Source organism: Cupressus sempervirens, chromosome 1, assembly GCF_028749045.1.
Source record: "Cupressus sempervirens isolate cs-2001-9-10 chromosome 1, ASM2874904v1, whole genome shotgun sequence".
Lineage (NCBI taxonomy): Eukaryota > Viridiplantae > Streptophyta > Pinopsida > Cupressales > Cupressaceae > Cupressus > Cupressus sempervirens.
Genome location: NC_143118.1, coordinates 884,450,741 through 884,522,829, shown reverse-complemented (window position 1 = coordinate 884,522,829; position 72,089 = coordinate 884,450,741).

Here is a 72,089-nt window from a genome sequence, read left to right as displayed (position 1 = left end):
ATACATTAAAAACATCATGATTAATAGTTGAAAAAAAACTTGATTTTTGTCTCCGATACGCAACCACGCTGCTGGTTGCTTCCTCCTTGGGCAGCGCCTATCAAAAACTGCAATATTAAATCTCTGATTCACTGTAGCGCTATACTGTTCACAGCACTGTAGCTGCTGTTATAACCCCTTCCAACCTGTAATAGATTCATCCAAATTCTTTCCTACTAAACACAATATTGACTCCAGAATGAAGTCAACTCACAGGCAAAATTCAAGTGATATTTCACACCCTCAAATTGCATCAACTTTGAAGATACTACATTCTCCACAGTCTGAATTCTTCTTAAACTTGTAGAAACCCTTGTTGCCACAACTTCAAGAAATTTCACAAGGCAAAGTTTTTAAGCAATTCTCATAACCTGCTCTTGAAGGAAGACAATGTTTGTTTATAAGGACTCCTCAACTCCAGAATGAGTCTCCACGCTCAATGTGGGATAAAAGATATAATAATAATGTAAAAAATGTTATTACATTAAAACTTAGAAAACCCCTTTTAATTTTTCCATAAGCTTGGACCCACAATTAATTGAAATGATGGCCCCTTTTATGATATCATGACCCTCACTTAAGTTATATATTATAACTTAACAATATAGGCTCAAAACCAATAATGTTTATTTTAACTAAATGAACATTAATATCTCCATTATTACTCAACATTTTTGAATGTCATTTTGACTGGGAGCTAACATGATAGAACTGCATATGACCATACCCCTTTTCTAAAAATAGTAGGGGTCTATCTTTATAACTCCAAAACTTCTAAAAATAGCCTGACCAAGCCAAACTCAAAGGAAAACTCATCATAAACAAACTCTGGCAACCCAGAAGAGTACTTTGCTCTGGTCCTTGGAGGATCTCCACACCAAGGTGACCCTCTATCCAATCTTATTAGCCTACGAGGGTCTCTGATAGGCTAATCACCAGCTAAAGTGATGTCTCTAGCTAGAAGGGGACATCACACTAGGTGCAACAACTTCATTAGCAACAAAATTATATATACAATCAACATCACAAGAACTTGCTAATGTAACTAATTCTTGATCTTCAATATCAACACATTGCTGAACCCTATCAAAGTCTAAGATACATCCTATTGTTGTAGCATCATGAACATGTGTGTTGTCATTTGTAACCAAGCTAACCTTACCTATACACATATTTTGATCAAAATTTTCCATTTGATTAAAACCTACAGCAGGGGTATGGATATGCTTATTTGAAACTGAAGCACCAACACCACATTCATCCTTTCTTTCAAATACATTATAGCGGTAGTCATACATAGAAAAATGAACTTTAGTCAATCCGTATCTCAAGTTATTTTCAATATCCCTGGCAGTCACAAAAGCCTGATATAATGTCTATGGTTCTTTATCCCTTAATAGATAATTTATTTTCTTGTCAAATGCATCAAAATACACTGCTAAACACATTTGGTCATCAGGTCTATAATTCTTAGGGATTTCATTCAAAACTCTTGCAAATCTGATGTTAAATTGAGAGACAAGTTCATCACTCTGAATATGAATCTTCAAAAACTTATCATAAGAATTAGATATGCTTACCCTTTCTCCAAATTGCTCCATGAAGACAAAATGCAATTCACCCCAAGATGAAATAGAATATGCTGGCAGAAAAGAAAACCAGTCTCTAGCATCACCTTCTAAGGTTTGAAAAAATAACTTCATATGCAAGTCCTCATGAGCAATTTCGTAGTCACCCATCAAATCAGCAAACAACTCAATATGATGAATAGTTAGAACAAGATGGTTCCCATTAAACTTAGGAAAAAATTTTCTAACATCACTAGGAATGACATTTGGAAAACCATGAATACCATTAAAACATAATGCCATATACCACTCAGTAGAGATGGATCTAGGAATTTCATTAACTGGTTGCATCTTGGGTGAAAAGAATCTTGACAACCTTTAAAAAAAATTTAACCGCATTCCCCTATAATGATTTCTAATTTAAAATTTGCAGCAAATCTATCCCCTTCTATCCATGAACTACTTCAAACTATACACTTCATAAACTTTGAAACAACAAAAGAGACTTGATCCAATGAAGTGTATGAAACCTTTTTAGACTATTCTCCTCCCCTTAGTGATAAAATTCACTTGATGGAGAACACTTTTCACAATCAATTTTCATGAAAAAGAAATTTCATGAAAATGAGAATACCTTTAGTGTTGTTGTATAAAAGCACTGATTTGCTGATTGGCTTGGTGCTATTCTAAAAATCTTTACACCACTGATCATAACCTTACAGAGTTTCCATCTCTTTGAGGAGAATTTAAATGACATCACTATTGTGATTCATCTTTATCATTACAAATTCTTATAACAGCACATCAAATAACACTTCAAAATTACTAGTCAAAAACTTATATACTCTCTCTTCTATTTAAAAGAAATTTTACACAACTTTCAGATCTGTCTAATTCAACTGAAAACTCTTGAAAAAATTTTATACATCACTGATCTACAATGGTTCAGAGATCCTTTAGATAGAGTCACCACTCACTTTTGTGAGAAAGATTTTAAACATGATTCATAACACTACGGATCTTAACTGAATTGTCAACTTTGTAAAACTTTGCAAATCTTTAAAACACTTAGAAGAGAGAAACCTTTATTCAAAAATTCTAACTCTAATCTTATAGCAGTATTCTAAAAACCAAAATCGACTAAATTGATTGAAAATAATGCTTAATGACAACACAATCTACATTCAATCTTGAAGAATACTACTGCAACTGGATAAAACATACTGGGGTGCATGAAGCTGAAGTAAGAAATCTAGAAAAACACATTAGAGAACTTATTGTTGTAAATTTTTCATGTCCTTTTCTTGCTGTATTAAATCTCCTTTTCAAATTCTCAAGTTTGTCACTAAAATATTCCCTTATAACCATGGGCAACAGTTAGATAACCTGTCACACACATACACAGCAGGACCAAAGAAACTACAATACTTTTCATTGATATATTAGACAAGTCCCCAGTGGAGTCACCATTTTCTTCATGTTTTAAAAGAAGTAAAACTACTAAGCAACAAAATACTTAATACCAAGATGAAAATACTCACACAATCTAAAGACTAGCCAACTCTTAATAACATTTGTATGTGCACAGCATTTGGGCCCAACTTCAACAAAACCAAGGGTGGTTTTCTACTCTTCTAGCTCTGCAAAACCAGGGTGAGTATACCCAGGGATGATTCAAGACTGGGAAAACTATATGAGGATTATTTTTAGTTTCATTTTGATTCTCATCTCAAATCCTCAAATATATACACAATTCTTGATAACTTCATAAACACATCCCACACAAAAGATATGGCCAAAATTTCTTCTATAGATCTGTAGATGTTCTGAACAATAGTGGCTAACTAAAGCTAAAACATTCCATGCAGACAAGTACTAGCCATCTTTCAAGATCTATAGGAAATAAAAGTAAAATTTATTTAATTCTACATGTTTGACAACCATTTGTGATGCATTTCTCTTATAGCTGGATCAAATTTGATCAGTGCCTAATTCATTGGGGCTTAGAGTCTACTACAAATTTCTAGATCTAATTTGTTGCCTTACAAAAAATTTCATCAGCAATTCTTATTAGAACTCATCATTCAAAATCCTTTCCCCTACTACAGCAATCTTATCATATTCATCAGAGCTTTTACTTAATCCATTGAATTAACAACAGTGATAAATAGATATACAACCTAACTGGATTGCATTCAATTGCACAAGCCTTTACTTATACAACATCAAGATAACCAAATAATCAAAAGGAGCCAAAGTTCAGAAAGAAAAGATATCAAGATAGTTCATAATTTGTATTCATTTTCCTTGAAAATTGTATATAATTTACAGTAAACACAGAATGACCTTCAGAAAGAAACACATATCATTCTATATTCATGTATTCTCAAGATCTGACAAAGAAAATACACCACCAATTTTTACTCAATACAATGGACCAAAAATAGACTAAGCATATCACTTAGAAAAATAGAATTTGAACCCTCACATTGCCTTGAAAACTCACTTATATAGGTGTGAGTTGCAACAAGCAAAGGGAAAATGTGACTGACAGGTGTCTTTACAAGAGGAAAACACATACATCTATCAAAAAGAAAATGACTAACAGGAAGTTATGCCAATCACACATTCTCTTGCAGGCTTCTGTCTATCACGTCCTTTCGTTGATTTTTCTCCAATGGTGATTCTGTCGTATATGTAACTACTAAGCTTGTCCCTAACAAAATCTATTCTGATGATTGCATTCTATCCTCGACCCATGGGTTTTGTCAAGGTAACTACTTTTTGAAATTCATCTTTACTTCCCACTCTTCACTGATCATGCCAGGCTTCAGAAATAATGGAAAAATTACTTAGTGTGCAACCCTTAAGTAGGGAGACAATGTGGCTGTCAAATATAACAAAATGGGTAACTTCTGATTCCCAGCCACGTCTGCTTTCTTAACCACCTTTTGACTAAAATTTGCCATCCACTGACACAAAAAAGGTGCATGCTAACAAAAAGAAAGAATGACCATGCCCGTGAGTATGAAATCTTCTTCACCTTCCTCAAAAACTATGCACAGGATCCCACACATTTTTGTTACTCTGCAACTAGGCTATGATATCTTGAATTTTTTTTTAAAAGATGATGTTACCATTGAGAGGGTTGTTATCTTACCAAGTTCATTCATTATCCTTCTAAAAACCTTGGTTACTTGACTACGGCATCTTACCATAGTTTCAAAGAGATGAAACTTTAAGAAAACACTTAGGATTACTAGTTTTCCTCTATCAAAAATCCATATACTTTTGCACGAGACAAAACACTTCGTTTGTGCAAACCAGTTTGAACTAGTATGTGCGATATTACAATCCCAGGCCCAAGTATTTTTACCTAGTAATCCCTTCGCTATCCACAACCCAGGATCTAATGAACTCTTTAGAACCAGCCTTTGATTAAACCATACAAGACTGAATTTTTTTGGGAACTATGGCATGAGAACTTACTTGGAGTTTTTTTCTCTTCATAACTCTGCAATTTATCTTTGAATCAATCGCTTCACACTCATGCCAGATCTATCTCAATCCTTATAGTAATTATCTTTGTTCAGAAAAGATTTCAAAATCTTTATTTGTGCAAGATAAAACTAGGAAAATCTTGCTTGTTATACTTTGTTATTAACTTCACATACAAAAATTTTCACATCTTATTAATGTGAAATGTGCCACCACCTTCAGTATTTAAAACTTGTGCCATGAATCCTTTGAAATCATATGATTAAGGAATGAAAACTAGGCTGACTTAATATTCCTTTTAGCACGCTGGCAGTCAAACCAATAAATTGCTTCCATCTATATCTTTCCTTCAAAGTTGGTGTTTCAAACTGGGCCCATCAATGACCAAGGACATGTGTCATCGACTCGTTAACTCACTATACTTATCTTTCAAGCACCTTTCCATAGCGAACTAACGAAAACCACTGATCTTTCTTTGATCATACGAAAGATATTCGAAGTGACTTTTAAGAACACAATGGTGGGTCCCTCGCTTGTTAACTCACTATACTTATCCATCGCACATCTGTTCATAGCAAGTTAACGAGCATCATCGATCAATAATTGATCTTGTGGACAACAATGTACTGCAATAGTGGTGGGCCATCACTTGCTAACTCGCTATGCCTAACTTTCAAGCATTTTTTCATAGCAAGCTAACAATGGCCTTTGATCCTGGTTCAATCTGATGATCAGAATTCTTTGTGTGCTTCAGACATGTTGAGTGGGTTCATATACTACTGTCGTTGAGATGGCTGAACACAATGGCACACACATGTACTCCTTTTTATCTATTAATGACATTACATGTTCTTGGCCTTGTTGCATTTGTGATTTTTAGGTGGGTCACCACATCACTATTGACAAAAACATTAAAAATCCGGCTAGCAACCTCCTGGTAGACAGATGTCAAGACATAAGGCTCCGCTTGCAAAAATAAAAGTAAAGTCTGCACAAGATTTTCTTCGAGATCCTCAAAATCACTTCCTGTTATAAAAGAACACCATGTTGTCCAATGATCGGGTCCTAACTAAGTTGCTACAGGAAAGTGGTGTTTATTCTAGCTAGTGATTATAGAAACCTTTGATGGATTCTCATTTTTGGTGACAGAAAACAAAACACACACTGACTGAAAATCCCACCAATAAATACTAGTGTCAGAGAAGGTGGCCGTGCACATTTATAATGCGGCGTGGGAACTTTCACGGTCATATCAATCTTTTGAGAGAACACTACCCTTTTGCAAAATCTGAGCATTTGCTACGTCGCCACTGGCAAGTCACATGAATTTTTTTGATAGCAACTTAGTGAATGCTAGAAAAACTTGAACGCTGATGACACCATTCATAGTTTTCTTCATGTGCAGCTATTCTCAAAACTGACAAGCCTAGGATAGAGTATGTGCCAAAATTTACCTTATGCTTAATATTAATTCTTGGAACTAGATTTCACACTTTAGCATCATAGACACGTGTCATCAACTTGTTAACTCGCTATACTTATCAGTCGAGCATTTTTCCATAGCGAGTTAACAATGACTGCAAATTCAAAAGGATACCTCAATGGGTAAGACTTCTTTCACAAGGATTGAACAATGAACTCACATGGGAGGGAAAAGAATATTTTCTTATCCTCCTACTTTTTAAAAAAAAATTTGCACCATGGAAAAATTAAATAGAATGGGACATAGGGTTTTAACAAAATTTTCACAGGCTATCAACAATATTACTTAGCTAGAAATCCTATTCACCATTAATGGATTCCAATCTGAAATTTTTTATCTAGACAGTACAAAACTATTATGCAAAAATTCAGACCAACACCTTTCATGCTCAATTTGAAGGAGGAGGTGGTGTAAGATATTGAGGTAGAGATTGATAATCTTTCCAATTAGGGTCTTTGGTCAAGTCTCTCAAACTTGCATGCATGGATTTCCAGAGAGTGGGAGCCAATTTTATTAGAAACTACATATTTTTCCCATGGTAAAGGGGTTTTTCATTGCTAAGTTTGATAAAACTAAGGATCAAAACTTGATCATTTTGTGGCCCATATTTTGCCTAATCAAATCAACATCACTCATTGATGGTGAAACCATGACATCCAAATTTCTCCCCTTCTATTGAAACTTTCTCTAAGTTTCTGATTTGGGTTTGTCTAGACCTTACATTCCTCTTCATCTTTGGGTTGATACCCTAATAGAAGGGGTAGGAGATACTATTGGTGATTTCCTAATTGTTGATGAAGAATCATCAAATATTTTGTACTCCACCTATGGAGAATCCTTGTTGAGGTGGACATTACTAAGGGTTTACTCAAATAATTTAAAGTTGGGCTTCCTAATGGGAGAAACTAAATTTAGACTCTAGATTGGGAATAAACTTTCTTTAGATGTAAAAAATGATACAATACTAAGAATTTGGTGGCTTTTTGTGCTTTTCAAAGGCCTAGGACTAATAAGGCTTCTTCTTGATGGAAAAGGGAATCTTTTGAATGTTGAAAATAGATTGATACATGTATGATAAATGTATTTCAATCATTTTTTGTCACTGATATCAAACATGCTATTTTTTAGTTACGTACTATCACTTGTTTAATTGATGAAGAGTCTTTGATCAAATGATGTAACAATAGCACCTATTAGAAAGGTTGAGTTATGATATGAAAAGGAGTACAAGAATTAGCTAAGACAGTGATATCATAGTGTATTGATAATATTTTTATGGTTGCAAAGGTTGGTTATACTAAGTGAGTTTAGAAGAACAAGTTAAACAAAGTTTTTCTACCAAGATTGACCGAGTGGATGGTACATGTTGAGAAAAGTTAGTGCAGGCCCAACAGAAAATTAGTTGGATATGAGAAAAAGTCTATATTAGTGTAAGTTGAGTAAAATAGTTGATCCTAAGGACTAGTAAACTTTAGTTCCTATTGAGTGTTTTTACAGTGGATGTCAAGCAACATAGTATGTGTCAAGCATTAGAAGCTAGTTAATGTCAAGTGTTAGCATTATTAGAAAGATCATGAATTTGATGGATCTAAGCTAACAAGTTTTCTTTCTTGGATTGTGTGAGCCATGTGGAAGATAAGGTTGATAAGCTAGTGGCACAAAATTCATGATAAACTATTTTGAAGTGAATTTAAAGAGGATTGAAGGAGAATTTTTTAGAATGGAATGAAATGAAATAAGGGGTAGATTCACTAAATCCTACCTAATCTATCTTAACCCTAAATTGGATGATGGAGGATGAATGAAAAAATATCTTAATTCTCTATGTATAGAGATGGTTGGTCAAGAAGCAAGGTTGTTATGTGTGAGAACCTAAGGAAGACAAGGAGTCTAGGGTATTGCTTCATTCAGTGACCTAAGTGAAGAGTCTATATTGGCAAGTTAAGCAAGAAGTCTTAAGGGTATGGATTCTTGAAGGGTGAACAAGATGTTAGAGCTAAAGTATGTGAAATCCAACTAGAATGGAGGACTAAAATAGAGATCTATAATATGCAAATGGAGTTGTAAGTTTTTATCAGATCAAGCCTTATTGTTACTCTTTAATAATTGTATTAGTCTAGGGTAAATCCTTTGGATTAAGGTTGACCTATCAATCATTTATAAATCCTTTAACCGGGTGATATTCCAAGTGAATGGTCTAAAGTCCTCTAACAAGGCTCACTTCTAATAGGGTGATTAAAATCCTTTAATCGGGTCACATTTAATAATGTGTAATGTAACCTTTAACAGGGTTGGCCTTTCACAAGGCATCACTTCAGAAGAGTTAAAAAGGGTAGCATGTTACTGGTGGTTTTTCCCAAATTGGGTTTCCACATAAATCATTATGTCAAGTGTGTTATTGAATCTGTTATGTTTCATGTTTACATTTCTACAAATTTATTTGAAAGTAACCTAAAAGTTTTAAGTGATTGCATAATCTTATGAATTTACTAAGCTGTGAAAAGTTTTATTTGTATATCTAGACCTTGGATAACCAATTCACCCCTCCCAGTTATTCTAAAGAATTCCAACAACTGGTATCAGATCCATCTACTTAGGAGGACTAGTTTGAAGGTACTAGAAGCACAAAGATAAAGATGTCAGAAAGAGATGTACCCAAGCTTAATAGAGATAATTTTTTCACATGGGAAAGTCTGATAAAGCTACACCTTAGAGGAGTTGGGGATCATGCACAATTTACCATTATTGTTGAGCATACTAACCCTATTGAAGCCCTAACTGCTAAAGATCTAAAGAAGAAGAAAGAACACAACCAAATAATGTTGGAGATTGCCTCTACCCTATGCTATGATGAGTTTGATGATATCAAAAGTCTTGATAATGCAAAGAAAATGTGAGAAGCTCTACACACTATCTACGGAGCTGATACAAATGTTCTTAGAGCTAAAGGTGAAAGTTTTAGAGGTAAATTTGGTGATATGATAACTCCAAAAGGTGAGAATGTTGTTAATGCAATAAGAGAAGCTACTGGTACAATAGTTGATGATACAATACTAATCAAAGTTTTGAGAACATTGTTGCCTATATATGCTATTAGATTTTATACAATCCAAGAACTAAGATGTGTACCAGGGAATACTTTAAGTCTTAAAGGTCTAGTAAGTAGGCTCACTACTTTTGAGCTATCTAACTTTGATAATTATAAACCTTAAAATATGGAATCTACTTTCAAAGCTAAGCTATCATTGAAGGAACCTAATGCAAAGAAGAAAAAGACAGAATACATGTCTAGTGATAGTGAGATAGATGAGGAGGATGTTGATCAAATTGAAACACTAATAGCAAGGAGATTTCATAAAGGTAAAGGAAATTTTAAAGGTAAACTACCTATCATGTGTCTCAATTATAATGAGGTTGGTCATATTGCTGGTAGATATCCATAGAAGAAGAATTATAGAGATGGTGACAAGTACAAAAGTAGAAGAGATGAAGAAAAAAAAGATTACAAAAATGAAGGCAAGAAGTCTCGCTACATTGCCGAAGAGGAAACAAGAGATGAATCTAATGAACATGATGATGAAGTGGTATATATTGTAATGAAGAAAGAATCTAATGAAGATGAGGGAAGTACACTTATGTTTTGTGTCAATAAGAATGAAAAATGGATCATTGATAGTGGGTGTTCACATCACATGACTGGGGATAAAAGTAAGTTCATTACCTTGAATTGTTATGATGGAAATAGTGTAAAATTTGGTAATGATGCGCTGTGTTTGATAAAAGGAAAAGGTTCTATGAAGCTCATAGAAAATATTTTATGTGAAAATGCTTACTATGTTGAAGGACTTAACTATAACTTGTTGAGTGTGTCACAACTAAATTATTCAGGATGTAAGGTTGAGTTTGAAAACAAGATTGCTAATATATATGATACTGATGGAAAATTGATTGGAAAGGTTGATTAAACTAGAACTAATCTATTCTACCTTGATAGAGAGGATGCTACTTGTTTAGTTGTAGAATTTGATGATTTTTGGTTATGGCATAAGAGGTTATGTCATCTTAATTTTTATAACTTGGTTAGTATTGGTAACATGAGAAAATTTAGAGGTTTGTCTAAGTTGAAAAAGCCTCACAATATAATGTGCAAAAAATGTCAGTTAGGCAAGATGAAAAATTCAATTTTTAAAAGTAAAACTCATACCTCTAAAGGAATACTAGAGATTTTTCATAATGACTTGTGTGGACCAATTGAAGTGGAAAGCTACAAAGGAGATAATTACATTATGTTTCTTGTTGATGATTACTCTAGAATGATGATAGTTATGTTTTTGAAATAGAAATCTGATGCTTTCCAAATGTTCAAGTGATACTTAGCAAGAGTTGAAAAGGAAACAGGTAAAAGTATGAAATGTTTGAGATTTGACAGAGGAGGAAAAATTACATCAAATGAGTTTGAGATGTTCTATAATGAGAAAGAAATCAAACTTGTTAGACATCTTCTCCAAGAACCCCTCCACAAAATGGAATTTTTGAAAGGAGTAACAAGTCTGTAATGGACTTTGCTAGGACACTCATGATGGAGAAAAATGTTACTTTAAAATGATTGAGAGAAGTTGTAAGTACAACTATCTATACATTGAACCATGTACAAGTCAAGAAAGGTACTTATTCAACACATTTTAAATTATGGTATGGATACTCCCCTAATGTAGAATATTTTAAGGTATTTGGAAGAAAATTCTATATTATCAAAGATTTTAGGAATAGTAAACTAGATGCAAAAAGTGAAGAAGGTATATTTCTAGGTTATTCCACAAGAAGTAAATCTTGTAAGTGTTTAAATACTAACACTAAAAAATTTGTGGAAAGTGCAAATGTACAATTTGATGAATTTATAGAAGTATATGAGACTGAACCTATGTGATGTAGGGGACTCTCCTTAATGCCATAAACTCATAACAGAAATAAAGAAATAACAATAAATGCGAGAACAAAATATGAACTTCTTATTATTGCCACAAATGCAAAATTATAGAATTCTCAATTACAATATGCTAACCCAAATGGGCACCTTAATTACAGTAATTGGCAAGACAGTGTTGTGAACTATCCCCCAAAGCTCCCCTAGAAAATCTTCAGGCCTTTTTTAAATATACAGTTTTATGCCACCTGTGAAGGTTCTAGATGCTTAAACTTAACACCTAGGGCCAATAGACCCTAATAATACACATAGAGTCAGCCAAATACATCTTTGACAAATTATTTTATAAATTTTGGTAGACCACTTTTTAGAAATGCTAGCTCCTGATCTATAGGCCCAAAACTATGCTATGCCCTTCCGCCAATTTTTTTGACCTCATCTGGGCACTCCGAGGCCTTCAACGATGAGCTTGAAGATTTTTTTGCAAATTTTTTCTACCAAAAATCTGCAATAACTTCTTTGATACTAACGCTTGAGCAATGAGATTTTTATGGCAGGCTTACAACTCTAAAATGAACCTTCCTATAGAAAATGAGAACATTCTTAGCTCGTATGACAAACTTACTAAAAATAGTAAGTTCTCATAAATAGTAACCACCCTGTCTACTAGTCCTTATTAAAATAGAAAAGGCTAAAAATAATTTTTTTTTGGGTGATGCAAGATTGCCCTTACACTGAGGATTCTCCTGCATGAGACACCCAGGGTAATTTGAGAAGTGGTCCTGTTACGTCTCAGGTGTTTATAGGAAAACCAAGATGGTTGACCTCCTCCTTTGCTAGCCATGATGAATCCTCAACTTGTCTCCCTTTCCATTTGACTAGATATTCCTCATAAGTTCTGTTTCTGGTATTTTTTCCAATAAAACTGTCTAGTATCTCCTCAATCTTTTTGGTAGCCAAACTAGCTGCTAGAATACTCCACTGTGCTTCTTCAACTTCATCCCAATCGCCTCCTTCATAATACTTTGTCAAGTTTAAAATATTAAATACTAGTGAAATATTCAATTCAGCATGCAACTCCACTTTAGATGCATTTCCAAAATCATGCCTCTTCACTATCTTGCATGGCCCAAACTTCTTCATCTTCAACTTATTATATGTACCTATTGGAAAATGCTCCTTTCTAAAATGAATCATGACTTCATCTCCAATCTAAAATTTCTTATATCTCCTTTTTACATCTGCCTTAGCCTTATATTGTGTATTCATCTTTATGATGTGCTTCCTCACCTCCTCATGGATGTTCTTCAAATGTTCAACAAAATCTTTTGCTTTAGCACTACTTATCTCTCCCTTATCCAACTTCCTCAATTCAGAAATTTTTTTAGGACTACTCCCATATACAATATGGAATGGTGATTTACCAGTACTCCTATTGATAGAATTATTATATGTAAATTCTACCTGTGGTAAAATCATATCCCATCTTTTGGTTTATCTCCAACCAAGCATCTCAACAAGTTTCCCAAACTGTGATTCATAGCTTCTATTTTCCCATCAGTCTGTGGATGATGTGATGAACTAAACTTCAAATTTATCTTCAACTTCTTCCACAATGGACGCCAAAAATACCAAACAAATTTGGTATCTATATCTGAAACTATACTCTTTGGTAGACCATGTAGTCTCACTACTTCTCTAAAAAACAACTCTGCAATATGAACAACATCACTAGTCTTCTTGCAAGGAATAAAATGTGATATCTTTGAAAACCTATCAACTGCCAGAAAAATAGAATCATGCCCATGATTTGTCCTCAATAATCCAAGAAAAAATTCCATGCTGACATCCTCCCACAACTTCTTTGGTATAGGTAATGGCTGATACAACCCTATATTCTACTTCACTCCTTTCACTAACTGACATACTTGGAAAATTTCTACAAACTTCATCGCATCTTGCTATAACTGTGGCTAGTAATAATTTTTAGCAACCAAAGCTATAGTTTTATCTTTTCCAAAATGTCCAACCAATTGTCCAGTATGCTTCTCCTTGATGAGGTTCTCTCTCGTTGAACTTTTTGGAATGCACAACTAGCTTCCTTTGAACAACATATTATCTTGTATCATAAAATCCAACCATTTTGTCCTATCAATTGTAACATGTTCTATACAAGCCTTCCATGCTTCACCAAAATTAGGATCATCTAGATACAATGTAATAAGTTCCTTGAATCCAACCACCTCTCTCTACATTTCTGCTAGAAAAAGTTGTCTTCTACTAAGAGCATCTATAACTTTGTTAGACTTCTCACTCTTGTGTTTCAAAACAAATGTATAAATCTACAAAAACTCAACCCATTTTAAGTGCCTTTGATTCAATTTTCTTTGACTACTCAAATATTGTAAAGCTTGATGATCAGTATACAAAAAAAACTCCTTGGGAAGAAGATAGTGTCTCCACTTCTTCAATGCTTGAACTATGGCATAAAATTCCTGATCATAAACAAAATATTTTCTTTTTTGTATCATTTAACTTCTCACTAAAATAAGCAATAGGCCTACCTTTTTGACTCAAAACAACTCCTATTGCAGTACCACTAGCATCACAGTCTACTTGAAACACCTTGCTAAAATCAAGAAGTGTTAAAACAGGTTGCTCAGTAACTTTTTGTTTTAATAGATTGAAACTCTTATCTACTCGTATAGTCCACTTGAACTCTTTCACATCTCCTCTCATTGTTTTAGTCAAGGGTCCAAAAATATTGCTAAAACCTCTTATGAACTTTTTGAAAAATGTATTGAGTCCATGAAAAGATCTTATGTCTGTTGCACTCCTTGGAGTATGTCATTCAAGGATAGCCTTCACTTTCTCTAGGTCCATTTTTAGACCTTCTCCTGAGACTACAAATCCTAGGTACACGAACTCCTTTACAAAAATGCACTTCTTCAAGTTTATAAACAAATTTTCTTCCCTCAAATTTTCAAACACCTTGTGAATATGGATCAAATGCTCCTCCAACGTCTTACTAAAGATCAGTATATCATCTAGGTAAAAAATGAAAAACTTACCTAGAAACTCCTTCAGTACCTCATTCATGAGCCTCATGAAAGTGCTTGGTGCATTGGTTAGACCAAGAGGCATGACTAAGCACTCATACAATCCTTCCCTTGTCTTGAAAGCAATCTTCCAGTCATCACCTTCTCTGATATGAATCTAATGGTACCCACTCTTCAGATCTATGTTTGTGAAATCCTTAGCTCCACTAAATAGTCCATAATATCATCCATCCTTGGCAATAAAAATCTATACTTTATTGTGATCTTGTAGATAGCATGAGAATCTATACACATCCTCCATTCTCCATTCTTCTTTGGTGCTAACACTATTGGTACAACACATGGACTCAGACTCTCTTGAATTAACCCCTTCTGCAACAACTCATAAACTTGCCTATTCAACTCTTCACTTTCTATTGGTGTCATTCTGTGCACTGCTTTATTTGGCAAATTGGCTCCTGGAACCAAACCCATCTGGTGACTAATCTTCATCACTAGGGGTAATCCATTAGGTACATTATCTAATACAATATCAAAAAACTCTTACAACATATCTACAACTTTTGCAAGTACCTTCTCAACTTCTTCTTTACTATCTTTAGGAATTATAGAAAAACACATAGGCTCATGCTCCATACCTTTAAGAAACTCTTTTCCATCAACAAAACATATTTTGGCAGCACTACATACATTTTCTTATTTATCCTTTAATGGCTTCAAATTATGTTTCACTCCATCCTTAGTTAGAGTGTAGGTATTTTATCGCCCATTATGTACAGCATGCCTATCAAATTTCCACGGCCTACCCAACAACATATGACATATGTTCATAGGTATGTTATAATATAGTACCTCATCCTAGTAGCTCCCAATCTTGAACTTCACTAAGCATTGCTCATTGACCATAACCTTGTGGTCATCTTGCACCCAAGAAATACGGTATGGATGTCGATGTTTTTGTCTCTTTAGCTTCAACTTGGTGACCATCATTTCTAACACTAGATTGTCAGTACTTCCACCATCAATGATCACATCACAACACTTATCTTCACATTTGCACCTTGATCGAAACAAAATCCTTCTTTGATCAGGTCCATTTTCACCACTCAGCAAGACTCTTCTATTAACTAGGACTTCTCCTCTTTCAACATCTACATAATGTGAGGACTTGGCATCTTCATCAACATGTGCAACTCTTGCCTAACCTTCAATTCTTGGATCTATCCTTCCTTGATGCTATGTACATTGAAATGCTCTATGCCCTTCTTCCCCATAATGAAAACTTTTTCCATGGAAGCCTCCTCTTCCAGATCCTTGTCCTCTGCCTCTTCCTCTCTGATCTCTATTCTTTTGAGCATGGAAACAATTGGAATTATTTCCCCTTTGGCTATGCTTGCTACTTCTAGCCTCATCTTTTTTCTTCTGATCATCATTACGGCCTCCATAAGATCATCTGCTAGATCTTCCACCACAACCTCTTCTATTATTCTTATTGTCAAAATTCTTGCTTAGTTTCTTCTCAAGTCTTATAGAAAACTAGTATGCCTCCTCAATACTATTCATTTGAACCAAACTCAACTCCTCTTGAATGTTGGGCCTTAACCCATTAAGATAATAGGAAACTTTCTCCTTATCGACTTCTGCATGGCTAGTTCTAATGAGAACTCAGTAAAACTCCATAGTATACTCTTCAACAAATTTTTCCTCTTGCTTCTTTCCTTGTATCTTCTTCAACATATCAAGCTCATAATCCATAGGAATGAATTGTTGCTTCAATTTAACTATCATCTGATCCCATCTGGTGATTTTGTCCTTTCCCTTTCTATTTCATTCCAACTAAACCTCTTGCCACTAAATCTTTTCATGTCCCTTCAATTTTTCCTTCGCAAACTTGACCCTATCTAGATCCTCAATATCTTCATACTCAAAGTACTCCTCTAGTTCATTGATCCAATCGATCAGATCTTCTAGGTTAAGATTTTGTAAAAATGTGGGAACCTCAAACTTAGTTCTTTTTCCAATCTTAGAGATGGCCCTAAAAAGCCTCTCTTCCTTTGGGTTTAGAACTTCCTCTTCTTTGGCATTTTCTTCTACTTCATCCACATCCTTGCTTTCATCTCTTATGGGAAGATTCATTCCTCTATGCATTTTTTCTTCCAATGCTTGCATTTGTCTTTGGAGGGCTTGAAAAACCTTAGGTGTAACATCTGTAGTTCTTCCACCATGCTCTCTTCATGGAGATATTTTCATGCTTTTGCTAAAACCCTAGTGCAAGCTACCTCACAATCAGTGATCTATCTACACGCTCAACCCAAACCATAGTCCTAGTGTGAACTACCTCACAATCGATATCTGTCCACATGATAAAGAGCTCTATCTCTGATACCACTTGATGCAGGGGACTCCCCTTAATGCCATCAACTCATAATAGAAATAAAGGAACAATTGTAAATGACAGAAAAAAATATGAACTCCTTATTATTGTTGCAAATGCAGAATTATAGAATTCTCAATTACAATATGCTAACCCAAATGGGTGCCTTCATTATAGTAATCAGCAAGATAGTACTATGAACTATCACCCAGAGCTCACCTAGACAATCTTCAGGCCTTTCTTAAATAGATAGTTTTATGCTGCCCGAAAAGGTTGTAGATGCTTAAAATTAATACCTAGGGCTGAAAAACCCTAACAATACACATAGAGTCAGCCAAATACATCTTTGACAAATTATTTTAGAAATTTTTCTAGCCCAACTTTTGAAGGCCATAACTCACGAACCGTTGCTCTGATTGGCTATTATAACCACTTTTCATAAATGTGAGCTCCTGATCTATAGACTTGGAACTACACTAGTGCCCTTCCATTGAGTTTTTGGACCTCATCTAGGAACTCTAAGGCCTTCAATGGCAAGCCTAAAGATTTTTCTACAAATTTTTTCCACCAAAAATATAGAATAACTTCTCTGGTACTAATGTTTGAGCAATGATATTTTTATGGTAGGCTCACAACTCTAAAATGAACCTTCTTGTAGAAAATGAGAATATTTTGAGTTCATATGACAAACTTACTAAAAATACTAAGTTCCCATAAATAGTAGCCACCCTATCTACTAGTCCTTATTAAAATAGAAAATTCTAAAAATAAAATATTTTTGGGTGATGCAAGATTTCCCTTACACCTAGGATGCTCCTACATCACTATGAAGGAACCATAAGAATACAAATTATTTGTATACTTTTATGAAGGTATGCCTACTAAAGAAGATGCTACAAATCAAGATGCAAATCAATACCAAGTTTTGGTGACTACTGAGTCACATACTATGAATACCAAGTTGCATTCAGGAACCAAGCTACATTTAGGTGTCAAGTTACAGAATGAACTTGCAGCACATTTTGATTCTAAGATTTGTGTATATGAAAGAGATCTTGGAATGTTTGATAGAGATGTACATAGTGATTCAGAAGTTGAAAGACCAAATAAGGAAACCAAAGCTAAACCAAGACTATCTAAATATGTCAAAAGATATCATCCTGGTACACAAATCATAGGAGATAAAGATGCTAGACCAATGACAAGGAAAAAATTCAGAAATGATAAAATAACCCAAAATAGTGAAATATTCCTTAGAAGATATGGAATGGAGTAAAGCCAAAGAAGAATAGATTGAAAAAATTGAGAAAAATAAAACATGGACTCTAGGTCCTAGACTAGAAGAAAAAAATGTGATTGGTACCAAGTGGATATGCACAATAAGAAGGAATTGAAAATGGAGAAACATTTGCACCTGTTGATAGATTGGAAGGGGTAAGAATTTTCCTTTTTTATTCTACAGCTAAAGGTTTCAAAGTTTATCAAATGGATGTTGAGTCTACAATTCTGAATGGTATATTAGAGGAAGAAGTTTATATAGAATAGCTAGAAGGATTTGTTGATGTTAACAATAAAAACTTTGTATGTAGATACACAAAGCTTTATATGGTTTGAAAAAAGCACCAAGATCATGGTATGGGAGACTTCATAATTATCTTACAAAGATTGGATTTGAAAGGAATTATGATAACAACAATATATACTTGAAGACAGAGAAAGACAAAGGTATATTGTTATCTGAAATTTTTATTGATGATATCATATTTGGAGGTCAAGATACTTTATGTAAGGCTTTTGGAAATGAAATGAAGCAAGAATTTGAGATTTCTATGTTTGGAGAGATCAAGTTCTTTGTGCGTTTGCAAGTACACTAGATGAAATATGGTTAATACATCACTCAAAAAAATTATGTTAAGGAGATACTAAAAACTTTTGGATTGGAAGATTCAAAGCCAGTAAGTACACCTATGGTGACAAAACATAAATTGTCAAAGAATGGTGATTCAACTAAGGTGAATCAAACATTATACATGTCTATGATTGGGAAATTGCAATATGTAATGCATAGTGGACCTAATATTGCATTATCTATAGGGATAGTTGTAAGATTCTCTACCAACCCCAGTGAGAATCATTTGATGGTTGTAAAGAGAATAATGAGATATCTGAAAGGAATAGAGGAGTATGGTCTATACTACAAGAAAAATGAGAAATTTTAATTAAGAGCCTATATTGATGTTGATTAGGCTAGAAATTTTGATAGTAGAAAGAGCACCAGTGGAGGAGCATTTTTCTTAGGCAAGAGGCTGGTTACATGGACTAGAAAGAAACAAAATTGCACTTCTTAATCTACTACTAAAGCTAAATATTTTGTTGCTATAATAAATTGTAAATATATTTTATGGATTAATAGCTACTCAAAGATATGAAGGAAGATATAACTAAACCAGTGATACTTTATTGTGATAATACAAGTTGGTATGTGCAGGATCATGGTGTGCCAAAAAGTGGTGATCTAAAAAATTTGTAGTTCTGAAATATCTCAAACCATTTCAAAATCTATTCCAACTTATTTTACCACCCACCTAGATACTAAATGAAAACAATTAATATCTTTATAAGGTCTAATATATCTTTCGATAAAAAACCTATACGGTCAACTTAAAAAGATTCTAAAAATGTGTGTTTGGCCTATTTTTATGTGATTTTTACTTCAAACATGTAGCTAATGACTTTTTTTTCACCAAAATTTGATGAAATAAAAAGGGTTTCTTAAGAATGTTCTTATCTTTCTATAAATGTAAGGTTTGTCAAATTATGAGTTTAGTAAGTAATTTTCACTTATTTTCTAATGGAGTTATGTATAAAGTGCTGACTGATACACTACATGAAAAATAGCTATAACTTTCAAATGGTACAACATTTTTTAAATCCAAAAGATTTACCACATTCTATTTTTCTTCGACTATAAGGGACAAAAATGAAAAATTTAATTTTGCAGAGTTTTGAATTAGTTAAGGTGGTCAAACACGAGAGTTTTTTATTCCAAAAATACTAAATTCAAAAATTATTTAATTATTATTTATTTAGAATAAAAATACCCAAAAATATGAGTCACATCCAAGCATACATCTACTACTTATATATAGAATATTATTAAAAAATTAAGGTGGTCAGACATACATCTACTTCTTATTTTTGTAATATTGCATTAAAATTCAAAATTTTGACCAATCAATTTTATTTTTTGAGATAAGTCCTAGTAGTTTAGAAACGAGATTGAATTTGCTAGAGATTTTTTTCTCTGAAATTTTTGATATAAAGTTAATAACAAGTAGAAAATTGTACATCAAGTTGACATAACTCTGATTTTCTAATTTTTTATTGCCTCTTAAGAGCATAGTTTGGTTTACCATGATCATACACATACTCGAGTGCTACAAATATATCAAAGAATCATGTGATGCATATAAAGACTAAACACATTGCAATAAAGTGTCATCATTTGAGAGAATTAGTTCAAGATAAAGAGGTGACGATGGGATATGTTAACACAAAAGAGAAAATTGCTGATATCTTCACAAAAGAATTACCCAAGGATGCTCATGAGTATCTAAGAGGTAAACTAGGTATGATACCCCTATCAAAGGCTATCTAAAAAAAACATGAGGAGTGTCATGCATAAAACAAGTTAATTGACATGTGTTATGCATTGATGTAGTGGATCTTACTTTAGGAGTTGCCTAGGTAATCAAAGAGTTAGAACTACAAATTAGTCACAAACAAGGTGATAGAGGGAGAAACTGAAGATGTTTATATCTACATATTAAGATGAAAATTCTTTGACATTGTTGTTAAAGAGGGAGATATAATTGAGATATACAAGGAAATTGAACAAAAACCTAAGGGGTATTGAAGATAAACATTATTAACAACACATAAAGAAACTGAACAAAGAAGGAAAAATTTTGACTATTGAGACAAAAAGTGTATGTATTGATTGCATCTACCTAGTAAGAGGAAGATAATATAGAGGAAGATATAAGAAGTAATTTAGAGGGAGTCATAAGGATGAGTTGATTATCTATTGATAAAAGAAAAACATAATTTTAAAAACTATTTAGAAGATGAAAGTGTTAGAATTAACAAGTGGGAAGTATACTTCTCAGAGGGGGGTGAATCAAAAGTACCAAACTTTAAGCTATAAATTTTTTAACTAAAATCAATACATGCATGTAACATTTCTAACTAACATGAAAGTTGTTGGAGTACTTTATTACTACTGAACAACAAAAGTTCAGTACCAAATTGATATTACTCACATAACCTAAGGATTAGCCAATTCCTATTAGTAATTACATGTGTAAACTATTCAGACCCAACTTCAACAAAACCAAGGGTGGTTTTCTACTCTTTAGGCTCTGTAAAACTAGGGTGGGTATACCCAGGGATGATTCAAGACTAGAAGATATTGTATGAGTATTATATTAGTTTCATTTTGATTTTCATCTTCAATTCTCAACACACACCTACTTCTGATATTTTAAACAAGATACACCCCATATAGTAGATTTGGTCATAAAGTCTTTTGTAGATTTGTAGGCACTATCAACAATACTGGCTAGCTAAGGCTAAAGTGTTTCGGGCAAACAAGTACTGACCAAATTTGAAAATCTTTAGGAAAGAAAAGTAAAATTGATTGTAATTTTTCATTTCATGCTCATCTTATGATCCATCTTTCTTTCAACTGAATTAATTTTACTAGTGCTTAATCCATTGGGGTTTAGAGTCTACTATAATCCTATGGATTTGATTTGTTACCTTACAAAAAATATCATCAGCAATTCTTACTGGAATTCATCATTCAAAACATCCTTCCTATTACTACAGCAACCTCATCAAATTCATCAAAGCTTTTACTTAATTTATTAAACCAATAGCAGTGATGAAAAGACATAAAACCTAAATGGATTACATTCAATTACACAAGCTTTATGCATACAACATCAAGATGACTAAGTAATCAAAAGGAGACAAAATTTAGAAAGAACTAATATGGGGACAACTCATAACTTGTATTCATTTTCCTTGAAAATTGTATACATTTGCAATAAACTCATAATGACCTTAGAAAGAAACATAGAGATCATTCCATATCAATGTATTCTCAAAAAACTTTCAGATAAGATACATCATAAAACTCACTCAAATTACTAGACCAAAAACATCCTAAGTGTAATACTAAAATGCATTACAAAATTGAATTGTTCTCTAGCCCTAGGATCTTACTTATATACTGTGAGTTGCAAGAAGCTTTAGGCATAAAGAATTGATAGGTGTCCTTTACAAGAGATATTTATATACACTTATCACAAAAAGACAAAACTGTGAGTAACAAAAAGATTTCTAGATCAAACATTCCTTTTGGTGGGTCCCTTTTTGTTACATTCTCATATGTTGTTGATATGACTACTATTATGATTCCTCCATGTATGCAATTTCCAAGCTAGCCAATGATGAAGGGTACTCTAATGATTGCAAGTTAATCTTTACTCGAGGGTTTTCTTTATCTTCATCTTGTACTATCAGAGTTACTTTTACTCTCTCTCTATCCTTGGTTGTGTCAAAATCTTGAGACTATGGGCCTGCAACTAAAACTGATTGGTCATCTTTATCCTCTTCTTCCTATTGGCCTTGTGTAGTGGTGTCAATTATTTGAATCTCATCATCCTGCACCTCATCAATTTTAGTTTCAACTTCCTCAAACTATTCATTGGGAGCTATATCAGCCATCCATTTGTCAAATAGTGTGTCATCCAACCAATCAAATAGAAGAATATCTTGTTGCCTTTTGATAACATATTATGCCTCCCTATTAATATCAACAAATTCTTGTCTCAAAGAATCAAAGAATATTTTGGCTTTCACTATCTCTTCAATTTTGGTAGGCCACCATACATGCCCTATTTGATTAATAATTCTATTCATCCTTAAACAAAATAAATCATCAAGCACTTTGGCCCATTCATCTTTGTTTTTCATATTATTTCTCCTATCTAGGGCACAATGAAACAAACTAAACTTTTGGCTCTTGTATCTATTCAAGTAGCCAACTATTATTCTTTACAAATGAATTCTCTTATTGTCAAAATCAAAAAGATTAGAACTAATATCAAAAGTTCTCTCAATTTGATCATAGGAGGTTTTTATAATAGAATAACATAAAAATGTCATCGCTTTCCTCCTTCTCACCCACTTATTCACAATAGGCTTCAAAGCCTAATCACTTGCTTTCAGTTCCTCCCAAATACTGATCACCCTAGCCAACTTATCTTCAATTTGGCCATTCAATTTGGTCCCCCAAATATGTGAGAGCCTTTCTTAATTTATCTTCATATTTTGCATCCAACTCCACATGTAATGCCCACAACTTGATTTTTTCTTCTTCAAAATCTTTTGTTGTGTAGTATTCTGGCCTTTGGGGTGTATCTAACACTTCTATGAGGGGGGTAGTTTTGAAAGGTTCCAAAATTGTTTCATATTTGCTTTGTAATTCAAACATAACTTGTTCTTCCTTCTTAGTAGTAGCCAAAAGAAATTTGGATGAGTCCAAATTCCAATGTGTTGCCTACACATGAGAGGTATCAACCACCCTCCTCACAATGATATTTCCTGCTAGTCCTAATTCATTTGGCTATGATGAAACAACCATAGATCCTCTTCTTAGTGACCACATGACTAGAGCAGATTAAACTTCACTAAATGAAGTCCCTACAAACTCCTTTTTATTGGGAATTTTTAATTCCAATTTATTAGAAATAGAATTAAAAATTAGTGCATCTAAAATCTCCCAATTGGGCAACAATAAAATGTTTGAGTCCTTTAACATCTACCTCCCCTCTTCAGGGGTTATATTTTGGAACTCTTGAATCATTTGTTCCTTTATTTGACCTTGGATGGAGACTTCATCCATTTCTGGATGATTCACTCTCAATTTTTTGCATCCTTCCTCAAAATTGCTCATATTTTCCCTCCATGCAAATTTTTGGAAGGCTCTAAACTTGATAAAGCTATAATTAGACAAAAATTGTTGACTAGCTTGTTCCAAAATAGGGTCCAATTCCCTTCCTCTTTAATCTACAACTATTAATTCAAAACTTTCTACTAGAGGCTCTTGGGGGTCTCCTTCATTTATTTTAGATTGTGTGACCAAAACTTCCCCTTGTGATCCCATCTATTCAATTTTCTCTTCAGTGAGCTACTCCTCTTCAATTCTCAAAGAGGTCGGTGACGGTGAGTATTCCTCAACATGAGGATCCTCTTGCCTTATTATCTTTCTCCTTTTTAGAGAGGGTTCAAAAGGCCTCTCTTCCACAATAGCACTAGTGGACACCAATATTTTTTTTCTTTGTCTATAGTGGCCCCTTTATTCTGAATTCGAGTGTACCCTGGCCTTTTCTAGATAGTTAATTGACCTACTCCTATATTTGGAGTAAAACCCAATCTTCTCATTACTACCCTGGCCTTATCTAGGTAAAATATAATAAATAATGGTTTCTTTTCATTCATTGCCTCTATTATTTTGGGAAAAGTATTAATGAGTTTTCTTATCTTATCTACATTTGTAACTGCATCATCCAAAGGGCTATAATCTGGATCAAAACAATGAATGAAATCTAAAATTTTAGAAAAGACTCTCCACTTTTCTTTCCTAGTCTCCTACTCTTGCAAGGAGTACTCATTTCTTATTATATCTTTTGGGAAGTAAAATTCATGCTCAATTTGTCAGAGCTTAATTCTATGCGCCGGGGCCAAATTGAAAAATCCCTCAGAATCACAAAAATGAGGGTGAGAAATAGCCATCTTGTAAGTTTCCAAAATTTTGTTCAAAGAGAGCCAACACCCTTTTGTGATTACAAAATGATGGGCTACTATGCAAGTGGGTAAAATTGGCCCTATTGATCTTTTCAACAAAAATATTTCCTCTACTCCTCCCAACTGCCACAAAAACTTAGCTACTCCTACCTTCAAGGGCATCTAGTAGGGTAGTACATGAGGGCTTCCCTTAAAACCATAAATTTTGAAAATAGTAGAAACAGAGTATGGGATGATATCCACCCAATTATGTGAAACTTTTAAACCACTAGGGTTATCCATAGGCCTAATGAGACCCATTAATGCCTTGAGGATTTTGGGATTGTCACTTAATAAATGACATCTAGGCTTGGAAGTGAAATACTTGTCTAATCTAACAAAACTAGCATTCTCTACATCCCAAGTCATATCTGCACTCCATAATTGGACTGGTAGTGCTTCCCCATTCTCCTCTCTATTTAACTTCATTTCTTTACCAAAATATGAATCTCCTTTAAACAAAAACATATGCATCAAAAAAGAATAATGACCAAAAGATTTTTATACCTTGCTCTTGGCAATCCCAATTAATCCATTGTAAATTTCTTTAGCTAAATAAGAAGAAAAATAAAAAATGATGTCCACACCAAAAAATGAAATTTGAAAAACCATATACATGAAATCCAGAGGCATAAACTCTTCTTAATCTCTCCCAAAAGCTCTGCACAAGGTCCTATACATCTCTATAGCCTTGGAATTGAAGTATGCCCTTTTAAAAATGTGCCTTTAGTGCACCTTGCCCAATAGTATCATTCTTGGATTTGTATTCCTTTTCTAATCCTTCCAAATCAATGGGCACATGGTAATCAATTATAAGCCCTAAACCAAAAACTTCCCTAATCTCATCTAGGTTGATTGTAAGTAGGACCTGGCCATCAGTTCTTCTCACAACTTTAATGGCTTGGTCATAGTTCTTGGCCACAAATTCAAGAAGATAATAGTCCATGAAAATACTAGGAACCAACAGCTTCACTAATTCAAAATTCTAGACATTGGCACGTGGGGCAAACGGGTTCCTCTCTGAAAACCAATTTTTAAACAAATCCAAACTAGTTTGAGAGGTACTGGCATCTTGAACTGAATTTCCCTTGTCATATAATCCATCCACTATTTTCAACCTAGGGTTTAATGTAGTGAGCTTTTTAACTTGCATAGTTTCAATAGTGGAGTTGGGAAGTAGCTCAAGTATGTCATCATTGACATTCCTATCCAAGTAATTTTATTGACTAGAAAATCCCTTCTGTGGAGGCATTTTGAATTGTAATTTCAAGAATTGAGACACTACAAAGATTATAGTGTAAGTATTTACTTGATTCTTTTCTTATTTCTCTCTCTAAGTTTGCAATGTCTTCATGAACACTAGAGATTTTCTTCACATTCTTCTCTAGCTCACAATTTTCTCCGTAATGGGTTCTACTCAAGAAAAATCTTGAAATATTTTTTTGTGTGGGTTGAGACTAAGAAAATCTTCTCTATTATACTCTATTTTCTTTGGCATGTGAAGCTATCATGCTTCATAAATGCACAGAGTAGGAAAAATAGAGTTGCATCATCTTTTCTTTTAAATTTGTGTCGTCGATCTTTAAAAAATTCTACGATCCAGGGATAAAAACAAAGTTGACTCCTCTTTCCTCTTAACATGCTAGTAGTCAAACCAATGAATTGCTTCCATATATACCTTTCCTTTGATACTTACATTCTAGTCTGGGCCCACTCATAACAAGGGATACATGTCATCAAGTTGCTACCTTGTTATACATAACTTTTGAGCATCTTGCTATAGTGATATAGTGAGATTTGATGATCCAACTTTGATCATGTGGAACACATTAAATACAACTCTTAAGAGAAATATGGTGGGTCCCTCATTCGTTACCTTGCTATACATAAACTTCATGCAAATCTTTATAGTGAGATAGCAATAGCCATAGATTTGAAGTTGATCTGATGGCATGGAAATTGCATGAACTTCTTAGTATGTGGTGGGTCCCATATTCACTATGTTGCATAGAGTAAAAAGTGCTCATCTTTCTATAGCGAGATAGCAAGAATCATTGATCCCATCTTGATCTAACAATCATAATACCTCATGTGTTTTATGAATAGGGCGTGGGTCCAGGATACTGATGATGTGAGAAATTTTGCACAACTGGCATAATAAAACCATATTTTAATCCTAGTCACCATCCCACCATGTGTCCATTTCATGAGAGCTCACTATGTTGCTAATGGTTAGATCCATAATTTTTGTGATAGTGAAGTAGCGAGCTTCGTGACTATACAAAACTTGATGTCAGAAGAGTAAAGGCACGTCAAGTCATAATCACCCCTATTAAATGCTTCTGACATAAGAGTCATTACTCACCATTGCAATTTGGAAATCTTTATGGTCACCGAGAATTTTGGAGGCCATCATTTTATATATTTCTAGACTATTCACTATGTTGCTAATGGAAAAATGCTCAATTTTTCTGATAACAAAGTAGCAAGTGTTTGGAGAAACCATTATTCTAGTGACTTCTTTTGCCTAGAATTTACTAGGTTCCTTTTCCTATTCTAACAATACTAAAAAAATGCACATGACCAAAACTTCAACCGCAACACATTCTTCAACCCTTGCACCTTTACTTTTTGGTCTCATCTTTAAATTTTGTAGTATTTGCTACCTCGCTATACATAAAAAGTGCACATCTTTCTATAGTGAGATAGCGATAATTGTAGATCTTACTAGAATTAGATAGTGAGGAACATGAGAGAAAATACCACTTTGGGGGTGTAGAGAAATTTAAATGAATATAGAATATTTTCAAATTTTCAAAAAGATTTCATGCCCAAGACTTTAATTGAACCTTGAGACATAGGGTTTAATAAATGTTTTCAAAGGAAAACAAAATCTGAAAGAGTAAAAACTAGAAACCCTATGTTAGGGAAATTTTTTGTACCTGGGCTAGGGAAATTTTACAATGCAAAAATATCAAACCAACAATGGATCTATCTGGGGACATTGAATCATGTAGATTCAAATGTGGGCTCATAATTTCTGGGAGAAGCAAACCACACAGGCTCCCTACAAACTAACCACTACTAGGAGAACAACCAAACACAAGAAAACTATATATAGGAAACTAAACAAAGGCCAAGAATTTACAAAAATTTACAAGAAACCCTAAACTACTATTCATGGAAGAAACAAGTATTTCAGTAGAAATACCTCTTCAAGAACTGTCCATTAACTAGCGGTTCTAGAATATTGTTTGATAAATCCTTGATGATATAAGAATCTTCTCCCCATGCATTTTCAATTAAATAGGGACCTAACCATATGAGATCAAACTTCCCATGTGTTCCTTTATACTCAATTTTGGCATTCCAAATTAGGACTAAATCTCCATTTTCAAACTTTTTAGTCACTATCCTTTTATCATATAATGTCTTATTTTGTAGTTGCAACTTTTGATTCCTAAGAGATTCTTCTTTTATGGTTTCTGTTAACCCTACAAGCTCATCCAACCTTTCTTGTATATCATTTGTAATATCTTCATCATACAACTGGATGTAATTATAGAGTCATACTATGTTATTTGGAGGCATCCTAGCCTGAATTCCATATACTAGATCAAATGGGACTACTTTAATGGCCTTCTTTATAGTCACTTTGTCAGCCCATATTGCAAGTTGCAACTTAAAGTACCATGCCTTCTTTTTATCATCCAAGGTCCTCTTAATGACCTTTAACAAGCTCTTATTTGTGGATTTATCCTATCCATTCCATTGTGGATGATATGGGGAAGATCTTGATCTTCTAATTCCATATTTGTCACATAACTTTATAAATTCCTTAGACCTAGAGCACATGGCATTATCTGTTACAATTCTCTGAGGACAACCAAATCTAGAAATAATATTACTAAGCAATAAATTTTTGACAAATTTACTTGTTGCATTTCTTGTGGGGATAGCTTCTACCAAATTTGTAAAGTATTTAGTAGCAACTAAAATCCAAGAATAGTCGGTGTTGGATTTAGGAGAGATCTCACCTATGAAATCCATATCCCACTATTGAAATGGTGCTTGAACTTCAACTGGCTTTAAAGGAGTATTACTTAAATTTTTTTTTTTTTGAGCAAACCTTTGACAAGAGTCACACTTCCTAACCATGATTCAAGTATCTTTAAAAAGGGATGACCACTAGAATCCAACTCTCATTAACTTGTGTGAAGATTTTTTATCTATATAATGTCCTCCACACACTCCAGTATGCATCTCATTCAAAATGTCTTTAATCTTTTCTTGATCAATACATTTAAGTAATATCCCTTCAAAAAATTTCCACAACAAGCTACCTTGGATAATTATGTACCTGATGGCTTGTAATTTTGTGCTCCTCTTCTCATTTTTAGTCAACTGAGATGGAACTTTTATATGTTGTAAATAGTGAATGACATTAGCATACCACTCACAGTGACTCATGTCACATGAAGCAAATCTAAGGTCATTTGTCACCATATTTATCTAATTAGCATCAAAATTAGATTGAGCCATGAGTTTAGCTAAACCTTGACCTCTTATCAACTTTTTTATCTGTATCTCAATGTTGAGCTCTTGGATCCTATTGACCAACCTACAACTTCTTCCTGATACTTCTTGTTGAGAAAAAATATCCTTTATAGTAGCACTGGGCACAAATGCAATGACAATAGCATATAAAAGCCTTAACAGCTTTTACTAAAGCATAAGCTTGTTTCTTATTTATATCATATTTTATTTCAACAGGCTGCAGTGACTTACTAAAGAAATAAATAGGTTGTTCATATTCCTCCTCATTCTTCTGCAACAAAACTGCAACTACAATGTGGAAAGATGCAAGAGAAACTATATGCACTTGCTTAGTGTAGTCAGGGGTCCTCAAGACTAGGGTATTCTTTATAGCAGTCTTAATATCTTGAAATTCCTATGAAGGTTCACCATTCCAGTTGATGGTAATCCCTTTCTTGAGCATTTTAGAAATAGGTCTATTGATTTCAACAAAATTTTTAACAAATCTCCTTAGAAAATTAATTTTCCCAAAGAAAGATTGAATTCCTTTTACATTCTTTGTCTTAGGGACCTTATCAATGGCTACTGCTCTTTCAAGATCTATCTTTACCCCATCCTTTGATACTATATGTCCCAATAACTTACCTTCAGTTACCCCAAATACACATTTCTTAGGGTTTAATGACACTCCATATTCCAATGCTTTGATAAAAATATTTTCCAAATGACCATAATGGTCCTCAACCTTTTTGGAATAAGCTTTGAGGTCATCTTAATACACAACCATAAATTTATTTATGTACTCATGGAAAGCCACATCCATGGCTCTTTGAAAAGTGGCACCAGCATTAATCAATCCAAAAGACATTTTCACATATACATAAGCCCCCAAGGAGTTATAAATGTTGTCTTGAATTGTCCTTCTTCTTTCATGAGGACCTAGTTATATCCTGAGAATCCATCCATCATTGACATAAGTTCAGACCCTATTACCTATTGCAACATAGCTTCCATATTGGGTAACCCATAGTTATTTTTCAAGGAAGCAATGTTCAAATTTTTGAAATCTACACAAAGTCTAATATCTCCATTCTTTTTTCTGACAGGTACTAAATTAGAGACCCAAGTGGAATGTCTAATAGGTTTAATTATTCCCCCATCCCTTAACTTCATTACTTCCTCTTGTATTTTAGGGGCCAGAGTGGGATTCACTAGTCTCTGTTTCTACCTAAAGGGTTTTACATTATCCTTCAGAGGTATGACATGCTGAAAAAGATCTTCTCTATAAGCATTTAAATCATCATATGACCAAGAAAAAATATGTCTATATTTTCTCAATAGGTCAATCAGAGGCTTTCTAATTTTAGCTGACAAGTTTTGGGCAATATAAACTTTCTTAGGGGCCTCATTAATGCCCAAATTTATCTCTTCTAATTCTTGATGTTTTCAGTCTTTAGCACCGAGCCTTAACCTATCTTGGTTATCAAACATGATCTCCAAAACAACCAAACCTTTAGGTACTTCATTAGTTTTTAATTGTATAACCTCTTGACCAAAAATTGTTTCCTTCCTATCTATGGTTTGTACCAAATCACTACAGTCCAACTCTTGCCCATGGTATTTATCCTCATTTGGCAAGATATTCACAATGTCTTTGTCATCTTCAAAAACTTGTCAATGCTCAACATTGTCAGGTATTGATGGCCTATTTTGAACTTCAAATTGTGATATCCTTGCAATTGATACATCCTGAGGTTTAATTGCTACATTTTCTAATAAGTCAACCATCTTATTCTGAGTTCTATCTCTCCATGATATACCAAATGCATCAAAAAATTCAATTTGATCCCAAACAACATTTCTATACTATTTCAACCTTCTATTCTTAGAAGCATATGTTCCTTTTATCTGAGAGATAATCAATTCAAAATCACCTATGACATGCAACTTCTTGATCCAATGATGGTAGCAACTTTCAATCCTAACAATAAGGCTTTGTACTCAGCTATATTATTAGTACATGAAAAATTCAAGGTAAAAGAACATCTGAAAGTGTTTTTCTCTAGAGAAACAAAAACTACCCCTACCCCTACACCTTCTTCAGAACTAGGCCCATCAAAGAACATTGTCCACAATATTGGTGAGTCTATACAACACTCAACTTCATGTTCAATAATAGTAGGCAAATTCTCAACTTCTTGGATAATCAATTCAGCTTTGAATGCATTCACACTAGTATCTAGAAAGCAAGTAACATCTTTGTCAATTTCTTCACCCAAGATATGACTAACCCTTGGCTCTTTATCTACTTTAACAACCTTATCACCTATGTGAAAACTTGCATAAGTTAAGTCACACTATAGGCTACCTCCCATAGCAGCACTCCATTTTCTAGAAAGCAACATTCCATAGTGTCAAGGTATATCCACTACAAGGATTGACATGGTCAACTCTACCTTTGGATATGCAGCTAGTTTAAATGGCAAAGCATTTATAGTACTTATGACTGGGACTTCCATAGCATCCATACCTCTACATCTACCTTGTTTAGTGTTTACTTTCAACCCTAAGGCTTCCATTACCTTGAAAGGCATTATGGTGTTAGAGGCTCCTGAGTCTATCATGCAATTTTTAAGGATCTTTCCTTTTATAATTAGACTGAGAAAAAATGGGTCAATATCTTCTATGTATGCTACTGATGAATCATCCAAGAACATTTGGGGAATTTGGGACATGATACCACTATCTTCTATTACTAAGGGGGTCTGTTGGGTAATATTTTTTTCTACATTGTTATTAATATTTCCTATCCCTCCCAACCATGACAAGGCTTTACTCTTATTCTCTTCAATTCTAAATAGTTCAGACAAAGGTACCTTAACAGTGATTTGTGATAGCATGGATATCATATTAATTGGCTCAGACACAATGGTTTTCAAAATCATACCTAGAATAGGAGCCTTCTAAGTAGTAGGGATTACTATTTTCTTGGAATTATCAGACCTTGATCCCTTCTCTTGCACAATTGCTTTTGCTATCTCATTAACTTGGAATTATACTTTCTTCTTGGGTTCCCACTTCTTAGTTTTAACATCTTTAACCTTGATTGTCTCTATACTAGCCTTCTTGTCTTCATCTTTCATCTTATGTATGATATCTTTTATAAATATACCAGAAGGCTTCCCAACTTCATTGTTAACTATTTTGCTTCTCAAATTATAATTTCTATGTACTTGGGAGATCATTTCTGTAGTGATTCTATCAATTTCCTCTTTAGAAAGAATTCTTAAACTTACATGACCAACTTTAGAAGATGTAACACATATCTAATCTTCGTCATGGCCTTCATTGTCTAAAAAAACTTGTTGATGATGTAATTGATAAGCAACTTTCTTATTTTCTAGATCACTATCTATGTCTTCCAAATCAAAATCAACACAATCACTACACATACTTACCATATTACAATTTACATCATAATGGATCTTCTCTTCTTCCTCATCCACAATTTTTAAACTATGATTAGAAGCAAATGATTGAGCAATGACACAATATTCTACAGAGTGGGGTGATTGACAAATAATACATCGCGATACATTATCATTCATATTTACTGAACTCCTTTGTAGAGGATCGGGTGTACCCTTATCTTTGATATTTTGAGTCTGGTTAGGGATTGGCTTGCCATCCTTCCATTGGGTGGTATAAGGGTAATTTTTCATTCTAGGTTGTCTATTGAAATTTCTATTATTCGCAGGGGTTTTCTTAGCAATATTTGGGTTATTGAAACTAGTAGGATTCATCTTTTTTAACAATTCCAATACCTAGCATATTGTAGGTTCTTCTGGCTTCTTTCCTGCAAGAGTTTTATCAACCTCTCTTTTGTTGTCATTCTTGGGATTGAAAAGCTTTGGATCATCTCTCCTACCTAGTTTGCCAGATGCTTTCCTATTATTCTTAATATTTACTGCAACCTTATAGGAATCCCTTAAAGTTTTAGGATCCTTAGCCATTTTTCTATCAAAAGCATTAAAATATGTTGTGAGACAAATATCCTCATTCAACCTCATAACCTGAAATAATTTGTACAAACCTTTCTGGAATCGTACATTAAAATCAAATGTAGACTCATTAGGATTCTTCTTGATATTGTTGAATTCATTTAACATGAATCCATCATTAGTGTTGTCTCCATATTTTTCTTTGAATAACTTCTCTAAATCACTCCATGAACTAATGCTATCATTAGGTAACCACCTGAACCAATCCCTTGCATCCTCCATTAGTAAATGAACAAAAAACTTCATGACCACATCCTCATGTTCAACTTCATAATCATTTAACATGTCTATGAAAATTATCAAATGTTCTTCACTAGTAACAACATTATTTCTAGAAAACTTAACCACTTTATCTCTTAAATCAAAAGATATGAGATGTGGAGCACCAAGAATACCAACAAATAACATGTATATAGGTCTCTTCTGAAAACCAAAAATGTTTGAAGTGCTTGCTACATTTTCTTGGTTAAGGGGAACACTTTGGGATTGTTGAAATTGAACAACAGGGGCTTGCACATTAATAGTGGATGATGAGGTAGGAGTAGATTGAGATATTCCCTAAACTGAAACTACTGGTCCACAAGGAGGTACATAAATTGAAGCTGGGGTGGATAAATTTGGCCATTAGGCTGATGCATAATTAGACTTAATGAATTCAATTTTTCTCCTATTTTCTATAGCTTAAGCTTCATTCTCCACCTTCTCAAGCTCTTTTGCAAGATCTTCCTTCCCATTTCTAGCCTTCTCTAGATCTAAATCTAATTTTGACAAGAAAGGCTTTAAGGATTTCCTTGGTAGAACTTGGGGTTTATTTATTTGGATCCATATGGCTTTGCCCTTTCCCGTATCTATAGGTTTCACAGTGGGTTCTAGAGGATCTATTTGGATAGGCTTGTAAGCTTGGACTTGAGTAATGACTAGCTCTTGCTTTTGGTTCATGAGTTTTTCTTGTTCTTGAACTTTAGCTCTTAGACTATCTACATCTCGAAAGACATCAGTATGGAGAGTTGTATTTTTCTCTTCTAACTTTTTATTATGTTCTTTCAAGATAGCCATCGTTCTCAATAGGGTATCCCTTTCTATTATAGCATCCAAGGTGGCTTGCTCCCTCTCTTTTTCAAGACAAATGCACTTAGCTTCTTCCTTAGCATCCCATTTCTTCAGAAATCCTATCTCTAATTGTCCTTCTATAGGATCTACAGAAGTAGCTTTTGAGTCAACAGGGTCATCCAAATCTATAAGATTGGGTTTAGAATATGGGACTATTTTAGGATTAGAAGGATTAGTCAATGAGACTGTCTTAGAAAACTTGTAGATAAGATACATCATAAAACTTGCTCAAATTACTAGACCAAAAACATCCTAAGTGTAATACTAAAATGCATTAAAAAATTGAACCCTTCTCTAGCCTTGGGATCTCACTTTTATACTATGAGATGCAACAAGCTTTAGGCATAGAGAATTGACAGGTGTCCTTTACAAGAGATATTTACATACACCTATCACAAAAAGATAAAACTCTGAGTAATAGAAATACTTCTAGATCAAACATTCCTTTTGGTGGGTCCCTTTCTGTTACATTCTCATATGTTGTTGATTTGACTACTATTTTGATTCCTCCGTGTATGCAATTTCCAAGCTAGCCAATGATGAAGGGTACTCTGATGATTGCAAGTTAATCTTTAACCAATGGTTTTCTTTATCTTCATCTTGTACTTTTAGAGTTACTTTTACTCTCTCTCTATCCTTGGTTGTGTTAGCATCTTGAGACTATGGGCCTGAAACTAAAACTGATTGGTCACCTTTAACCTCTTCTTCCTATTGGCCTTGTGTAGTGATGTCAATGATTTGAATCTCATCATCCTACACCTCATCACTGTCAGTTTCAAGTTCCTCAAACTATTCATCAGGAGCTATATCGGCCATTCATTTGTCAAATAGTGTGTCATCCGGCCAATCAAAGTGTAGAATATCTCGTTGCTTTTTGATAACATATTCTACCTCCCTGTTAATATCAACAAATTCTTGTTTCAAAGAATCAAAGAATATTTGGGCTTTCACTATCTCTTCAGTTGTGGTAGCCCACCATGCATGTGTTGTTTCATTAATAATTCTATTCATCCTTAAACAAAATAAATCATCAATCTCTTTGGCCTATTTATCTTTGTTTTTGAAATTATTTCTCCTATCTAGGGCACGAGGAAACAAACTAAACTTTTGGCTCTTGTACCTGTTCAAGTAGCCAACTATTATTCTTTGCAAACGAATTCTCTTATTGTCAAAATCAGAAAGATCATCAAAAATATCAAAAGTTTGCTCAATTTGATAATAGGAGGTTTTTATGACAGAATAACATAAAAATATCATCTCTTTCCTCCTTCTCATCCACTTATTCACAATAGGCTTCAAAGCCTCATCACTTGCTTTCAGTTCCTCCCAGATACTGATCACCCTAGTGAACTAATCATAAACTAGTGACCATTCAATTTTGTCTCCCAAATATGTGAGAGCCTTTCTTAATTTATCTTCATATTTTGCATTAAACTCCACATGTTATGCCCATAGCTTGCTTTTGTCTTCTTCAAAATCTTTTGTTGTGTAGTATTCTTGCTTTTGGGGTGTATTTGGTACTTCTATGAGGGGGGTGGATTTGAAAGGCTCAACTAGGGGGTGAGGGTATGTTATTCTTTTCCTTGTGGACCTCCACATTAACTTGTTCTCAAGCTCAATTCTATTTTTAACCCTCCAGAATTATTTCATATTTGCTCTATAATTCAAACATAGCCTGTTCTTCCTTCTTAGCAGTAGCCAAAAGAAATTTTGATAGAGTCCACATTCCAATGTTCTACCTGCACATGAGAGGTATCAGCCACCCTCCTCACAATGATATTTCCTCTTAGTCCTGATTCATCTAGCTATGATGAAATAGCCCTAGATCCTCTTCTCAGTGAGCACATGACCAAAGTAGCTTAATCTTCACTAAATGACCTGCAAACTCCTTTTTATTAGGGTCTTGTAATTCCAATTTATTAGAAATAGAATTAAAATTTAGTGCATCTGAAATGTCCCAATTGGGCAACAATAAAATGTTTGAAGCCTTTACTATCTTCCTCCCCTCTTCAAGGGTAACATTTTGGAACTCTTGAATCATTTGTTCCTTTATTTGACCTTGGATGGAGGCTTCATCCATTTCTAGATGCTCTATTGTCAATTTTTTTCATCTTTCCTCAAAATTGCTCATATTTTCCCTCCATGCAAATTGTTGGAAGGCTCTAGACTTGACAAAGTTGTCATCAGACAAATTTTTTTGACTAGCTTGTTCCAAAATAGGGTCCAATTCCCTTCCTCTATAATCTACAACTATTAATTCAAAATTTGGTACTAGAGGCTCTTGGGGGTCTCCATTTATTTTAGATTATGTGACCAAAACTTCCCCTTGTGATCCCATCTATTCAATTTTCTCTTCCATGAGCTGCTCCTCTTCAATTCTCAAAGGGGTCTGTGAGGGTGAGTATTTCTCAACATGAGGATCCTCTTCCCTTATTATCCTTCTCCTTTTTAGAGAGGGTTCAAAAGGCCTCTCTTCCATAATAGCACTAGTGGACACCATTATTTGTTTTCCTTTGTCTATAGTGTCCCCTTTATTCTAAATAAGAGTGTACCCTAGCCTTTTCTAGATAGATAATTGACCTACCCCTATATTGGGAGTAAAACCCAATCTTCTCATTACTTCCCTAGCCTTATCTAGGTAAAATCTAATAAAGAATTGTTTCTTTTCATTCATTGACTCTATTATTTTAGGAAAAGTATTAATGAGTTTTCTTATCTTATCTACATTTGTAACTGCATCATCCAAAGGACTATATAATCTGGATCAAAACAATGAATGAAATCCAAATTTTAGAAAAGACTCTCCACTTTTCTTTCCTAGTCTCTTGCACTTGTTGGGAGTACTCATTTCTTATTGTATCTTCTAGGAAGTAAAATTCATGCTCAATTTATCCAAGTTTAATTCTACACCTAAGGGCCAAATTGAAAAATCCCTTAGAATCACAAAAATGAGGATCCAAAATTTTGTTCAAAGAGAGCCAACACCCTTTTGTGATTACAAATGATGGGCTATTGTGCAAGTGGGGAAAATTGACCCTATTGATCTTTTCAACAAAAATGTTACCTCTACTCTTCCTAGCTGCCACAAAAACTTAGCTACTCCTACCTTAAAGGGCACCGAGTAGGGTAGTACATAAGGGCTTCCCTTAAAACCATAAATTCTAAAAATAGTAGAAACAAAGTATGGGATGATATCCCCCCAATTATGTGAAACTTTCAAACACTCGGGTTATCCATAGGCCTAATGAGACCCATTAATACCTTGGGGATTATGGAATTGTCACTTAATAAAAGGCATCTTAGCTCAGAAGTAAAATACCTATCAAATTTGACAAAACTAGCATTCTTTGCATCCCAAGTCATATCTGCACTCCATAATTGGACTAGCACTGCTTGCCCATTCTCCTCTCTATTTAACTTCATTTCTTTACCAAAATATGAAGCCCCTTAAAAAAAACATATACATCAACAAAGAATAATGAACAAAAGTTTTTTCTACCTTGCACTTGGAAATCCCAATTAATCCATTGTGAATTTCTTTACCTAACTAAAGAAAAATAAAAAATGATGTCCACACCAAAAGATGAAATCTGAACAACATATACATGAAATTTAGGGGCATAAACTCTTCTTCATCTCTCCCAAAAACTCTATATAGGGTCCAATATATCTCTATAGCCTTGGAATTGAAGTATGCACTTTTGAAAGGTTCCCTAGAGGCTGCTATTATTGTTGGCTGGGTTCTAATTTTACCTATATGTGCCTTCAGTGCACCTTGCCTAATGGTATCTTTCTTGGATTTGTATTCCTTTTCTAATCCTTCCAAATCAATGGGAACATGCTTATCAATGATAGGCCCTAAATCAAAAACTTCTCTAATCTCATTTGGGTTGACTGTAAGTAGGACCTAGCCATTAGTTCTTCTCACAACTCTAATGGCATGGTCATAGTTCTTGGACACAACTTGAAGAAGATCATAGTCCATGAAAATACTAGGAACCACCAGCTTCCCTAATTCAAAATTCCAGACATTGGCATGTGGGGAAAAAAGGTTCCTCTCTAAAAACAAATTTTTAAACAAATCTAGACTAGTTTGAGAGGTACTGGCATCCCTAACCCAATTTCCCTTTTCATATAATCTATCTGCTATTTTCAACCTAGGGTTTAATGTAGTGAACTTTTTAACTTGCATAGTTTCAATAGTGGAGTTGGGAAGCAGCTCAAGTAAGTCATCATGGACATTTCTATCCAAGTAATTTTCTTGACTAGAAAATCCCTTCTTTGGAGGCACTTTGAATTGTAATCTATAGAATTGAGACACTATGGAGATTATAGTGTAAGTACTTACTTGATTGTTTGCTTATTTCTCTCTGTAACTCTACAATATCTTCACGAACATTGGAAATTTTCATGTTCTTTTCTAGCTTACAATATTCTCAATAATGTCTTCTACTCAAGAAAAAGCTTGAAATATTTATTCACATGGGATAAGATTGAGAAAATATTCTGTAGTATACTCTATTTTCTTTTGCACACAAATCTTTTAAGCTTCATAAATGCACAGAGTAGGAAAAACAAAGTGGCATCATGTTTTCTTTTAAATTTGCACCATCAATCTTTTAAAAATCCTACTATCTAGGGATACAAACAAAGCTGACTCCTTTTTCCTCTTAAGATGCTTGCAATCAAACCAATGAATTGCTTCCATCTGTACCTTTCCTTCGATGTTGGCATTCCAGTTCGAGCCCACAGATGACAGGGGACATGTGTCATCAAGTCGCTACATCATTATACATAACTTTCAAGCATCTTTCTATAGCGAGATGGTAAGAATCATTGATCTAGCTTTGATCGTGTGGAATACATTTGATACAACTCTTAAGAGAAATATGATGGGTCCCTCATTCACTACCTCACTATACTTAAACTTTGTGCAAATGTTTATAGAAAGATTGTGATAGCCGTATGTTTGAAGTTGATCTGATGGCATGGAAACTACATGAACTTCTTAGTATGTGGTGGGTTCCATATTCGCTATGTCACATAGAGTAAAAAATGCTCATCTTTTTATAGCAAGATAGCGATAATCATTGATCCCATCTTGATCTAATGATCATAATATCTCATGTGTTTTATGAATGGGGTATGGGTCTAGGATACTAATGACATGAGAAATTCTACACAGTTGGCATAATAAAACCCTATTTTAATCCTAGTCATCTTTCCAGATTGCTTAGGTCCCACCATGCATTCATTTCATGAGAGCTCACTATGTTGCTAATGCCAAGATGCATAATTTTTCTAATACCAAAGTAGCAAGCTCTGGTGACTAGAAAAAACTTGGCACCGAAAGCGTAAAGGCACATCAAGTCATAATCACCCCGATTAAATGCTTATGACATAACAGTCATTACTCACCATTGTAACTTGGAAATCTTTATGGTCACTAGGAATTTTGGAGGCCATCATGTCATATATTTCCTAACTATTTGCTATCACTAATGGTTAAATGCTAAATTTTTTCAATAGTGAAGTAGCGAATCATTGGAGAAACCATTATTTTGACGACTTCTTTTTCCTACCTTTTACTAGGTTCCTTTTCCTACTCTGATAGTACTAGAAAAATACACATGACTAAAACTTTGGCTGCAACACATTCTTCGACTACTGCAACTTCACTTTTCGATCCCGTCTTTAAATTTTGTAGTACTTTCCACCTTGCTATACATAAAATGTGCACATCTTTCTATAGCAAGAATCATAGATCTTACTAGAATCAGATGGTGAGGAACATGAGAGAAGAGACCACTTTGGGGGCATAGAGAAATTTAAATGAATATAGAATATTCTCAAAGGTTTATACAGATTTTGAGCCCAAGACTTTAATCAAACCTTGAGACATAGGGTTTAAGAAAAGTTTTCAAAGGCAAACAAAATCTAGAAGACTAAAAACTAGAAACCCTATTCACCATTAATGGATTCAATCTGATTTTTTGTACCTAGGCTAGGGAAATTTTACCATGCGAAAAAAGCATACCAACAAAAGTAAAGGTTAAAAGACATTTCACCCCTCATAAGATATAAATGTTGTCTTTCTTCTAAGTCATTTCACCCCTTTCACTTCCTTCAAACTTTTCCACAATTCTCTCCTTGCATGCATTTTCTTCTTGCATACTATCTCATACATTACTGAATTATGGGGTTTCGACCTCCTTAAAAAGGTTTCATGACTTAGGGTTAGGTATGAATCTATGATTAAGATTCATACATCTTTCTCACTCAAATCTTTCCATTTTTTTGATTGGTTGCATGTTGATTTTGTTGGGACTAAAAATTTCATAGTCAATTTTGAGTACCATTGAGAAAATCAACCCTTATGAGCGCCCTTAAATGAGTGTGTACCTGATTGTACTTTCGAGCCCCAAGAGATGTTTAATGTTTCTAGAACCTTTCATTCAGTGCATCTACCTATTCCATGATGACAAATTGATATTCTAAGCCATTATGTGAAGTCTCATTTTGAGCTAGTTCCAAATCTGCATTTTCACCAAACTATCAAATAGTGACAGGAGGCCATGTTTGCATCTGAATATCTCGCACCCAGAAATGTTTCATGACTTACAACATTGGAAATGTCTAGTGTCCATAATAGAGAGCCTCTGTTTCATATTTTTAGTAATTTTGGATCCATTTGACTTGGTTTCAAATCCCTCAAAGTTAGTAGTTTACTGTTTTCATGCTAATGCACATTGCACATAATTCTGGGAAGCCCTGTTTGACGAATTATAATTTTGACCCAGTTGACCCAAACGTTAAATTTCCTTTTGCATAACATTATAGATGTTAGAGAATTGTTATGTTTCAAACTTTAGCTTATGAAAAATCCATTTGATTAGTTTTCAAACACGATTCCAAATGGAATTTCTATCTTTTTACTAGAGTCAATAAGTGCAGATTTGTTGGAACCCCTGTTTGTGATGTTATATCTCAAAATCTGTGATTGGTAAGATTGAATGGGTTATAGTACTATGTTGTACTCTAAAAATACTTGAAGTGTGCTAGTTTGCAAGTCATGTTGAATCCATCTACACACTTATCTAGGTCAATTCCATTTCCAAGAATTGCTTTTCTGTCATTGTTTCAATTTGCAAATTTTGAGTAGCCTACTTTGACCGCTTGCCAAATGCATCCTGTTATTAATCATGAGCCCAAATTGTAGATCCATACTCTCCTCATGACATTAAACCAATGCCCTAGTTCTCATTTCCCCAAGTGTCAGTTTACCTAGTTTTCAAAGCCAAATCCAAACCCAGTTTATTGCTTTTTGACGTGTTTAGTTGTAGGTAATTTTGAGAGGTCCACTTTGATAGCGAATATCTTTTGACCCCGTATTCATCATGAGACAATATTTGACATGATGCAAGTGTGTGGTACAAGGAATTAGTGGGTTAGTTTTTAAAGCCCTATCATAGGTTCGGATCAGTTTTTAAGGCTAGTCAAAGAACCCTCTATCATTAATTTGACAGTTTGTAGATAAGTGATAAATGAGCTTTAATTGATGATTCAATGATCAAACGTGATTCAAATTAGTTCCAGATGATCAATAGATCAATTTAGCATTTCAATGGTCTGAAAACAAAATTTCTTTTAGCCAGACCCACTTTGGGGTCCGACTAAATTCAACAAGCTCATAAAATATTCAGGATTGGAGTAGTTTTTAAAAGTTATTAAAAGTAATTGATATGCAACACCTGTCAATAGTCAAAAAGTTGCTTACAATGATGGATTGAATGCTGCCAACTTGTCAGTTTTGTCCAAAGAACTTTTTCACCTAGGGCTAAAGTACAACTATTTTCATCAAGTGTGGAATCAACTCAAGATGAAGATAAAATTAGAATTAAATGACACTAATTCAACAATGAGGGTTTTGGACTTCTCTCTAAAGGATGTTGTGAGTAGTTTTACTTTTGAAAGTTCATCTACTAATGGGAAAAAGTCTCCTTGTAACAATAGGCAATCTCTAAAGGTTGCGGATTTTAAAAGTTCTTTCACAATGTCATCACCAGTAGGATGTCCAACACAATAGTGCAAGTCAGAGTCAGATGCATCAAAGAAAGTGGACATGGAATCTTCTATGTGTGATGCTAATGCAAAGGGTTTTACATTTCTAAAGATAGATGTTACAAGGTCCTCACGTCACAATAATAATTTTCTCCTGTTGAGGATTTCAAACTTCCTTTGATAAAGTCACCACTACTAGTAGGAAGTGCATCTGGGACAAGTAATTTAGATGCAGCTAATAGCATGTAAATGTGATATATGTTATTGTATACAATCTAGAGCTGAGAAAGAAAGTGCATTTACCTAGCACCAGATGAGTGATATAAAAATTTAGCAAACAATCTTTAAACGAACTAAATTCAATACAGATTATTGTTGAAGAAAATTTGAATGCTGAAGTAGTTTAGGTCATAGTAAAGGAGATGAGAGTTATTTCTACTAACGCTTTAGAGGCTAAAAAAATGGATTGCTATGATGTGTGATTATAATATTTTTTGTTAAATCATGCAATGTTGAGTTGACAAAAGGCCCAGTCTTTCAAATGAGTGCAAAAAACTACAAAAAGAGAGAATCTGACTAGATATGAAGGCAAACTTGCAGCAAGGCAGGAGTAATCAAACCAATTCACGCCTAGCATATAACAAAGCATACATAGGTGAGTTTAAAAGAAGCCCACCAATGAGATTTCATAATCAGAGTTTTAAAAAAAAAAGATGAAGCTCCACATGCATGAAAGAGAAAACGTTGGGCAAGAGCAGGAGTCATGGTTGGAGGGAACCTCTCACAGAGTCACAAAGGCACGTTAAGCACAAACCAAAAATGACAAAAGGCTACTACAAACAAGGTATGGCTCACGTGAAAAGCATCTAGTAGTTGAGACTCATACTGAAAGAAGCAAGTAAGCCTCACGTATAGCTCCACGATGAAGAACAGCTCATGCAAGCAGCATAGAGCTGGCTACCAAGGCAGCTCCACATGCCAACAAAGCATGACACAAAGAAGAACGCATTACAAAAGGAGCTCCAACCACTACAAAGAGGAAGTCCCTCATGCTAGGGAAATAAAAAAAAAAAAAGGGATCCCACATGATTAAAGCACCCCCATAATAGAAGAAAACAGAGCTCATGTAAGAAAGAAGATCCTGTGCAAACAAAGCAAGAGAGCTGAAGGTTCAAAGGTCAAAAGAATGAAGATGGTGGATGTTTAAAAATGAACACACCATTAAAAAGGAATGCCCAACAACACACAAAGAAGAAGCCATGCAATTGAGGAAAGAGTTTAGAGTTTGCAAAAATCACATAAGGATAGTATGGAAGCCACAGTAGGGGAAAGTAGAGTCCCACGTAGGTTTAAAAGATAAGTCCAAATTAGATGAAGGAGTTTCTAGTGGCAAAAAACCAAAGAGAGACATAGAGAAAAGGGAGAAAAGGGTTTAACCCAACACAAGAAAGTGCCAAAAAAAGAAGAAGCCTTATGTTGGCAAGAAGAACAAAGGTGTAGGGGAGGTGTTATGCTAAAGAGGAAGCATGAACAACCCACGCATAGGTGTCTGAAAGGGTGTTTTTCCTTTGTAATAGCATATTAATGTTAAAGGAGCTTGCACAAGAGAAGGCCCCGTGCATCAAAGTAAGGTGAATGTTTTAAAACAAAGAATCAAAGCTTCCATGGGAGTCAAAGCCGTTGGTTTTTGCACAAGGCTAAAGGAAACTTGAAACAAATAATCCCACATGCCTCATGGTAGGGAGTCCAAGCCATTAAAATACAAAAACAAACATGTTGTGTTGTGTCTTAAGGGACATGCCCTTTAAAAGGAGCAAGTGTGCATTGAAAGGTGGAGCTCACCCAGCCACTCAGTTGGCATGAGAAAGAAGATGACATGGCACTACTTTGAATGAACTAATAGTTGCACTGATGTGGCAAGTTTGGGAGCCGACACATGAGATGTTGACACATTTCTTCATCTGGTAGATGGGGAGCCGACACATGAGATGTTGACACATGTCTTCATCTGACAGATGGAAAAAATTTGCAAAATGAAAGTGATCGACAATTAAATAATGCAGGATTGCATAAATGTAACACCTAGCATAGGTCCCAGTTGGTGATAAGGTGGCATAGCGGGTTTAGATCAACATGGATGCACCAAATTGTGACATGTGTCACAATCCGATGATCATCACTACCTCGCCATAAAAAGATGCACGATGGTTAACCATAGCAACATAAAGAGCATTGATGTGGTGATGACATGCGGCAGCAAAGGATGAGGTCATTACTAATCACAAAGTGACACATGGCATTGTTAGATGGTCAGAGAAAATCAGAGGTTAACAAGTGGCACTTACTCAGAGGACAAGCCAGTAAGATGAGGAGAAGTGGAGTTATCTGATTAGCTGAAGGGTATAAAGGGAGATTTTAAATTAAAAAAAACCCCATGTGTGCACATTCAGTCAAATTTGAAAATTTGATTTCAGTTGTTAAATATTCTATAGTTCAAACTATGGATTATTTTAAATTTTGAATTTTGGTATTTTAATGTGAAAACTTGTAAATAGAGGTTCGATCTTCAAAAAGCCATAACAAGAGCTATTTTTATGGAAAATGGGTGCTCCAATATACCAGTGAAATTGGAACGAGCTAATTTCCATTTTTGAAGTTAGTTTGTGCACAAGTCTTCACTAGTTTGTGTTATAAGCCAATTTTTTGATTCCTAGGGCCTTCTCAGTAGAATGAGTAGATTTGATCATTGAGAATCAGAATTGGTTACGGGGTAGATTTGAAGACCTTTTGAAGTTTGAATGTGGGAAAAATAACCTGGAAAAGGTTATATTAGCTTCTTGAAGTCATATTGAACTGATTTTTACTTTTATCCTAAATTCACTTTGGCATCAAAAATTAGTTATGATGGTGAATCAAATTTTTGAGATATTTGATACCTTTGAGAGGTAAAATGCAAGGATTTGATTTATAGTTATAAAGAGAAGGTAGAGAGATATTTTTTAGCTTGTTGAGGAGGTTTTCCAAGTGGACATATGTCAGTTGCAGATTTAATCTGGAAATTGCTTCCTTCCTATATCTTTCTTCCTTCTTCTTTTTTGTAGAGGTTGTTGGCAGTTTTCTCTAGGTAACACCAACAGGGTTCTAGTTTTTCATTGTGAGACCATTGGTTCTAGTTTTGAGAAGAAAATCACTCACTACTGAAACACCATTGTTCAACACTTCTTCTTGTATGAACATCATTTAAGATTTTGTGTACATAGTTCTTACTTGCTAGGTGATTTCTAAGTCATTTCTATACATCTTTCATGTATTTGGTTTCAAGGAGAACAAATAAAGAATAGAAAAGGGATTTAAATTCAATTTGAATCATGTCTCCTATTTGTGGATCTATAATTTCTTCTAGTTTGTGAACAAAGAGCATAAACTAGGTTGCATTTTGTTTAGAAGTGTATGTGATTGAAGTATCTTCTTGATGGAACAAAGAACCGTGTAATTGCTTGATGTTTATCACAAAGTTTTTAGATTTCATGAAAGGATAGTCTAAGTGTAGGATTCATTTTGATATAGATGTCTATTTACAAGGTGAAAGATAGACCAGGGATCTTGATGTAGCAATATGTCTGAGATTTTCAAAAGATGTATGGATATAATTCATTTAATTGCCTAATAAATAAGGCACTGATTAGGGATAGGATCATTAGGTTTTTTTTCTTGTACTTGGGTCTTGCTGATATCAACATCATTTATCAAATATTTTCCCTTTCATGTTGAAAGTTATTCAAAGTTTAACCTGCACTTAGCTTACCAGTGTCATGAGTCATGTTCTTAGTTATTTCATGATTGTGATTCCTTGGTTAAGTATAGAAGATTTAGGGGTTTTTATCTACTTTATGAGTTTCAAGGATATGTTTTGCACTGGTACCATATTAATTGGATCTAAGGTTCACCCACCTAGGTTTTGTAGAGCCTGAAGTAGAAGAAGGGTCTAAGCCTTATAGTTGGCTTGATGTTTGAATTGATATGTTAAAGATGGGAGTTAGCTACCCCTAGATGTACCATATTGACATTGGGGTAATTGGAAATCGGTAACATTTTCAAACACCAACAGAATGGCAACTCTACTGGGGATTGTATTGAATTTGAATGGTAGAAAAACCTTGAGAATTTACAAGAAGAGATTCAACACATCAAAAGAAGTGCATAAAAAAGTTGCAGTGGTAAGTTCTCTAATGTTCTTTCGAGTTTTCTTACTCCAAATCATGCACCCCAATGAGATTTTATCCATTTGCAGTAGTAGCTTTGAGGTTGAATGTAAATCATGTTGTTAGGAGTGTTCATCTTCAGTCAATTCAGCCAGATTTTATCTTTCAAAGTGTTACAAAATTGGAATCAAGAATGAATGTAAATTTTGTGTTCCCTTTTCCAAGTTTATAAATCTACAAGAATGTTTTGATGGTTTGCATTTCTCCTACAGTAGAAGATCTGGTTCAGATTTGTGAAGTGATAAATTATGTTTTATTTCTCAAAAAGTGTGAGTGGCGACTCTCAAATCTCTATACCAGTTTGTTCCAAGTTGATTTCATTGCATAATTTGAAGTATTTTTAGTTGTATGGGCAGATCTGAAGCTTTTGACAATTTCTTGAAAAGGAAGTTTAAATTCTTGATAAAATTTTAAAGTGTTGTTTGCAATCTGCTATTATAAGAAAGTGAATTGTAAAAAGTAGATCACAACAGTGATTTCTTTATCCTCTCACAAGGAGGTGGCATCTCTACTAAGTTTTTATCAATGGTGTGAAGCATTTTAAGTATGCATCTGTGTCCAAATTAGCATATTGAAATTTAGCATCAACACTTGAGGTATTTTGGTTTTCATGTTTCTTTTTCATGGAAATCAAGTGTTTAAAAAGATTACCTCTATTTAGTGATTTTAGCACTAGAAGAAAGAGGTAGAAGTTTTATTTTATAATGGAATCAGATCTTAGATCTGAAATTAGTTTACCAAGATATGAAGATGTGTTGGAAGATATGATAGAAACTAATAAAGTTATTCACAATCAGATTGTCAGATTTATAAGAAATGTGGTAGGAAATGTTCAAGGTCTAGAAAATGATTAGATCTATGAAAGGTTTAAATCATCACTTATGGAGTTGCACATGTCTTTAAAACCCAAGGAATCCTTAATGGCTTATTGCTTTCTTATATGTTTTTATGCCTAATTTAGTTGACTGGCCATCACATTTATCGCTAGAAAAGATTTTTCATGTTGATAGTCTTTTCAAGAATTTTGAGAATGATTTAAATAGCCAATGTGAATGTGGAGAAAGTAGTAGTGAGTCTAGTGAATCCATAGCTAATGACAACATTTCTTGTGATTGTGAAGACCTAGATTTTAGATCTACTAAATTAGATGATTTTAGTCAATCGGATGAAAATGGTTATGAGACTGAAAATGAATCATGTAATAGTATCCATGAGAGTGTAAAAAGTTTTAATAACAATACAGATACTTCTTCATTTAGTAAAGATGAGAAAGACACACCTAGTAAAGAGGTATTGTGTGAAGAAGAGGTAATATGTTGTAGTATGGATTCTATTTTTTCAGATTTTCATGTTAATGCTACTGCTATTGTAAGTTTTTTAGATCAGTCAGTTTATGATCAGAAACTAGGAGAAGAGACTTGCGATGAAATCTTGTTGTGTTGATGAAATCTCATAACTGCTAGCTCATGATCTTGAAGAATATGCAAATGTTTTTCCAGATTCTCATGTTGTCCCTTATGGTATTTCTTCTCAAGGTGAGGTCATTTCCTCAAAGTTTGATGTTGAATATGATATAGAATAATAATATATGTTGTCAAGTTTTGGAGGTGTATTTGATAATAGATCAAGTATCAATACACATGACAACTTTCCTAACAAGGAGAGTACCAATAGGGAGAAGTTTCACTTTGTTTTAGATCCTTATCATGCTAATTATACTGAAATTAGTTTCAAATATAACTAGGAAGCAGAGGCTAGAAGTGATAAGTTTGATTCTGAGTTTTCACTATATGTTGATGATAAGTTCAAAGTTCATTCTAATGAATTGTTTGATGAAGATTACAATCAACATGATTTATGCCAACACTTTCATGATAGCTTTTTAGACTTGGTAACTAATCAGTTGTTTGAGTGTGAAGAGGTTTTAGTGAAAGGTAAATCTGATTTAATGAGTAACATCACTGCAAATAGGCATCGATTAGATCTTACATACTCTTCACATCTAGTTACACAAGGTGAGTTGCAAGTTTTGAGTACATGCAACTTGGTGAATGATGTAGAATATGAAGTCTTTGTGTTACTGATCAACATGCATGAATCATTATTAGACTTTGATTCTCAATTTAGATTATGTGATTATGAGCATGATGATTTTTTTTCTCATAATGAGCATGAGGTAAAGGCTAATTCTGATGTATATATGCATTATGAGAATGAAGGAAGTTATTTTGTTTTGCCAAGTAGTTTGTTTCAAGATGCTGATCTGATTGGTAAAAATGGTAGAAGAGATGTTTTCAGCTTATCTCATGAGAGTGCAAAGGAAAATTAGGTGTATGATAGAGGTAAGAAGTTTTGAAAGTTTGGTGACCCGGGGTCATCGCATGTACATAGTAGTTGTAGTTGTTTCCTTGCTTTCAATAAAGCTGCTCGAGAGAAGTTTTTGAAGTTTTATGAGTAGTATGTTTCTACCAAAGACCTGAATCCTTTCCATGCTTGCAAGGGACATGCATCCCTAGATAGATCCACTATTGGGACTAAAAATTTCATGGTCAATTTTGAGTACCATTGAGAAAATCAACCCCTATGAGCACCCATAAATGAGTGTGTACCCAGTTGTACTTTCAAGTTCCAAGAGGTGCTTAATGCTTCTAGCACCTTTCATTTAGTGTGTCTACCTATTCCATGATGATAAATTGATATTTTGAGCCATTCTGTGAAGTCTCATTTTGAGTTAGTTCCAAATCTGCATTTTCACCAAACTATCAAACAACGACAGGAGGCCATGTTTGCATCTAAATATCTCGCACCCAGAAATATTTCATGACTTACTACTTTGGGAATGTCTAGTGTCCATAATAGAGAGCCTATGATTTAGATTTTGAGTCATTTCAAATCAGTTTGACTAGGTTTTAAATCCCTCAAAGTTGGTAGTTCACTATTTTCATGCTAATGCACATTGCACATAATTTTGGGAAGCCCTATTTGACAAATTATAATTTTGACCCAGTTGACCCAAATGTTAAATTTACTTTTACATTACATTTTAGATGTTAGAGAATTTATATGTTTCAAGTTTTAGCTTATGAAAAATCCTTTTGATCAATTTTCAAACACGATTCCAAATGGAATTTCTATCTTTTTACTAGTGTCAATAAGTGCAGATTTGTTGTAACCCCTGTTTGTGATGTTATATATCAAAATTTGTGATTGGTAAAATTGAATGGATTGTACCACTATGTTTTACTTTGAAAATACTTTAAGTCTGCTAGTTTGCAAGTCATGATGAATCCGTCTGCACACTTTTCCAGGTCAATTTCATTTCCAAAAATCACTTTTCTGTCATTGTTTCAATCTGTAAATTCTGAGTTACCTACTTTGACCACTTTCCAAATGCATATTGTTATTAATCATGAGAAAAATTCATAGATCCATACTCTTCTCATGACATTAAACCAACGCCCTAGTTTTTGTTTCCCCAAGTGTCAGTTTACCTAGTTGTCAAAGCCAAATTCGAACCCAGTTTATTGCTTTCTAACATGTTTACTTGCAGGTAATTCTAAGAGGTTCATTTTGATAGTGAATATCTTTTGACCCCAAATTAATCATGAGATGATATTCAACATGGTGCAAGTGTGTGGTATAGAGAATCAGTGGGTTGGTTTTTAAAGCCCTGTCATAGGTTCGGATCAGTTTTTAAGGCTAGTCAAAGAACCCTCTATCATTAATTTGACAGTTTGTAGATAAGTGATAAAATGAGCTCTAATTAATGGTCAATGGTCGAACTTGATTCAAATTAGTTTGAGATGATCAATAGATCAATTTAGCATTTCAGTGGTTTGAAAACAGTTTTTTTATAGCCAAACCCACTTTGGGGTCTGACTAAATTCAACAAGATGATAAGATATTTAGGATTGGAGTTGTTTTTAAAAGTTATTATAAGTAATTGATATGCAACACCTGTCAATAGTCAAAAAGTTGCTTACAATGATGGATTGAATGTTGCCAACTTGTCAGTTTTGTCCGAAGAACTTTTTCAGCTAGGGCTAAAGTACAACTATTTTCATCAAGTGTGGAATCAACTCGAGATGAAGATAAAATTAGAATTAAATGACACTAATTCAACAATGAGGGTTTTTGACTTCTCTCTAAAGGATGTTGTGAGTGGTTTTAATTTTGAAATTTCATTTGCTAATGGGTAGAAGTCTCCTTGTAACAATAGGTAGTCTCTAAAGGTTCAGGTTTTTAAAAGTGCTTTCACGAAGTCATCACTGGTAGGATGTCCAACACAACAGTGCAAGTCAGAGTCAGATGCATCAAAGAAAGTGGACATGGAATCTTCTATGTGTGATGCTAATGTAAAGGGTTTTACATCTCTAAAGATAGATGTTACAAGGTCCTCATGTCACAATAATAATTTTCTCATGTTGAGGATTTCAGACTTCCTTTCATAAAGTCACCACTACCTATAGGAAGTGCATCTGGGACAAGTAATTCAGATGTAGCTGACAGCATATAAATGTGATATATGTTATTCTATACAATCTAGAGCTAAGAAAGCAAGTGCTTTTACCTAGCACCAGATGTGTGATATAAAAATTTAGCAAACAATCTTTAAATGAACTAAATTCAATGCGGATTATTGTTGAAGAAAATTTGAATGCTGAAGCAATTCAACACATAGTAAAGGAAATGAGAGGTGTTGCTGCTAGTGCTTTAGAGGCTAAAAAAATGGATTGCTATGATGTGTGATTATAACCTTTTTTGTTAAATCATGCAATGTTCATTTGACAAAAGGCCCAGTCTTTCAACTGAGTGAGAAAAAAAACAAAAGGAGAGAATCCGGCTAGATATGAAGGCAAACTTGTGGCAAGGTAGTAGTAATCAAAGAAATTCACCCCTAGCATATAACAAAGCATACATTGGTGAGTTTAAAAGAAGCCTGCCAACGAGATTTCATAGTCAGAGTTTAAAATAAAATAAAAACTCGACATGCATGAAGGAGAAAGCATTGGGCAAGAGCAAGAGCCATGGTTGGAGGGAGCCTTTCACAAAATCACAAAGGCACGTTAAGAAAAAACCACAAAAGATAAGATGCTAGTACGAATAGGGTATGGCTCACATGAAAAGCATCTAGCAGTTGAGACCCATGCTAAAATAAGCAAGCCTCACGTATAACTCCACAATGAAGAATAGCTCATGCATGTAGCATAGAGCTGGGTAACAAGGCAACTCCACATGTCAACAAAGCATGACACAAAGTAGAACACATTATAAAAGGAGCTCCAACCACTACAAAGAGGAATTCCCTCATGCAAGGGCACTAAAAAAAATGAAAGGAGCCCAAGTGATTAAAGCAGCCCCATGATAGAAGAAAAAAGAGCTCATGTAAGAAAGAGGATCTTGAGAAAATAAAGCAAGAGAGCCATAGGTTCAAAGGTCAAAAGAATGAAGATGGCAGATGTTTAAAAATGAACACACCATTAAAAAGGAATGCCCAACAGCACACAAAGAAGAAGGCATGCAATTAAGGAAAGAGTTTAGATTTTGCAAAACATGCATAAGGATAGTATGGAAGCTACAACAAGGGAAAGTAGAGTCCCAGGTAGGTTTAAAAGATAAGTCCACATTAGATGAAGGAGTTTCCAGCGGCAAAAAACCAAAGAGAGACACAGAGCAAAGGGAGAATAGGGTTTAACCCTATGCAAGAAAGTGCCAAACAAAAGAAGCCTCATGCTAGCAAGAAGAACAAAGGTGTATGGGAGGCGTTATGCAAGAGAGAACTTGCAGTCAACGCTAAAGAGGAAGCATGAACAACCCACACAAGGGGATATGAAGGGGTGGTTTTCTATAGTAACAGGAGATTAACATTAAAGGAGCTTGTGCAAGAGAAGGCCCTATGCATCAAAGTAGGGTGAATGTTTTAAAATAGAGAATCAAAGCTACCATGGGAGTCAAAGCTACTAGTTTTTGCATAGGGCTAAATTAATCTTGAAACAAATAATCCCGCATGCCTCGTGGCAGGGACTCCAAGCCTTTTAAATACAAAAACAAACATGGTGTGTTGTGTCTTAAGGGGCAGGCCCTTTAAAAGGGGCAAGTGTGCAGTGAAAGGTAGAGCCTGCCTAGCTGCTCAGTTGGCATTTGAAAGAAGATGGCATGGACCTATTTTGAATGAACTAATAGGTGCACTGATGTGACAAGTTTGGGAGCCGATGCATGAGATGTTGACACATGTCTTCATTTGATAGATTGTGCAAATCCACAAAATGAAAGTGATCGATGGTTAAATAATGTAGGATTATAGAAACGTGACATGTGGCATAGGTCCTAGTTGGTGATGAGGTGGCATAGTAGGTTTAGATCAACATGGATGCACCAAATTGTGACACATGTCACAATCTGACAATCATCGTTACCTCACATAGGAATATGCATGATGTTTAACCATAGTGACATAGCAAGCATTGATGTGGTGACAACATGTGGTAGCAAAGGATGAGGTTGCTAGCCAATCACAAAGTGACACATGGCACTATTGGATGGTTAGACCAATCAGAGGTTAACAAGTGGTGCTTACCCATAGGATAGTCCAGTAAGATGAGGACAAGTGGAGTTATCTGATTAGCTGAAGGATATAAAGGGAGATTTTAAATTAAAAAAATACCCCCATGCATGCAACATCAGTCAAATTTGAAAATTTGATTTTAGATGTTAAATATTCTATAGTTCAAACTATGGACTATTTTAAATTTTTTAATTTTGGCATTTTAATGTGCAAACCTGTAAATAGGGGTCCGGTCTTCAGAAGGGCATAACAAGAGCTATTTTTATTGAAAATAAGTGCTCCAATATACCATCGAAACCAAAACCAGCTGAATTTTCCATTTTTGAAGTCAATTTGTGCATAGGTCTTAACTAGTTCATGTTATAAGCCAATTTTTGATTTCAAGGGCCTTGTCAATGGAATAAGCAGATTTGATCATTGAGCATCAGAGTTGGTTACAAGGCAGATTTGAAGACCTTTTGAAGCCTAAATGTGGAAAAAAACAACCTGGAAAAGGGCATATTGGCTTCTTGAAGTCATATTGAACTGATTTTTACTTTTACTGTGAATTCACTTTGACATCAAAAATTAGTTATGATGGTGAATCCAATTTCTGAGATATTTGATACCTTTGAGAGGTAGAATGAAAGGATTTGATTTACAGTTATAGAGATAAGGTAGAGAGATGCTTTTCAGCTTGTTGAGGAGGTTTTCCAAGTGGACACATGTCAATTGCAGATTCAATCTAGGAATTTCTTCCTTCTTCTCTTTTGTAGAGGTTGTTGGCAGTTTTCTTTGGGTAATACCAACAGGGTTCTAGTTTTGAGAATAAAATCACTCACTACTGAGACACCATTCTTCAACACTTCTTCTATGAACATCATTTAAGTTTTTATGTAGATAGTTCTTACTTGTTAGGTGATTTCAAAGACATTTCTGTACATGTTTCATCTATTTGGTTTCAACGAAAAGAAATAAAGAACAACAATGGGATTTAAATTCAGTTTGAATCATGTCTCCTGTTTATGGATCTATAATTTCTTCTAGTTTGTGAACAAAGAGCATAAACTAGGTTTCATTTTTTTTAGAAGTGTATGTGATTGAAGTATCTTGTTGATGGAACAAAGAATGATGTAATTGCTTGATGTTTATCACAAGGTCTTCAAATTTCATGAAAGGATAGTCTAAGTATGGGATTCATTTTGATATAGATGTCTCTTCACAAGGTGAAAGATAGATCAGGGATCTTGATGTAGCAATATGTTTGAGATTTCCAGAAGATGTATGGTTGTAATTCATTTAATTTCCAAATAAATAAGACATTGATTAGAGATAGGATCATTAGGTTTTGTTGCTTATACTTGAGTCTTGTTGATATCAACATTGTTTATCAAACATTTTCCCTTTCATGTTGAAAGTTATTCAAAGTTTAACCTGCACTTAGCTTAGCAGTGTCATGAGTCATGTTCTTAGCTATGTCATGCTTGTGATTCCTTGGTTAAGTATAGAAGATTTAGGTTTTTTTATCTACTTTGTGAGATTCAGGGATATGTTTTGCACTAGTACCATATTAATTGGATATGAGGTTCACCCACCTAGGTTTTGCAGAGCCTGAAGTAGAAGAAGGGTCTAAACCTTATAGTTGGCCTAGTGTCTGAATTGATATGTTAAAGATGGGAATTAGCTACCCCTATATGTACCATATTCACATCAAGGTAATTGGAAACCGATAACATTTTCAAACACCAACAGATTTCATAGGGAATTGAATAGATTCAATCTTATATTTTATCCTTCAAGATTCATCATATATCAGCTCAAAAATGGTTTACACCTTAGTTTATGAGCGAAAAAATTCTTATGTTGATTATGTGTTACTCAAAAATTATTGATTACTGATGCTCGACACATATAGAAATTTTGTCTTACTTGGAACCTATAGTTTACTCAACACATATACTGGCTTAGCATCTATTAGTTACTTAGTAGTTGAAACTTGTTCGACACTATCTATCTGTTTAGCATCTGAATGAATCAACACTTGTTGAATTTCTGACTCAGCACATATTGTGACTCGACATCTATATTATACTCTACATTAGCTTAGAAAATTTCTTAAGTGTGTTGACACTCAATTATCAAAACTAGTTTGAGATCAACAATCTCCCCCTTTGACATGAGTGTCAAAAACACTTAATTATACATGATGAATGTAATTTCTTTGATTATAATACACATTCTATTTGACATATATAGAAAACTTCAAAATTGTTCAAAATCTTGTGAATTATTTTATACCTCATAATTTTCTAACTTCCCCTGAGTTGATATGCCTTTGCTATATCTAAAACTTTTCATGTTGATTCTAAAATGCCTTGCCTTATCATTCTTTCTCTATCTTCTCTATACTAGCTCCCCCTTTTCACATATCTTCCCTTGTAGTTATAGTTTCCTTTTAGCTCTTTTTTAAAAATTTCTCCCCCTCAAAATTTATCTCCCCCTTTTTTGATTCTTATGTCAAAAGGGGTCTATACATTAACTAAATATTTTTCCAAAAAGGATTTATTTACCTCCATTACTATCCTCAGACCAGCATCCCAATTCTATAGTGCAATTTCGAATGATTTTATCTAGATGCATGACTCTACTACAAGGTGAACTAGGCCTTCTAATGTAGAAAGATTGGGGTCTTTCTTTATCACATTTTCAGCATAGGCCAGTTCTTTCTACAAAATTTCCATGTGTGGGGTTATGGCAGATTGAATCTATATCAATTTGGCCTTTGTATTTGCCTCATCTATTGTTAACACAACTAGTTCCTTCTAAGTGTAAAGCATAGTTTGAAAATGTTTCTCACTCTAAGCTAGATCTCTTGGTAGTTGCATGCTTTATCCCTTTAAATTCCTCTCCAAGCTCATAATCCTCTGGCTAGTTTGCTATGTTAATATGAAAGAATCACATAGCTTTGTGTACAATAAGAAAATGTTCTCAAGTACTTCCTTCACTTTTTCTATTTTCTTAGCTAGTTCAACTTGTGAAAGTGTAATTTCAATAGAGATTTTCTCATTTACCTTTGACTAAAATTTCCTTTCTGACCATTCTAGTAGTTTGGCATTTGTATCAAGGTCTTCATTCTATACTTGGTCCACTATACTGGATAGTTGCTCCATAATGGGCTTAGTTTCATCAGGTACCTGCAAGCTAAATGCATCTAGAAAGATGTCTTTTATCTCAATTAATGCTTGCCTTTGTTTATACTCACTTCAGAGTATCTCTTGCTTCTTTTTCCTCTCTAGTGCCTCTTGCACTTCATTGATTTGATCAATATTCATAGTTTCATAGTCATACTTGGGAATGACTATGTCCTCATCTAATGTAGGGTCTCCATAGTGAAGTACCCTTGCTACTTTTGTAGAGTTTGATCCTGGTGCTGAAATTTGAAGTGGTATTGCTTCAGTACTCAGCTTTTGAGATGTTCCAGTTGGAGTCCCTATTGTAAGAAAATTAATCAATGTTTTTATTTCCTCTTTCTCCTTCTCCTTAGGACTTTCCTTGTCCTCTTTATATCTTTCTTTATAAATTATTGTGATCTTTGGGGGTGCACCTTGTTCTTGCACTTTAGAGATAGAGGTATCCATCTATCCTATTTGATCCTTTACTAGCTCCTTGACAATTGTAGTGACTAGTACTATGGAGTCAACCTTAGCTGATGTATCTTGTGTAGCTTGCTCTTGGGGTTGTCCACTTGAAGTTTTTGGGATATGAGAAGGTGGTTCTTGTGTATTCAACTTATCCCTTGTGAAGTTAGCTACAACATTTTGTAGTTATTCCACACTCACCAAGACTGGATTTGTATATAGTTGTGCTTGTAGGGTAGTCTAGTGAAGGATTCTTTTAAGATCCTCTGTAGTTAGTAGATTTATGTTCTGACTAGAATTTTCAGGAACATCTTGTATAGTTATTTTATCCATAGGTGTGGGAGTTGCATGTGGAGGACTTGGTAGTGGAAATTGTGTGTCTTGCACACTATGTTCTATTTGCTGTTGTTTAGCAATTACCATATCATCTTTTTGTGTTTCCTTCTCCACTGTATCATCTACCTTATCTTTTCCTCCTTCATCTTGCTTATCATTTTCATCCTCTTCTCCATTGTTTCTCCCTTTAAAGGGATCTATCTCTCCTTCTTTCATAGTTGTGAGGCCATAGATTAATTTCCACATCTTAATAAACTTTTTGACAACATCTTCAATTTTATTTTGAAGTATACTAAATGCTCTATATTTGGGTGTAAATTTTCTCCCATGCTTCTTATTTGCCTTGCTAATTTTCCCTTTAGTGAGTTTAGGCATTACTTGAGCCAATGTTGACTCTCTTATTTCTTTTTCCATATTAAGGCAATAATGCCATTTATTTTCTACAATGGAATATAACTCATTAGGCATTGAATTGTCAAGTTCAAGTGGAGTGTTCTTGAACTTGGCCATCATAGTGTAGACCGACTCTATAACTATGTTATGTTTTTCTCTAGTCAACTTATTAAAATCAATGCTTTTTAAGTCAAATAAGTATGCATTGTCTCTAATGTTATCACATATATTTTCCAAATCAGACTTGGTGGTGTCACTTACCACTCTAAATTGGCTTATATCCTCAAACTCTATTCTTTCTTGATCTAATTTAGGAGGTGCAACATATTTTCTTCTCAGCTTCTTCTTGGCTAGACCTTCCAATTTAGTAGCCTTCTTCTTTTCTTACTTCTTAGCCTCCTTTGTTGTAGCTCTTGTATTTGCCCTTGTAGTAGGCTTTTTTGGGCTCGGCTTAGTTATCTTCTTGCCTTTGGGTTATCCTATAGGCTATTTTTGGGCTTTTCTCTTCTTTGGCTTAGGCTTCATAGGTACTTCCTTGGCTTTCTCTTCCTCCTTGACACCTTCTACTTTTTCTGCATCTTCTCCCATGCCTTGCATCAAGGCAAGTGGCCCTTGATCCTACTCTCTTTCTTCCTCATCTTCTTCTTCATTATCCTCTTTGCTTTTTTTTGTGCCTTCAACAAATCTTGCCTTGAGCTTCTTCACTAGACAATCTTTCTTTTTCAAAACTGATGTTATCTTAAGTTCCATGTCCACCTTGGATCTAACAACATCATAAGTGCCAAAGGGTTCAAAAATTTTATCTACCTCCTCTACAAGTAAAGTTGTTATTGCCATTGATACTTCATCAATATTGATTTCATAACAAAGTAGCCTTAGCCATCTGACTCTTGGCACTGCAGCTTGAACATATGTATAATCAATGTCAACTAGAAAACAAATTTCATTGATTTACTACTCAACTAAGGAAATAGGTATCCTAAGCCTTTATTTCATAGATTTCTTGAAGTCTTCAAAGTAGCTTGTCAAAATTGTTTCAAAATTTGCCCCCATTTGCTCTATGTATTCATTCATCTATATAGCAACTAATCTATTTGTTTTCTAGCCTATCTTGCCAAAGGAAGGAAATTCATTATAAACATAAAAGAATATGCACATCAAAATTGATCCAAATTTGCATTGTGCACCCTTGGATCTTCTTATGGCTGCCAAGTTCTCCATAATTTGTTGTAATTGTAGTTTAGCTAGAGCATATGTATGATCCTTCTTGACATTTTTGTATCCAATGTCAACTGCAATACAAGGTACATTGTTTAGTTGGCTTGACTAGTAGAATTTATGGAATATGACCCTAACAACAAATTCTACAATAGGATCTTTGATTGTGTCAATTATCACCCCTCTCTTGTTCCACTTTGCCCTAGTGTTCTTCTTTATGGCTTCTTTAGAATCACTCCTTAAGGTTTTTGGCCATTCTAGGGTTGGATACCTAATGACTCAGTGAATGATTCTCTTTGTTATCTTCATTTGTCCTCCTTCTAACCATAAGCAACCATCATGAATACTACTTAGAACAAGTCTGATCCATTTTGATTTAAATACTATAGGGAAGTCTAGGGCATGGGTAATTCCCTTTCAAAAATTTGAAATTCTTCCTTTAATACCCTATTCTCAAAAAATTTATTATATTCTTCCCTAATCTCCATGTCTCCTATCCCACCTACTTTGTAATTATAGCATTTTTGAATGTCTTGAACCATGACTACTTTAGGAGGAATGATGGATAGGGCACCAAATAGATCATTTTTGTAGGCTACCTCAAGGATTGGTCTAAATTATGGCTATCTTACATCCCTAATAACAAGTTGAACTTCAAATGGCTCCTTGTCCTTGGGGTTTTTAGAGCTAGATGCCATTTTTACAAACTAGGTTTTAATGAATTCAAATACTACATAGCTCAACACTTGAATAAATACATTTAGATCAATGAAATTACTTTGAATCTTTGCTCAAGTTTGTTTGAGTGATTTTCCTTTGCTTGAAATTGCTTCTTCACTTTGCTCATTCTTTGCTCTACATTTGAATGGCAAAAATGATCAAAAAAATCAAACAACAGGCATCCACTCATCTTGTATGCATCTCCCTATTTTACTTGGCAGTTGAAGGATTTACCATTACTCAGCATCAACTAGCACAATTTTTCACTTGGTAGCAACTAATCACTTGGCTTCCACTAGTTCTCTCCAACAACTTGGCACATACTATGATTTCACCTGGCAACTAAGGGTAACAATATGAAAGCTTTTGAGGAAAGACTTACATCTTTATTCATGTTATTTATATCTTTTGCAGTACCGATTTGTCTTGGAACTAATGTATGATAAAGCATTGTATATTAGTTCCTCATACCTTTTTTCTCTTAGTTGGATAAGTGTGACCACTTGATCTTTTAGGTGAAGTGATGCTTCCATTGGATGTGCTACTTCCATCTTTTCTTTTCCATGCTCTATTCATTTATCCACTAATGTGTTCAACATCAACTTTCCCTTTTCCTTTGTTGAACTCAGAGTTGGGTGCCTTTGATCTTCTTGGGAAATACTTATTGATGTGTCCTATCTTTAGGTAGCCGAAACAAGTGATTTGACTTAGTCACCTATTATAGTTGCCACTAAAGTGTGTTCTTATGCAATTCTTAGGAATGTGTCCATATTCCTGATAGTAATGATAGCTTTGCCTAGTGTTTTAGTCTCAATTATAGTGATCTCCATGACTATTTATCTTTGTTGGTTGGTTTGGTGTCCACATAGGCTTGTATTTTCATTCAAAGGCTCTATGTCCATACTTCTTGCAATTGTAGTAGTGACCTTCAAATCTTGGTGTCCTAGTGGTTCTAGTCCTATACTCATGAGCCTCGTTGGTGTTTAACACTACTAAACAAAAAAATACTCAATACCAAAGTGATATTAATCACATAATCTAAGGGTTAGCTACTTCCTATTAACAATTATGTGTGTAAACCATTTGGATACAACTTCAACAAAACCAAGCATGGTTTTCTACTCTGTAGGCTCTGTAGAACCAAGGTGGGTATACCTAGGGGATGATTCAAATACATACTATTGTATGAGAATTATATTAGTTTCATTATCACTCTCATCTTCTATCTCAGCCATATACATAGTTTATCCATTTCTTGACATTCTCAAATTCATATACATCCCTCATAAGTAGATTTGATCACAATTCTCCTTGGGTTTACAAATATTTTTGGAAATAGTAGCTACCTAAGACTCAGAAATTAGATATAAATGAGTGCTGACCAACATTCACAACCTTGAACAAAATGAGATAAAATTGATTTTGATTTTCTGATTGATTAGATATGTAGTGGTAGAATTTACTCTCACCTCCAATTTATGTGACCAGTGCCTTATCCATTGGGAAGAAAGTTAATTATTCACAAGAGATCTAATTCAAATAACTTGTAAATGAATCTATCAATTTTAATCACCCATTTCCATTCTTATGAAATATCTATTTCATAAACTCATAAACTCTACTGATTTGTTGAAGCATTTACATAATTCCTTGAATTAAAAGCAACAATAGAACCAGTATACAATCCATCCAGACTACATTCAATCAATTAAACCTTATTCAAATGACTTCAAAGTAAAAAAACTCATAAAATGGAGATAGAAATTGGTGACATAGATATAATGTAAGTACCCCTTTGTATTATCCTTTTAGATGATTGATACAATGACCAATAAAAACTCAATGAAAAGCCCAGAATATCTTATTGATTCTATCATTTCTATATATTATCAGAGAGTACACAATTGAAAGTAAACTCAAAACAACTACATACAACTAGATTGATTGTACTTTTCTTGAGAGAAGAAAAAATTATACAAGCCTTTGGACATGTCACAATGCTAAATGAGCATGAGTTGCAACAAGAAAAGGGAAAAATGTGACTGACAGGTGTCCTTTTACAACAAGGAATATGAAAAACTATTAAAATATCTTTATACCCTTAATCACAAAAAGAAACAACAAAAATGGTTGCATATGACAACTGGAGCATCAAATCAAATCTTCAAATTTTGTCCTCATCTTCAACTGCCCCCTATTGGTATAGCCTTTATTTTTGCAATTTCCTCCTATATAATGACTTCTCTTTTTGTTGGCTACTCACATGCTTTGATGGTTGTTAATTCACCAACAAACTTTTTCCACCTAGCATCTATGACTACCTTCCCCTCTATTATGCATCTATTCATTTCAATTTCAATCTTGAACAGAGTATCAATGAGTTCATTGAAAGTAAACTCATTAGTGTTAGCTTCAAAAATGGATACCACCTATGGCAAGTTTACAATATGGTCAAAAGAACTAGACCATTCATTCCAATCTTTTATTTGGCTATCAAAATTAAGGAGAGAAAGAATTAAGGAATAAAAACCATTGATCAACACTTTCATCTTATTGTAAATGATTGTGAATTTTCTTGTAAAGAATTTTAGCAAATCCTTTACTTTATCCATACCCTCTTTAACAAAAATGACCTTATCAGGAAGGTTTGGCTTCTTAGCTAACATAGGTATCAATCTATCTCAAAATTGGATGTATGGTCCCCATTGCTAGAAAATGGGGTCAAGCCAAATTACTACTTCTTTGCACATTTTCTCAATAGCTTCCAAGTTGGTGAATGGATTATATACATCTTGAGATATTCTCTTCAAGATGCCTACCCTGTGATTTAGCATACTCAACATTACACCCCGTTTGAATGCACTATTAGATTGAGGAACCTCACCTTCCACATTTACCACTGGTACTGGCACTAGCATTATTACCCTTATGGTTATATCCTCTATTTGGACTTCTACTTCAACAGTGTGCCTAACCTCTTCCACACCCCCTTGTGCATGTTTTGCCTCTGTTGGAGTTTTGAGTTGGTCCTTCAAAGATGTAACTTCCTCTTCTAGGCTTTGAACTTTTCCCTCCAACTCTTCTATTGTCTATTTTTGCACATAGCTTTTCTTAAGCTCTTCTCCATACAAATTCCTAACATCTGGGCATTCATTATAGGTAGTAGCAAGCTTATCCTCAATCTGATCCATCTTTGCCTTATTCATGAATGTAAAGTGTTTAACCATGTTGGAGATCTCTTTTCCTATGGTATTGTCCAATGTCCAAACAATCATTTTACCCTGAGTAGTCTCCTGTACATTCATCATTCTAGGTTTGTTAGTGTTAGGGGCAACACTCCATATAGCTAGGGTCTTAGTATCTATACTAAAACCTGACCCTCTCATCAAACCTTCACTATTGTTGGCCTCATAACTAATTGCCTTTTTTGCCTCCTAATCTAGTGAAGTAAAAAGGATCTTTCAATGTCCCATCCTGGCACTAAAATTATGCCACTTCTATGTACCAATTCCCTGACTTCTATAGGGGTTATTGTCTCACTATCTAGCTCATATGCTAGCAGTTTATCTACTAATTCTTTATTCTTCTCTGGATCTTCTCCTGGCATAGGGCTCAATGTGAGCTCATTTTTCTTAATTATGTATAAAAATAAATTTAAAGTCAAATGATTTAATGAAATCATCATCTTCCATGAATTTGTCAGATTGGATAGGTCTATCATCCAATCTGGAGGCTATAATTTGTAAATCAATTGAAGCTTTGCCCACCTCTATTGCCCTCTCATGCAAGTAATTCTGCCTAATATCAAAAAAATATTGATCATTGCCTCGTATGACTTGTAGGACTTTTCTCACCACCCTCTCTGGGATATGCATGGTTTTTTATCTCTTGTTTCCTTTAGCCACCCATGTAGAAGATGATGGTTGTTCCTCCTCATCAACATCAATTTCCAACTAGATATTAGGCTCAGGGGATTCTCTATTCACTTTTGCCTCTTCTCCTACTAGCTCACTTGGCATTTGGGCCATAGTATAATCAAAATTCTCAACCATTTTCCTCAAATTCCCAGGATATGGGATCTCTATGTAAAAGCCCTCAAAGTTTGGGTTGGTTCTTTTCAAGGAATCCTCCACCTTTCTAATTTCACCATACTTTCCCAGTAACTCATTAGACTCCCCTATTGCTACTATATTAGCAATTAAATCTTCCATAGGGATAGGTTTGCTGGGAGGTAGAATATAACCCCTAATAGCCTTTACCTCATTGGTTATATAATTGTCTGTGTCATACATTCTATAGGGTCGGGTGGCAAATTTATATTGGCTTAAATATTCACTAAGCTTCTCATAAGAATTCTTCCCAATTATAAGATCTCCTACTTTAAAGAATCTATACACAAATGTAGGTTTATATAGGGAAGGAGGAATCATCTCTTTGTTCATCAATAAAAATTGCCAAAAGAATTCAATAATAGCTAACCTAGGAGGAAAATATTTGGGTAATATATGAGGTGGCTATGGGAATGCATAAACTCTCATCAAGGTGAACACCTTAAACAAAAATATATCACCCCAATTATGGTCCGACTTCATTTTTTTAATCCAAAAAGGTATGATCTACCATTCTCATGATTGTAGCACTAAAAAAATTGAAAAATACAATTGCATTTGAATAATGAAAATTTCTATCCCATATACGAGTCCATATTTGAACATGCAACTCACCAAATTTACCAAACGTTTGATCAATGAAATCCTAACTGATATAACCAATGTTCTTGTACAAGATCAGGTGCATTAGCAATGAGTAATGATGAAATTTGAAGTCCTTCATCTCTCCTTTCTTGCCATTCACAATATGATGGTGCATGCTCTTAGTAATGAATCCCACATAATCATATTCCCTATTGTGAAAAGGGTCTTGTATGTCACATGCCATTAAAAAAAAAATCCATATACACAATCCTCTACCCCATCACTTCCCATAACTTTGTGTAATCCATACACTATATTCTTGAAGTAGTTTTTGAATCTACTTAGTGGCAATGATCTTCTACTTTCTTTGGTATCTACCCTACCTTTTAAACATTGGAGGGGATATGGGGTAGCATCACATTATTTAAATAATGAGTTTTATTTTTGCCAAATTTGCCTTGTAAATCCTCAATATCTATGGGCACATCCATCTACCCCTCCAAACCAAAAGCTTCTATGAAAGAAGTCATATCAACTCTAAATAAAATGCTCCCATTCTGTCTATGGAATGACCTTGTGACTGGATTATACGAGTTTATTAGTGGCTTCCAAAAATTGACATCAACAAGTACCTCGAGAAATATTAATTTTGCCACATTCCTATTCCATGGGTTGCATACTAGTACATTTTTAGTTTCGTTCTAGTAAAAATGCATGAACAAATTAAACCCATTGACCTTAGTGCACATTGCATCTCTTCATAAGAATTAAGGGTCTTTAAAAACATGGTCATTAGCTGAAATCACATCGGATGACCTTGGGAGTATCCTCATCCATTCTTTTGCATGTTTTTTTTGCTTTCTAACCTAGGTTTTCTTTTCAGCATTGGTTGACCCCTTCTTCTTTTTTTCCCTCTACTATTACCTTAACAACATCTTCTCCTTCCTCTTCAACCTCTACTTCATTAGCAGGGATCTCTTCAACATTCATGTCAGCCATTGTTTTCTATAAATTTATATCTCAAACTCCTGCAACAATGACACAAAAAATCACAAAGCTATGGAGACCTAAAGAACTTTTAGAATGGAAGATAGAAGCTCTCAGAAATGGAAAATACTTTGACCTTTTGATCAAATCTTTATACTTTAATCATGTAATCTACCAACTTTAATAAATTCTACATGCACAAGCCTTAATATCATTCTTGTAGGGTGTCAACAAAGAATGTCAACCATATAATATGATCCTGAAGTAACTTTTCACTTTTTATTTTACTTGGCTATAGTGAATTTGTCCTTTTTCTTAACTAGCATGTCACCTCAGTTGATCTCTTTTTTCAAATTTGGTCTTCTGCTTATATGTTGAGCCCAAATCCATCAACATTTTTAACTCTAGAGATACAACTATCAAACCCTTACACTTGTCCAAAAAAGCTTCCAAAAACTTCAAATGTAGAAGCATTAACCTTCTCTAAGAATGGCTTTGCAATCTATTTTATGCCCTATGAGGTCCTTTTTAGGATAAAACCATGGATAGAAATAAAAACTTTATGCAAATATAACCAATAATAGAAAATAATAGATCACACAGAAATGAACACAAGGCACCAAGATTTAACATGGTTCACCCAATCCTTGGGCTATGTCCACCAAACTGCAAGTCTGATATTATTATAATCCAGTGATTACAACCTGATTACAATATGTAATCCCTTACAACTCAATACTTCCAAAAGAAACAATTTTGCATCACAACATAATAAAAAATACCTAACCCTAAGCCCTTTTATACAAGTATTTTATGCCGCTTTAGTGTTACAACATGTCAGCCATATGTTGGCCATATGTTAGCCACAACAAATTTATGAATTTATGAAGTATGTACAGTACTTTCCTATTCAGTCACCACAATCTAACAATCTCCCACTTGGGGACTGATCAAGCTCCACACTAAACAACAATCTCCCACTTAGAGATTGATCTTTTAGCAATACCACTAGAACATGGGGCTCCCACTAGATCAAACCACCTTGGCCTCTGCTATTCTTTTATTCATGTTCAATCTAGAAGACCAATCGAAGCTGAAGAGGAGTTCAACTTCTCTCTTGTTACTACCTTTGTCAACATATCTACTAAATTTTCATTGGTATGTATCTTCTCCATCTTTAACTATCCATCCTCCAAAACTAACTGAATGAAATGGTACCACAACTGTATGTATTTTGTCTTGGAATGCAGAGCTGAATTCTTATCAAGATGAATGACACTCTGACTATATTTGAACAAATAATTATCCTTCTGAGGATGTCCCAATTCTTGCAAGAAGAATTGAAGCCATATCATCTCCTTGGTTTCCTCTATAGCAGCAACATACTCTGCCTCTGTAGTGGATAGAGCATTAATCTTGTGTAACCTAGAAACCTAGCTCATAACTTCCCCACCAACAGTAAAGACATAACCTATAGTACTCTGCCTGGTATCAATATCCCCTACCAAATCTGAGTCAACATAGCTCTGTAAATTAGTAGTAGAGCCCCCAAAATGTAAACACTTATTGGATGTGCCTCTCAAATATCTGAGAATCCATTTGACTACATTCTAATGCTCAATTCCTAGATGACTCATATACTTGCTAATCATGCCCACTACATGTGCAATATCTGGCCTAGTGCATACCATAGCATACATCAAGCTTCCTACAATTGAAGCATAGGGTACATTGGAAATCTTATCCTCCTCTTCTTGTGTCTTGGGACACATCTCCTTAGTCAACTTTAAATGACCAGGTAAAGGTGTGCTAATAGCTTTAGCATTCTCCATAGAGAAATGTTGCAACACCTTCTCAACATAATCAGCCTAAGATAGTGTTCATGTTCTATTCTTCCTATCTCTACAAATCTTCATAACAAGGATTTTTTTTTCTACCCCCAAATCCTTCATAGAAAATGCATGTGCTAACTGGCATTTTAGCCCCTTAATATAATCCATGTTAGACCCATCTACAAGATTATCATCAACATATAAGCATAAAATAATGTAGTTATCATCATCCAACCTCTTAAAATAAATATAGTAATCTAAATGATGCCTATTATATCCATGCTCATCCATAAAATTGTCAAATTTTAGATACCATTGCTGAGGTGCTTGCTTCAAACCATATAGACTTTTCTTGAATTTGCACACTAAGTTCTCTTTACCTTTGACCTCAAAACCCTCTAGCTGAGCCATATATATTTCTTTATCCAAATCACCATTAAGGAAGGCTATTTTAACATCTAGCTACTCTAAATGCAAATCTTCAGTAGCCACAAGACTTAAAATAGTACAGATAGAAGTCATTTTAACAATAGGAAAAAATATATCATCAAAATCAATTCCCTTTTTCTATGCAAATCCTTTTACAACTAATCTAGCTTTAAATCTTTTCTTACCTCCTTCCTCTAATTTTAACTTGTAAACCAACTTATTCTATAAAGCCTTTTGACCTCCAGGTAACTTGCATAGATCCCATGTCTTATTCTTTAGCAAAGAGTCCATTTCATCTTTCATTGTAGACTCCCACTGAATCTTAGTATCCACCTACACAACTTCATCATAACTTTTAGTTTCGCTAGCATCATTAAGTAAAATAGAATACAAAGAGGGAGAAAATCTTTGTGGAGGTCTAATTTTCCTTGTTGACCATCTAACATTCATTGGTGTGTGTGGTATTTGTTGTTGTGATTGTTGCACATCATGAGGAATGGTTGGAACATTAGCTTTTGGAGTATCATCCGGCACTACATAATCATCTTCTTTCTTCTCATGTTGCTGCAATAGATCTTTGTACAACACTTTCTCATTGAATATGACATCTCAGCTTCTTACAATTTTATGATTTTCAAAATCCCAAAGCCTATTACCAAATTCATTAATTCCATATCCAAAAAGGACACATTTCTTTGATTTAGCTTCTAACTTGGTTCTATTTTCAAAGTCTATATGAGCAAAAGCTTCACAACTGAAGGTCTTGAGAAAAGAATAACTCACCTTCTTACTAGCCCATGCCTCCTCTAGAATACCATAGTGCAAAGGAGTAGAGGGACCTCTATTAATCAAATATACAACAATATTGATAGCCTCCACCACATGTGTAAGGGAAACCTAGCATGCAACCTCATGCTCCTTGCGCACTCCATTATAGTCCTATTTATGCATTCAGCCACTCCATTTTCCTATGGAGTCCTTGGAATAGTTTCTATCTATGAATACCATTAGTGAAGCAATAATCTTCAAATTCATGACTGCAATACTCACCAGCATTATTAGATCTAAGACATTTTAATTTCTTACCAATCTCATTTTCAACCAAGCATTTCCATTTCTTAAAAGTTTGAAATACATCAAATTTTTGTCTAAGGAAATAAACCCATACTTTTCTAGTTGTGTCATCAATAACTACCACCAAGGGAAGACACCTGAGCCAGTCCCCATACATCTCTATGGACAAGCTCTAATTTCTCCTATTTTTTTTCCTTCTGAGTCTTTACAAAACTCACTCTCTTTTGTTTTCTATACACACAAATTTCACAAAAATACATATTAACACATTTTAGACTTGGTAAAACTTTATTTGAATGAATTACTTTCATACCTTTCTCACTCATGTGCCCAAGACTATTGTACCACAATTTTGTATCAGAATCTACAATAGCTATTTGTTCTTCCTACTCAACTGCATCAATTATTTCTAAACATTCATTTTTCTCTGAAACAATCAAAGTAGAAGGAACAATATGACCTGTACAAAGATATAAAGTATCTACTTTCACACCTTTTTCTACTACAAAGGAATCTTTTGAAACCTTCCAATTTTTATCATTAAAAGTAACTACACAACTCTCATCACTGAGTTGCCCTGCTGAAATTAAATTCCTACTCAACCTTGGAACATGTCTTACCTCATGTATTAGCCAATGATTCCCATTCTGCAACTTAATCTTAATTTTTTCCTTTCCAACAATCTGATAGGGTTCATTATCCCCCAAATAAACAAGCCCAAAATCCCCTTGGACATAATCAATGAAATAACCTCTATGATGTGTAGCATGAAATGAAGCACCAAAATCTAAAACCCATGAATCATCAACACTTTCTAAAGACAAAAGCAAAGCATCCTCTTTGGATTTGTTACTTACCACATTTGCCTTCTTCTCTCCATCTGATTTATCTCCTTCATTTTTTTTTTCGATTCTAGCATTCTTTCTTTTTATGGCTAGTTTCCCATAGTACCAGCAATCATTCGATCCTCTCGATTGAGACCTCTTCCCCTTTGACTTTCCTCTTGATTTCCCATGATTTCTAGAGTTACTTCCTCTCTCAATCATTCTACCCCTGCTTTTTGCATTGAAAGCACTTCCTGATGTAGATCCACCTAAGGATTTCCTACTAGTTTCCTCACTCAAAACAACACTGATCACATCATCATATTTTAAGGTACTAGATCCAAGAATAGAATTACTCACTGCCATTACCAAGCCATTCCAACTTTTAGAAAAAGAACACAAAATTAAGAGAGCCCTACTTTTACACTCATATGCCAAAAAAATTTGGTATCCACAAAGAAAGACATAAAGTACCTCTTCATCCATATAGTATCCTTGCAAATGTAAAAATGTAAGGGGAAACTTTTCTCTCAACAAATCAATGACCCAGATCAAATCTTAGAAAAAACATCACCATTGATTTAAACACATGCAAAATGAATGACTTAAGTTATCTTCTACATGGGCTAGGCCCATATGACATATGTGACATGTCAGAATTTGATTCACTCTTCTCAAGGTCCTAGTGGCAATTTTGTAGGTCCCACACAACACATTCATCATTATGACACCACTTTACAGTTGTTCGTAAAGCAAAATAGTGGAAGCACGTAGATGAAATCTAACATTGCTTCACTCTTATGAGCTTCCCTTGCATGTAGAACTGTAAAACCCATTTGATATTTCTATGATGCACCTTTTATACCATGATAGGTCTTTATATCCTTACGCCATTCAACAAAACATAAGGGCATGAACTAAACTAACCCACCCTTCCGCCCATCTACTCAACTTGTCACTCATACCCTCGTAAATCAATAAACATGACCACTCTAAACCCCATTATGCTCATATGCCATTTAGAAGAATGTAAAGTTGGAGGTATCTTAATGATAGGCTTTCATTGATATGGTTTAAATCATCACTATGGAACCATAAGAAAAACTTACAAAGCATAAAAAACACTTTACACACCCTGACTGAAAGATCAATCGTATGATTAGAAAGCTCCAAAGTGCACACTTCATTTTTATGAGATACACAACCATATACCTATAAACCAAAAATTTCTTTACATCCCTATGCCATAACAACAAAACATAACCACAGAGACAAAGGCAAGAAAGCACAATTCTCCTATAGGAAGCCCAAACACAGGAAAATTATAAAAGAGAAGAACTTAAGAATTTTGCAAACCCTTTCAAAAAATTCAAGATAGACCTAGGGTAACACAAGATTTTGAAAAAATGATAAGAAGAGAAACCCTAATTTGTAGGACACAAGGATTATATGATTTTTCACACATATTTTGGAATTTCTCTGCACTATGAAAAATTAGACTACCAGCGGCTCTGTCTGGGGATGATAGACTACCTGAGTCTATGCAAGAATATAGAATCTATGTTGGAGCAAACAACATACTTGACACAAGAAATGAAAACTTCCTTAGAGAGCATAGAAACAAAACAATAGAAATAGGAAACCACATTGTACAAAGAAATTTATAGGGACTTACAAAATATACCCAATGTACAAGGACACAAGAAACCTTAAAACTACTATTCATGGAACATAGATACTTTAGGAAAAGTACCTCTTCAAGAATTTCCCATGAACTAGAAATTCAAGAATATCTCTAGTTAGATCCCTTAGAAAATATGAATCTTCACCATTTGTATCACAATGTTGTATGAGCCAAGCCAGATGGGATCAAATTTAGCATGCTTCCGTTTATCTTCCATTCTAGCATTCCACATCAATACCATATCACCTAGTTGAAATTTCCTCTCAATGACCCTCTTGTCATATAAATGCTTCATATGTGACTATAACATGGTATTTTGAATAGAAGAATCTCTTCTTGTTTCTTCTAGTTGCAAGATATCATCCATCCTAAGGTGCATCTCATCAATGATATCATCTTCATAAAGTTGAACAAATTTATACATTTCCTTTCAATTATTCTGTAGAAGTCTAGCTTGTATGCCATAGACCAAATAAAAAAGAGCACATCCAATGGCCTTTTTCATGATAACCCTATCATCCCATAGAGCTAATGGAAATTTTGAATCCTAGGCCTTCTTGTTCTCTCCTAAAATCCTCTTGATAATTTTCAATATACTTTTATTGCTTGATTTTTCCTGACCATTTCCTTAGGGATGATAAGGTGATGATGAGTATTATGTAATGTTGTACTTCTTTAAAAAATATATATATTTCTCAGATCTAAAACACATAGCATTATTAGTTATAATCTTCTGTGGGCATCCAAACCTGGTCACAATGTTATTTAGAATGAAATTAATCACTACTTTACTTATTGCATTCTTAGTAGGAATTGCTTGAACCCAT